The sequence below is a fragment of the Ursus maritimus genome, unplaced genomic scaffold (genome assembly GCF_017311325.1).
Source record: "Ursus maritimus isolate PB19 unplaced genomic scaffold, ASM1731132v1 scaffold_11, whole genome shotgun sequence".
In the NCBI taxonomy this organism is placed as follows: domain Eukaryota; kingdom Metazoa; phylum Chordata; class Mammalia; order Carnivora; family Ursidae; genus Ursus; species Ursus maritimus.
Genome location: NW_024423453.1, coordinates 36496497 through 36568585, shown reverse-complemented (window position 1 = coordinate 36568585; position 72089 = coordinate 36496497). Strand labels below are relative to the sequence as shown.

General features: G+C 39.3%; 1 protein-coding gene and 2 long non-coding RNA genes across 3 annotated transcripts; 2 read left to right on the top strand and 1 right to left on the bottom strand.

The window, feature by feature from the left end:
* Positions 1-16626: 16626 nt before the first annotated feature.
* On the bottom strand, positions 16627-68784 carry EDNRA (endothelin receptor type A). Its single transcript, XM_008685459.2, has 7 exons — positions 68298-68784; positions 41785-41912; positions 27774-27972; positions 23804-23956; positions 19905-20038; positions 19371-19479; positions 16627-17662 (listed from the first exon to the last, which is right to left on the bottom strand). The coding sequence occupies exons 1-7, from the start codon at positions 68715-68717 to the stop codon at positions 17522-17524; spliced, it is 1284 nt and encodes a 427-aa protein (XP_008683681.1). The 5' UTR covers positions 68718-68784; the 3' UTR covers positions 16627-17521.
* LOC103658002 lies at positions 41808-49767 on the top strand. Its single transcript, XR_567007.2, has 3 exons — positions 41808-41933; positions 42521-42633; positions 49000-49767. It is a non-coding gene; the product is annotated as an uncharacterized LOC103658002 (long non-coding RNA).
* Positions 49884-62691, top strand: LOC103658003. Its single transcript, XR_567010.2, has 3 exons — positions 49884-50233; positions 58448-58588; positions 62308-62691. It is a non-coding gene; the product is annotated as an uncharacterized LOC103658003 (long non-coding RNA).
* Positions 68785-72089: the final 3305 nt, after the last annotated feature.

Genomic DNA, 72089 nt, shown 5'->3' with positions numbered 1-72089 from the left:
AATTTGGTTTGCTAATATTTTGTTGAGAATTTTTGCACCTATATTCATCAGGGATATTGGCCTGCAGTTTTCTTTTCTTGTACGATCCTTATCTGGCTTTGGTATCAGGGTATTCCTGGTCTCATAAATGAGTTTGGGAATGTTTCCTGCTCTTCAATTTTTGGGGAAGAGTTTGAGAAGGACTGGTGTAAAATCTTTAAATGTTTGGTAGAATTACACCGGTGAAACCATCTGGTCTTGAGTTTTTCTTTGTTGGGAGGTTTTTGATTATTGGTACAACTTCCTTACTTGGTATTGGTCTGTTCAGATTTTCCATCTCTTCATGATTCAGTCTTGGTAGGTTGTATGTTTCTAGGAAGTTATCCATTTTTTTGGTAGATTATCCAATATGTTGGTATATAATTGTTTATAATAGTCTGTGATGATCCCCCATATTTCTGTGGTATCAGTTGTAATGTTTCCTCTTTCATTTCTAATTTAACTGAGTTTGCCAAAGCTTGCTGTCATTACTGTTGTGAGCATACAGAGGGAGCTGACCACAGGTGTGTGTGTGTGTGTGTGTGTGTGTGCGTGTATGTGCGCACGCACACGTGTGTGTGAGATACATGGGGGTGCTGGTTGGGAAGATCTGAAGGCAAGGGGTTCCCAGGGGCTTGTGGGTGGGCTTCTTGATAGAGTCCGTGACATGGTTATTAGGATCTGCTTCTCTTTAATGCCCTCAAGAGTCCCATCTACTTCTTTGCCTGTCACTCTTTGCCCCCCAGTCATGCAGTTCATAACTCAACTTGGTTGGTGTGGGAAAGGGGGGCCTCATTGGCAGCATCCTGCATATCTGGGGAAGCCAGGTGCTTACTTACACATGCTCACCTCACTACCCCACCCCTTGCAGAAAAATCACTCTCTTGGCTCTAAGCTGTCTTGCCTTGGGCTGGGGAAGGAGAGTGCTGACAAAGTCAAACTATTCCTCTTAAGCTCTCCAATGTATCCAAACTTGGATTTTTTTTTTTTTTCTCCAGTGCCCCAACCTGTAACATGTCTGCTAGAAAATTGGACTTCCACAAAGATCTCTCATTTGTGAGTGATTGTTTAAGAGTGTGTTTTCCAGCCGCTCCCAGACCACAGCCAAGAGAGACAGAGCCTAGAGCAGGTTCATGGTCCACTTCAGGGTCCACTGCTGGAACCAAGTATGCCCGTTACTCATAGCATAGAGGTGGATGCGGGATGTGGCAAGACTCTCTCTGGATCCCTTGGCATATGGTACTGAGTCCCACAGCTCCAACAAAGGCAATTTTGGGAGCCAAAGACACTGTGTATGGATGCCAAATTGTTGAGGTGGGGAGGTGCTAGTGGAGATGTCTTATTTGGTCATCTTGCTGGTCTTACTCCTAGTTTGAATAATTTGGGGGAGCTCTGGGGCATGGGAGCTGTGCCTAGTAGTTTGCCTGGGGTGATTAGGGCAGGGGGATAGTGGCTTTAAGTGTGATAGTTGGATAAAGGAGGTGGTTGGGGTATGTGCTGTGGATTGGTTGCTTTGCTTATGAAAGGTGTACTTGCAGACTAGTTGTTGGCTATTTTAGAAATTACCTAACCCTGAGAGGGGCAGTTCAAACATGTTTGAAGGCAACAGAAGAATTAAAAAAAAACATTCTCTTATTTTGCCCAATTAGATTTATCCTATTTAGTAAACTGAATTCATATGGTGTCATTTGGGTAGTGGGCCTGGGTTGGGGAGGGAAGATAGACCTTAATTTTTCCTTTTACACTTTTTTTTACACTTTTATCATATTATCATGTTCATGTATTCCTTTTATAATTGACAAGTATCATATCCAGAGGAAAGAAAATACTAAAAATGAAGTATAAGAAAGAAAAATAAAGGTTGTAGAGTGCATATTTTGGGGTTTTGCAATGCAAAAGACTACAAAAATTGCTGCTGCATGTATCTGGTGAAAATTTTGCATTTGCTCTTTCACTACTGTTTAATTTACCATTGATCAGAGTCTCTGCAGGGTGGGAAATAGATTGTTTTCTTCCTCCTTCCTTTCATTGTCAGTTATTTTTCATATAAGCAGCTTTTCAATGATCTGAGTACCATTGGAAATAGATCTATCATAACTGCAGTGATAGTTAAGGTTATCTTCTTAACCAGGACACATTTGAATGTGAAAGTGAGTGCTACTAATAATTACACTGGGACCACAAGCATAAACTGAAACTGGAACATAAACTTGGTCAAACTGGGAAATATGTTCACTCCCAGCAAAGCTCTTCTTCATTAGATCCCCCTTACGTGAGGGATACATGTCAAACTCTTCAGAAAGGAACCCAGCCCTATATGATCTGGACCCAGCTCCCTCTCACAGAACCCCATCTCCCTTGTATACTTGGGCAGCATGTAACTGTGTGTGGAGCCACCCCCTCCTGCAAGCTCCACTCAACCCTATGCTCGCTTCTAGGACTTCGTCCATGCTGCCATCCAGCCAGAATAAACTCTCTCTCCCACAGATGATGCTTATCCCTACTTTAAGGTTTTAAAATTTTCCTTCACAAAGCCTTGCATGCCCTCCTGTGTAACCCTGGGCTAGCATGTGCTTATTTTTATTATCCTCTGCCACATTGTTTATATTTACCTTTTTAGTTGTCCGTCCCTCCACTCGAGTATGAGCTCTTCCAGGGAGCAAGAGCTGGCTTTGTCTGCTTCTGACACACTATCAGACACTTAGGTATTTGTGGAATGAATGAGCGAGTGAGAGAATAATACACTTCAGATCCACCTTCTTAAAAGCACTGAGAGTCTTTAGATGGTAGAATGACTTATTCTTGGCCAGAAACTCAGTGTATCTACCTAGACCATCCTTTTTACTTTTTGTTTTGATCTTAGTGATATCATTAATGTAAAACATGCTATTCAGATTAAATAATTAATTTGAGATGATGGGGTTTGGAAGCATTGTGGTTTGAGTCTCAGTTTTGAAGTTCAAGTTCAGTTCTTTCTCTTATATATCTGTGTTCTTTACTGGTTTCATTTTTTCTGAAACCCCTTCAGACAGGGTGACTCAGGGCTGCAGTTTTGAGTTATAGTTAGGTATTATTATTTTTTTTCCCTGACATCTGGCAGTTGGAGTTGCAATCTACTATCCAGAATTTGAGTTAGCTATGTATAGATATGTGGACACTTCCTGGATTTAGAAATAGGCTTACTGATTCTGGAATTGCTTATGGAAAATGTGAAGACAGGAAAGAAACTATCATAAGAATGATAGAAATATGTTCTATCAGTTTATAGTAGAGGAATATTGCCAGATTGCCCAGCTTTTAATTTTATTACTCAAAAGGAATTTAGAATTTTTCTGATTTGTTAGAGTACATAGCCTCTAGAAAGGGAAACAACCTAAATATCCATCAGTAAGGTGCTAGCTAATAAATTACAGCAAATCCATACAGAGGACTATAATGTAGCCGTTAAAATTAATAAGCCAGACCTGTAAGTGCTAACATGGAAATAGGTACAAAATATATTAAATGGAAAAATGTAGGATAATATGTAAGGTATGCCACTATTTTTTGTTAAAAATAAGTAAGTATGACAAGTTAGAAGCATTCAACTGTTTGAATTTTTTTTTAAAAAGAATTTTATTTATTTGAGAGAATGCAGAGAGAGAGAGAGAGCATGAGTGGGGGTGGTAGTGGTGGGGGTTGGGGAAGGGGTATGGGCAGAGGGAGAGGGAGAAGCAGGTTCTCCGTTGAGCAGGGACCCCTATGTGGGGCTCAATCTCAGGACCTCAGGATCATGACCTGAGCCAATGGCAGATGCTTAACCAACTGAGCCACCTAGGTACGCATGAATTATTTTTTTAACTTTAAATTTTTAAGTAACTGGAGTCTCATGCAGTTGTAAGAAATAAGAGAGAAACCCCTATATGCCCTTCACCCAGTTTTTCCCAAGGGTAACATTTTGTATGACTATAGTACAATATTGCAAACATGAAGTTGACCTCAATATAATTCATTGACCTTATTCAGATCAAACTATTTTGTTTTATTTTTTAAAAGATTTTATTTATTTATTTGACAGAGAGAGAGAACGATCACAAGCAGGGGAAGTGGCAGGTAGAAGGAAAGAGAGTTGCAGGTGGGGCTCAGTCCCAGGACCCTGGGATCCTGACCTGAGGCGAAGGCAGATGCTTAACTGACTGAGCCACCCAGTCACCCCAGATCAGACTATTTTAAATTAATTTTATTTTTATGAAAATTATGCATATACATGTTAAAAATTTAGTACTAAGGACTTATTACTTTTGAGGACTGAAAGACTTAGTCTCCAATTAGCTACTGCTGTATAACAAACTATTCCAATATGTATGTATTAGGTTAAACCAACAATAATTTTATTAAGTCTTGAGATTTTGTAGATCAGGAATTCAAGCAAGGCTTGGCTGGGTGATTTTTCTCTTCTATGTAGCATTACCTGGGTGTATTCACCTGGTGTCTGGTCTGGTCTGGTGATACAAAGACAGCTTCATTCACACGTCTGCTGTCCTGGGGAGGTGGCTAGAAGGTTGGGCTCAGCTAGTTATTTCTCTCTTAATGCAGTCTAAAGGCCTCTCCGTGTGGTCTTTCAAGGGAGGTGGTTGGTCTTTTTACATGTTGGTTCAGGGATTCATGAGACCACAGGGGAAGCTTCCAATCTCTAAAAAGCTAGTACTGGAAATGGCAGAGTGTCATGTCCACTGGGACGTTATTGGTAAGCAGTTATAGGTCAACCCAAATTCATTCTTTTGGGTTGAGGGGAAATAGACCCTACTGTGGGAAGAGTGTCAAACAATTTGTGGCCATCTTTAATCCACCATAGCTAATTATGAAAAGAAGAAGCCCCTTGCCTTTACCTCTCCTGATACCTGTTCCCCAGAGGCTACCACTTTCAACTTTTAGTTTGTTTTTACTGGTATTTAACTCCATCTCTTTGAACAATGTACTTACACTGTCATTTCCCTGGATTTAACAATCTTACACAGTATTTTTTGGTTTCTTTTCAGGGTAAATGAAGTCTTATCTCAATCTCTTTCTCCCCCCCTCCACACACACATTTTCCCTTTTCTGATTACCCCAGTGGAGCAATGTCACAATTAGGACAGTTTTAGATACTTCACTAATTCTATCTCATTATTCCCCTGCAGACAAGCTCTTCTTTCTAGAGCTTTCTGTCCTCCTGCTTCTATTTGCACTGGTTGCTCTAGGTCTGCTGCTATTCTTTATTATTCTGGGAAATTTCTTTGCCTCTCTCCTGTGTTAGAGCCTCTGTTTTACTGGAGCCTAAATTTTTTCTTTTTTGGTTAACCAACTTATTTTACTTGAGTCAATCTCTTTTGTCCCCAAAACTCATCTTGGGTTTGTGTTTTCTTTTTGGGATTTGTAGAAGTCATTTATCTTATTTGGGAATAGGAGGAAAGTTGTAGTGAATGTTTGCACAACCTTCTCCAGCATGGAAAACAAAGTTGTCTCTTCCCTTCCATGGGTTGGAAATCTGGAAATATATTTCTGGGGAAAAGTCTTCCTGCTTTTGAGGAAAAGGAACCAATGCTATGGGATCCTGGTTTAATGGATAATCTTGGCTCTACCTATTAGCTCTTAACAGCTTATTGTATTAGAAAAAGAGAAAAGATAACTTTTTTTTTTTTTTGGTAGTGGCAATGGAGAAGAGGGACACAGGTTTAATTGGGAGAGGTTGATGATAGGAGCAGTAGTGTGTATGGTAATGTAGAGATGAAGACAAGGGCTGAGAGAGAAGGGTCACTTCCAGAGAAGTTCAAAGTCACACCATTGATGGTTCAGGTACTTACTGGGAAATTTGTATTAGTCTTCAAGTATCCTGCCAATAAATCATACAGTCACTGTGGGTATGGAAGTAATACCCACCTAAGTTTCCTTTCCTTGGTTCTACACCAAATAGAGGAAGCTACTCTTTTACTTGTACCCCACCTTTGCCTCCAGGACAATTATAAGCCAAAGGAATCTTTGGATACCTAGTGTGGAGGTTTGTGAATTGAACTGAGCATACCTGAGGATCTCAAACTAGAACAATGAAAGTGGACACTTAGCTATACACAACAGAGTAGGGTCAAAATTGAAACAATCCAAATTGTGTATTTCTGTAACTGATCCCATGTTCCTTTGGAGCTACTTAAATTCCTGGTGATTGTAGAAAGTCATTATTTAAAGCTTACTATTAGAAGGTAATTTCATCTGTTTTATTTTATAGTTTCATTTTTATGGTTGTATATATTTAAGCAATTTAAAATTCATAAGATAAGCCCCACCAGAGTTGTTTCTCTTCTGAAGAGTCTTCCTTCCTTTTCCTTGTGTCCAAGATGGCATCTAGGTGCAAGGAGGAGTTTATTTATCCTCATAGTTTTGGAAAGTGTTCCTTGGCCAAGTGATATCATTCTCTGTTGAGGTACATACTCACCTCTGCAGTGAGTGACTTTTGTCCTCACTGCGTCCACTGCTGAAATGTCCAGTCTTGTCCTCAATTGGCTCTCTGCCCTACCCTGTCTAGCCTATGGCCTTTGTTGTCATCTCACCTTTCTCTATAGTAACTCAAAGGTAAGCTCTCTGGCTCTTGACTCTTGGCTGGCTTCCATGACCTTCTCCAGGAACAAATATAGGAACTCCTATATCTTTTCCAATTGCATGGGAAAGTATGGGGTGCTTGAGGCTATTCTCCCTAACAACTCATGATTATTTCTCAGTAGCTGCAGACACCCATGTTGGCTGAGGTCAGCAGACGCTTTATGAGATGGTCTGCTCATGTGTTCCAAATAGAAACTGTAGCATACAAACCTTTTTCTACACGGGGCACAATTTACCAGTCTGAGGCTTGTCTTTCTTCTCTACCTGATTTCAGTTTCCACAATCAGCCCTTTAACTGGCTAAATCTTAGGGGTATGGAGTGTGAGCACTGAAATCCAAGAGAACCTGGGTGGGATGTGCATATTGTTTCTTCTTAAGCTTTCCCACTGCTCAGTAAAGAGCATGTATTTTTCCTAATCTAGGGTGGAATCTTTTCTCATCATGTTTTCACTGAGGACTTTTGTTTTAGGTGGTATCTGCCATGTCCTTCTCTTGGGTGATTAAGCCTTAATGGTGGATAACTTCAAGGAAAAACAATTCTGGATTACTGAAAAGGAAAATGTTCTGGGAAGCAGTGATTTCTCTCATTACCTCTTTGAAAATGATTTTTCTCATTACATGTTTTAAACCCACACTATAGGTCCAGTCCTATACCTGTTCTGTTGAAATCTTGGGCCAGTCCCATACTATTTTGGGTCACTCTTCAATAGTTATAAAGCCCTATCTTCACAAGAACAGTCTCATATCAACAATAAAAATATGCAGGCTAGTGTAATCAAGGCCTCATACGCTTATCTAATTGTCATATAGGTTTCGGCTCAAAAATCATCTCCCAGAAAGACTTTCTTTGACCATCCTATTTATTAAAAGTAGCCTCAAGGTCCTCCTAGCCATTTTTTTCTATTGTATCACGTTAGTGTAATTGATTTTAACATATACATATTGAGGGCTAACTATGTGCCATCCAGAATTATCCCAGGCACTGGAGATATTACAAAAAACAAGATAGACCAGGTCCTTTATCTAGTGGGAGGGAACGGACAATAGACAAATACACTCAGGTGAGTAAAAAAAGTATCACTTAGTGATACGTGCTGTGCAGAATTAAAACAGAATGTTATGGTAGAGTGACTGGGTGACTAATTTGCATTGTGTGGTCAGGAAATGTCTCTCTGAGGAGGTGACATTTAAGCTGAAATCAGAATAACAACCTTTTATTTGTTGCATACTATGTAATCAACAGAGGCAAGAGCTTTTAGGATTGTACGTCATGCAGCATAACTCCTAGATGAGAGTACTCGAGCGTAACCACACAACGTTCCCTGGAGTGCTGGGGCAACCTGGTGGAATGCTGTGTGATCCCAAGCATGGTCAGAAATTATACCGTTATTTTTCCTGAACCAATTCACGGTTCAGTAGCATATTAAGTTCCCATGACCCTTCTACTTTTTGATTGAAGGAGATTCTGGGTGCTGGGCTGATGACAAAAGTGGATGACTGTACCGACTAACCAAGCCCAAGGAGTTGTGCAATTTGTAACGCAATTGCTGAGTATCTGCAGTTGACGTAGCATCTGAGAAACAGAGGGTCAACATGGAGGAAGTCATGAACTCAGGCTGCCTTCTGCCTGATGAATTTTAGGCCCAAGTATATTTGGAAATGGAGACTCAGTTGAAGGGGAAGAGTTGGAAAACAGTCTACCATTTTATAGATTCTCTATGGACACACAGAGGCAGGGAAGGGAAGAGAAGCATGTTGGACGGCTTTAGGGCTTACTCTCCACGAGCTGCTACACTGACAGATAGATTAGGAACAGGGAGAAAGACTCTTTAATGTGGAATAGCTCGAGATTGGGAGATGTTTATAAAATAAAGGCTTTAAGGCATAGTTATGTAGATAGTATGCATCTCCAGCTTATTGGGAATTTATGTACCCTTATAGGTTCTATAAGAAAACGTGAACAAGTAATGAAATGATTTTGGTTTTTCTTGTGTATTTATTGTATAACTGTGATGATCAATTTTATGTGTCAATTTTATTTTCACTTTTCTGGGCGAAGAGATGCTCAGCTGATAAAACATTATTTCTGGGTGTTGCTATGAGAATGTCTCTGGAGGAGATTAGCGTTTGAATGAACAAAGTCTTCTCTGAGTCCCTCTACTTAGAAGCTGACCAAAGTGAAGAGTTCATTCATACAGGTGCACTTGGTATCTTTCCAGGTTGTTCTTGTAAGGTATGACTTAAAAAACGACACTCTTCTACCTACGGTACAAACAGGCTCTGTTCTTGTCTGTAAGCCCAAAACATAGACAAAGGATATTCATAGGTTGGAAGATGTACAGTGTAGCCTTGTTTGTGGTAGCAAAGGACTGAATAAATTAGATGTAAGATGATAGGAAATCATATGCCTGAAGAAAGATGCTATTGATTAACCAGTAAGGAAGAATCTTCCTCCTTCCCTCCCTTCCTTCCATCCCTTCTTGCCTCCCTCCCTCCCTTCCTTTTTCTTTCATTTGCATATAGTTGACATACAAACCTTTTTAGTTTCAAATATTTCCTTCTATTAAAGGCTGCCATATCTGACTCTTATCTTCTCTGGGAGTTTGATCCATCAATTACCTTCTTTTTTTTTCAGCCATCCATGATCTCTTCCTTCCACTGGCCTCAATTCTTCCATCTTAAAAATGGTGAGGTGGTTTTTCTCTTAAAACAAAAGCCTTTTCTTTGACCCTGCTGTTTCTTCAAGCTGCCATCCTAGCTCTCTGGGACTCTCATTGTCCAACCCTTTGAAAGAGTAGTCTTTGCTTGCTACCTGCACTTCCCAACCTGGAGTTTACTAATCTCATTAACTCTCTCGTTGATTTCCAGCTTCATAAATGACTGACACTTTCATTTGGCAGACACTTGGGAGAGGCTGGTTCTTGTAAGGGTAAGTACACTTGCATTCCATTAGTAGTAATGTTAGATACACAAAAAACCTTTGAGCTTGCAGTGGAGCTCCTAGAGTGGTCTGTGTGAGCACCCAACAGAAAGCATGCCCTTTTACAGCAAATGGGACCGAAGTTGAGGGTGAGGAAGTTTGGATCACCACTTAGTGAAGAGATTGCATACACCCTAAGGTGCCCCAGATAGAGAAATTGAAAAAGTAGTTTCAAATATGAGCCCCAATTCAGTATGCTAAAGAATCTAATATGTTCATTGTTGGAATTTGCCAATCACATTTAGCAGTGAAATAAAAAGTGTGCTGTCTTTGGTCAGATTCCTCCAAAAGCAGTCCTTGAGCCAAGGATTTGGGTGTAAGTGGTTTGTTAATGCCCAGCCCCAGAAGAAGAACCAGTAAGGGAGTAGAAGTAGCAGACTGGGGAGAGGGAAGAACCCGAGGTGAGCTTTCAGGTAAAGTTGCAGACTCAGGCCCTCTCCTGGGGTGCTGGGTGTTAACCCCACCTGAGGCACGAGAGCTGGGCTTTTGTACTCTCACACCAGGAAGTCATTGTCCACAGGTCATGATGGGGGTGGTAGGCGGACATAAAATTCCCTGTCACTTCCTCTGCTCCTTTTAAGCTAGGGGGCTCCCGTGTCCAAGGGCAGGTGCAAATAGTAGCAAAAACCATGAAGCTAGGGGTGGGTGAACAGAGCCGGTACAACGGATCCAGAAGGATCTGGTCAGGTCTCCAACAGCATCTGTACGTATGCCTAAAGGTATATGCTCCCCCACACTGGTGTACAGTGGAGCAGCTGCAAGGCACCCGGAGCCCTGAAATAATAATGGCTCCACTCACAGCTGGGGGGGGACAGTCTGGCAGGATGTAAGGACAGTAACTGAGCAAAATCCCTATGACGAAGCAGCTATCCTACTCCTCTTTAATTGTCCCAGGGAAATCACACAATTCTCCACGAAGACTTGTATGAAGATGTGCAGTGGAGCCTTGTTTGTAGTAGCAAAGGACTAGATAAAATAAATGTAAATTATATGTAAATATAAGTATGTAAATATAAGGTAAATAATATATGCACATATATTTACATATACATCTTATGTTATATTTGAAGTCTCATGTATAAAGATCCCCCCCCCGAATACATGGATCATTCATTAATTATTGTTTTGTTCTGAAAGGGCTTTAAATATATTACAGATCTATTTTGTATATGATTTTTATAATTTGAAGAGCAAAACTTCTTTTGAAAGAAAGTATTAAAAATTGAAGAATTAATTAAGCTAAAAATGTGAAAAAGCAGCAGAAATCAGGAGGAGCAGGATATATGGACGATATCCTCAAAGATGAAGAAAGGAAGTGGTGCAGCTGTTCTCGTTTCCCCTTTCTAAGGCCGTGTGGGGTTTCCTTTGGGAAGTCACCCTTCCCCGCATCCCACCCCCAGTTGGCCCTGTTTGGCCTAAACTGATCAGCAGAAATCCATCCCTCCCAACAAGATCTTGATTGCGAGTGAAGAGCAGCGATCCAGGCCTAAACCCAGTAGGTTTCATAAAATAGAGAAAAGACTGGATCAAAGAGATCAGTTTTGCATTAGGCACAAATGTATGCCTGAAAAGCCTAAAAGGGCCCATATGTTCCCTTCACCTGATCACATTTAGTAGATTTTCTCATTTCAAGATACTTTAAAAAACCTAAGCATTGAACTGCAGTTACTCTCAATGGTCACACTTTGAGAGAAATAAAGAGCTAATGTTCATAGAGAAATGGCTTTTTCTGTGAAAACTTGAGTAAGTGGGGTGAGTCGGGGCTGTGTCTTGTAGGTGCCGGGGCCTGTGATTTGGCTGATTATATGATACTTCGCAGTCTGGGCAGCGTGCGTTACTGTCTCCCGTCTGGGACGAATCTGTCACACAACACCAGACAGTTGTACCTATCATCATAGAATCCAATTCAAATAAAAGATGGTCAGTTCCACGTAGATAAATTAGGAAAGAGGACTGTGGTTTAAGGCCAGAAAGGAAAAATTTGTGGAATACTCTATATTCCCTCAGGAGATTCCATGACTCTTCTTACTATATCTAGGTTTGGCAATGCTGTTCCTAATTTATTACCTCCTAGGAAGAAACAAGGAAATCTACTGACTAATACTGATGCTAAGAGCTTGGGAAACCGTGAGATATTAGGCCTCCTGGCTTCATCAAATCAAAACTGATCCATGCTAGTTTGCTTCAGGGGGAAAGCCTAGCTTTGCTGTTACAATGTTATTTTTGGTTCTTGATTATTTCCTGGTTCTAAGAACTGTGGCCTCTCCTTTCAGTTTTAGAAACAAAAAAGTCAGAGTATCAGTGCTGACCAAATATAGACACTGGTTTGTCTTTGTAAGTACTTAGAGGAAAATGTGACAGAAGCTTCTCCAAATGTAAGATTATTAAAAAAACAAAAAACAAAAAACATGGGGTGGTTTTCAATATGAAGACCCCACTGGAATTTCAGAGACAACTGCATACGGTGGGCTTGTGCCCTGATTTAACTTCGTTTGTTTGAGGTATGGAGAAAAATAAATCAGTAGACTGCTGTTCTAGATGATATTACAAATGAAGGAATCATAGTCTCAGAATTTTAGGCTTGAGAATACTGGTAGTGCATTTCCTTCACTCCACACCTATATTCTTTAAAACTATGTTATGGACTAGTAATACTATTAAAAATAATGATAGAGATAATAGACTAGCAAACGATTCATATTTGTCTTGGCTCTTTCCTGGACTTAATCTCCAATTTGTTTCATTACCTTAGTAATTTTAAATGCACTGATATTAGGTTTATTTTTGAATGGATAATAACATGTATTTACAGGCTTAAAAAAGCTCATAACGTACAGACAACAGTCTATTGCTTTTTATTATGCCATTTTCCTGGCAGTGACGTATTTTTGCATTAAAATAAGAATCATAGAAGCAAGAACTCTCACACTGTTGTTTGTTCACTAATGTCACCAGCTGAAGTTTAAAGAATGTTGACTACTTTGTCTTTGTGCCTTTACCGGACCCAATGCTGACATCTACTGAGTCATCACTAAGCACTTCAGTGTATTTATTTATTTATACATCTGGTTTTGCATTCCCAGTAACTCACACAGCGTAATAATGGAGGATGTTCACTATATTTGTATTGGGTGAAAACATAAATCAAGAGGGAAAAGGAAGGAGGGAAGAAAAGGTAGAGCATATTTTAGGGCAGTGAAACTATTCTGAATGATCCTATAATGGTGGCTAACTGTCACTATACATTTATCAAAATCCATACAATGTACAATATAGTGAACCCCAATGTAAACTATGCACTTTAGTTAATAATATTGTATCAATATTGGTTCATCAAGTATACCACACTAACACAAAAGGAAATAATAGGGAGAACTCTTTGTTTTTTAAGATTTTATTTATTTATTTGAGAGAAAGAGAGAGATCACACGTAAGAGAGCACAAGAAGAGGGAGCAGCAGACGGAGAGGGAGAAGAAGACTCCCTGCTGAGCAGGGAGCCCGACCTGGTGTAGAGCTCGATGCCAGGACCCTGGGATCATGCCCTGAGCTGAAGGCAGATGCTTAACCGACTGAGCCACCCAGATGACCCAGGAGAACTNTTTGTAGGGAAAGGGGAAAAGAGGGCATGTGGAAATTGTCTGTATTTTCCAATCAACTCTAAATCTCTAAAAAACATAAAGTCTCTGAATTTAAGCAATAAGAAAAAACAAATCAAGATAATTTAGATGAGATATTCTTAGAATGTTTGTGTTATAAGCAACAAAACCCCAAATTTAATTAGCATAGGCACAAAGGTAAGTATGTTGGTTTGCTTACTCAAGCCATGGGAATACATCAGGGAAAACTGGCACCAGGAACTTCTCTGCCCTCTTCCATCTTTGTAACACTCTAGGTTGACTTTCCTCATAATGCCCAAAGCATGGTGGCCAGCAGCTCTGAGGCTCATGACCTACTAGGTGTACCACAGTGGGAAAGGGCTCGTTCCTACTTTAGTTGTTATTGAGGATGCTGGTCAAGTTAGCTTGAAAATCCCTTTAGACCGTTTATGGGGGTTGAGAGACAGGCTCCAATTAGGGTATAATGTTTACAAGGCTGGAAACAAGTAGGCATGATAGGAGCCTATTGTAGTTACTCAAGCAAGAGGCGGTGGTGGCTCAGAAAAGGGATGTAGAGGCAGAGAGAGAGGTGGTCAAATTAGGAATGAATATATATATATATGTGTGTGTGTATATGTATATGTATTTAACAATTTTATTTATTTGAGAGAGGGGGGAGAGAGAGTGAGAGAGCACAAGCTGAGCGGGGGTGGTGGGGAGAGGGAGAGGGAGAAGCAGACTCCCCTCAGAGCAGGGAGCCTGATGTGGGGCTCAATCCCAGGCCCCAGAGATCATGACCTGAGCCGAAGGCAGACGCTTAACCAACTGAGCCACCTAGGTGCCCCAGGAATATATTTTGAAGATAGGGCTCTCAGGATGTATTTGAGGCATTGAGTATAAGATATAAGAGGAAGAATGGGCAATGACTTCAAGGTTTTTATCCTGACAGCTCAAAGGATGGCGCTGTCTTTAACTGAGCTGTGATGGTTAATGTTACCTGTCAACTTGACTGGGCCAAGAGACACCCAGAAATCTAGTAAGATATTGCTTCTGGGTATGCCTGTGAGGGTATTTCCAGAAGAGATTAACATTTGAATCGGGAGGCTGAGTAAAGCAAGTCTGCTCTCACCCGTGTGGGCAGGCATCATCCATCTGTAGAGGGCCTGAAAAGAACAAAACGGTGGAGGAAGGGTGAACTCTCTGTCTTTTCTTGAACTCTCTGTCTTTTCTTGACATGGGACATCCATCATCTCCTGGCTTGGACTTCAGTGCTCCTGGTTCCTCAGCCTTTGGACTCTGAGACTTCTACCAGCAGGCTTCCCCATGGTTCCCAAGCTTTTGGCCTCAGACTGGGAGTTATACCATCAGCTCCCATCTTTTTCAGGCCTTTGGACTTGGGACTGAATTACATCACTGGCTTCCCTGGTTCTCCAGCTTATAGATGGCAGGTAATGGCATATTTCAGCCTCCATAATCATGTAAGCCAATTCCCGTAATAAATTTCCTCTTCTATTTATCCACCTAGCTAGTTAGCTATCATCTATCCATCTATATGTGCTATTGCTTCTGTTTCTCTGGAGAACACTGAGTAATACATGAGCAGAGGAATATTAAGGCAGCACAGGTTGGAGACATAGGAGTAGTTTAGTTTTAGACATAGTATGTCTGTTAGCCATTCAATTGGAGATGTAAAATAAGCACTTGGATATATACGAGTCTCTTCCTCCAGGTATCCTCCTGATGCATTGTTTATTGTCCAACACCCTTTTCTAGAATGTGAGCTCCACGAGAGCAGGTACTCTGCCTGTTTTGTTCACTGCTATGTCCCCAATACCTAGAAGAATGACTGGGGCAAAGTAGATGCTTAGTAAAATATACTGGGAAGGCAAATGAAGGAATGGATGAAAGAGTTAAGTGTTCAGTATGACAAAGTAGGTTGCGAATAAGATACGGTTAGGAAGTATCTGTTTGAAAGTAAAATTGCTTGCTGGGCTATTACTAGGGAGAGGTTAGCAATAGGCATCATGTAATCAGCATTTTATACGTAGAACTATGTAAAAATGAAGAGACACTTGCAAGGCTTCTGTAAACTTTATTTTATACTTATGGGCCACTGCCAATGCAGGGGCCTTGGCTTCTGGCTCATTTCTAGAGTTTTTCTTGGAAAGGTGTGATAAAGGTAGAAATTGGAAATATTCCTTCTAGTAAACCATGGCTACTTACTGGTCCATAAACAAAATGCACATTGAAGCTGCTGTGTTATTCAGAAATCTATGACTTTCTGAACTTATGAAATGTATTTTTTCATACGCAAGAGAAAAAACATCTTAAAGACAATCATCTAAACAAAATGCCGTGAACTATGGCTTATATTATAGGTATATATCACTGCACCAGTGATGCACCAGTAAGTTATGGAATTTGATTGTTAACACATAAAGGAGCCCTGTGATTGGATCAACCGAAGCCTGATATCATTTTATACACGACTATGCTAAAATATAGCCCAACAAGTCAGCGTAGCTAATTTATCATCAGCAATCTGTCTGGTGAAGTCTGATAGGAAACATCAGACCTCTTGTCAGTCTCATTAGCATACTGAGTTGAGGAACCAGGACAATATAATACTTCAATATTTAATGACTTTTGCTCTAGCACAGGAAAAAGCACAATCCCAAGTGCTGTTTTATCAAACCAACCCACCAACCAGCTAAACAAACACTATTGCTAACCCATGGTTCGTCCCCACTCATGCTGCCTCCCATATTCCCTTTGTAATGGTGACACGTTCACAAGAATTATGGACACAGATAGATTAAAACTGACTAAGGCCAGTGGTCACAATGAGCAACCACTTAGATTCCACTCAGAGTGTGTGCTGTGTTACGACTACGGGGCAGTATTATTAGATTACATGAAATCCATACATACCGTCACACACATGCATATATCACACACACAAGTACATTCCATAAAGACAATCACAGAAAAATTGGCTAAAAGAAATGTACAGTTGTTTATATATATTTATATACACACAGTAAAAGATTTTCTGCTGTACTCACAGTCTGTAAACATCATGGAACATGCCCAGCAAAAGTCACTGTGGGCCCTTTGAAATGGTGACCATGTGAGGAGCGGGGGTGGGGGAGGTGTTTAGATTCATTTGGAAACCCAGAAGTTTCGATACTGGAAACTCTTAAGTTCATGGTGGCATTTGGGGGTAATTTTATTTCACTGACATGATAAACTCAGCTGGCCACTTTGAAATGGTTTCTTCTATGGAAAAAGGAATGACCAAAAAAGTCTTACTGACATTTACCATTTTAAGAGAAATCAAGAGACTATGAGGTGGTATGTATAACATATATGTGTGTGTGTGTGTATACACATGTATATACACATATATATGCATATACACACATACATGTTACTATTACCAAAAAAAAAACCTTAATGGAAATTTCCAAATCTTCTAAAAACATTCAGTCTTTTTCTACTAGTTGTGCTTTGGACGTCAATACATTCCACTGAAAGTCTTGGGTATGGTTGAATGATATGCACATTTAAATTTTGGTACATGATATTGATTTTACATAAAATATCTATATTAGAAATGACTGGACTTGTGAAAAATAGAACTATTTGATTCAAGCATTATTTTAAAATTTAACATAAAAATTTGCTCCAGATCTCCTGTAATGAAACACCATTACAAAAGAAAATATAGGTTCTTAAAAATTCTTTGAATAGCAGCTATTAAACTGCCACATGTGGATATCAGTCTGTGCTTTAAGTGCCTGTATTTGCTGCAGCTTGAGAATTGATGTTTTAAAAATAAAAAAGTGACATGAAAAACATTAACCTAATTTCTCACCTTACTGCGTCTGGCCAATTTAAAAAAATAGAAAATCCTGTCATAATCGCTAAATTTTCCTGGTGACCAGTTCTCACTGAACATTCCACAGAACTGCCATGGGAGCTGTTATGTACTTGAAGACTCTATTTTCATGCAAAAGTAGTAAATATCCCTCTGATTTAAACAGTCTCCTTTCCCCTTGCCAACTCCCACCATCTTTTAGTGCGGAATATAACATGCAGAATATGTAAATTAGATAAATTAAAGAAGTAAGATTCATTGAATTTGTGACCATAAACCACTCCACACTCCGATGTTTCAGAAAGCATTTTTCTGGGTTTGAGGCTGAGTCGTGGGAGAAGGATTGGAGAAAAGATTTCTGGAAACACAGTTGCTGTGTGATTTTTTTTCTCCAATAGAATTTGAGGATTATTGATTAGTATCTCTTAAGATGTTTAGTTAATACTGTCCTTATGGCTGCTCCTCTCTGTGTTGTGGTTGTTTTGTTCATGGTTCTTCCACTGTATGCTTGTTCCATTCATGGGGACCGAGGTCATCAGACTTTTGGACTGGTAACAGCAGCAGCAGAGGCAAGACTGCGAGAAAGAACAGATTCTAAATAAATGAGCCTACCAACCCATTCCTAGCAGAATACAGAAGCCTTGGGTTCCTACCAACAAAATGTGAGGACAGAATGTGAGCCTGAACAGTAATCTAGAGTATGGAGCCTGTAATCTCTAGGTAGAAGTTTGACTGTCTATTCTAGTGAAGAGAAATAGATCCCTTGTTTCTTGTAATTTATTCACCAAATTGAAGTGGAAGGGAAGGCAGTGTTGGCCGAGGGAGTGTGCCTTATGACTTGGGGTGGGCATGGGTGGAGAAGGGTCCGGAGGGGCCTGACATTTCTGCAGTGTGCATCACCTGCATGGCTCTCTCCTTTGGGCACCTCATCTGATGCTCTTCACAGCCTTAGGTGGTAGGTGCTATTTTCCCCATTTTATTAATGGGGACAAGGAGGCTTAGAGGGGAAATAGGCAGAACTGGAATTAGAACCCAGGACTCTCTAGTTTAAGCTCTTTCTCCTGCATATGCTGCCTTTGTATGAAGATCAGTCAAAAGATAAGTTTAATTTCTGAGAGTTTGTACCTTGATTTTCCCTTCCCCTCTAATTAATATGTAAATTAATTAAAATGATATTAACTCCAGATTATATATGGATTAATTATGACCAGCATTTTAGTCAATCCTTCCTTGGGTAGAATCTTTCTTAGAGCACTTCATGACTTGTAAACATTGTCAAGTAGACTTCAAAAAGGTAGCAGCTAGAACTTCCATACCAATATTCATCTGTTCGTAAGATTCTTTGGGAAATATATGTCTATCTCCTTCTAGATGGTCCATTCCATGAGGGCAGTCACTGTGTTTTTCCTCTCTTCTCTGTCCCTAATAATAAAAAACTCCTCCTGAGAGCTTATTATTGTCCCAAGTGCTTAACATATATTAACCCACTGAATCCTACCCCTGAGATAGATACAGTGATCATCTGATTTTACACATGATCAAACTGAGGAGGCAGGAGGGGTACCACCTGGACCCGGGTTAGACAGTTAGCAAGTACAGAGCTGTGATTGCTTGCTGCCAGATCCTGCACCCTTGACCTCTAGACTACTCTTCCTAATATGTGCCATAAACTGAAGGGAAACATCCTGGCCAAAGAGAATGTCAGATTGACGCCATGCTAATCGTCTCCGGAAGTGGAGATTGATACCCCAGGAGGAGGTACATGGAGCTTCTGGGAGACAAGGGTTGGCTTAGCTGCAAGGAAGTTTGAAGAACAGAAGGAAATTGATTTCAAATTAAATTACATTAGTTCAGATTGCCAGGGCAATAAGCATTTCCTTTCCTTGAAGAGGCTATTATTAAATATCCTATTATTTAGCAAGATCTTTTTAACAGCAGACTTCATGTTTTGTTGAGGCTGTGGTTAACATCTAAGATAACGTGAGGCATGTATTCTCGGGAGCCCGGAGCTCACAGGTGAGCATTTCTTTTTAAAGCAGCATACTAAACTAACATGTCACTAAGTTAGTTCTTTATATTCGAACACTTGAATACTTTGTTGTCTGAATTGGTATTGCTTTTCGGACAATTTTTCTGATAATATTGCTTTATGCTGACAATATGTCCCTCTTTCTGGGTAACAATATAGGATTTTCACTTCTCTACTGGAACTTAGCCATGCTTGCTGACTACTTCATGTGCTCACTTGGTTGTCCTTAAAAGATATGTGCAAAACAGTCTTACCTGGAAACAATTTTTAAATTTCTTGCTCACAAAGTATAGAGCTATGGGGTTTATACATGAATTCATGGTTGCCAAGTTAATGCCGATGTAATCCATGAGCAGCAAGAAACTAGAACAGAAGAAAATAGTAGAATAATTAGAAGATACTGTTTTTCAGTCTCCTAACTAGCATTTATCCCTAGAATAAGCATTTTTCTTGCCCAGGAGCCATTTCTTATAGGTGGCAGTCAGAACTTTTGTTAAGTCCTTGTTTAAGTGGCAGTTCAGTTTTGCAGAACCATTTACAGATATACCTGCCACTTGGTTAGCTCAAACCATGACGCACAGCCCTGGGAGGGGAGCCACAAAATTACAGAGATGGCCTGCCCAAACTCTGGGATCAGTCACGGGCTATGTCAGCGAAAGAAAAATAATCAGCTTTGCAGTTTTAATTTTCAGGGCTAACGAGACTGTAGACTAGATGGTTTTGTAAAGGTACTATAAGCGTGGCAATCGGAGAAACTCGCATTTCCTAATGAGTACACGGGACCGTACCTAAGTAATTCACATCGGTTCTTGTCCATCTCATCGTACACGGTTTTCTTCAAAATACGGCTCAAGTGAAGAGGGAACCAGCAAAGAGCAAAAATTACAACCAAGCAGAAAACTGTTTTTGCCACTTCTCGACGCTAAAGGAAAGCAAGGGGGAAAAATGAAATAAGTTAGTGTTTTTGTGCTAGAGGAAAGAGCGACACAAAGGAAGCAGTCGATAGCGGAGGAAGAATGACTTTACAAAGAGCCAGAACAGCAGGCCTCACGGTGCCTCCATCTTGTCGAGATTTGGACTCTAACTTTCTAATCAAGGAGTTGCTAAGGATTCTTTTGGGCAGCTGCCAGGAAGGATGGTGGCCTCAAGCTGGTTATTAGGGTCAGGACAGAAGTTCGATGTCAGGGAAATGGGAACTGGCTAGAGCTGAGCCAACGCTGGAGCTGAGTGTGTGTGTGTGTGTGTATGTGACTATATGGGGGAAAGGGTTAACTAAGAGCCTCAGTCATGGGTAACTAGCATTAATGACAGCATGGCAGTCAAGGTGACTTAACCTAGCATAATAAAGAATGAACAAATCTACGAAGATATTTGGAAAACAGAAGTAGGGAATAGAAGAGAAAAAGCTAATAGCAATGTGTTTTCTTCATTTCTTGATGTTGAAGAAAGCTAGCATTGGGAGTCTTTTGCTTTTAAAATTCTTTTATTAATGACATGTAGCTTCCAAAGACCTCTTGTTTGCAAAGAGAGGGATGAGGGTAAAGGATTATCAGCAATGATGATTAGAACAACTGGGACATGTTGACCCTGGACCGACTTCAGTTTGAAGGTTTACATACTTTAGAGTGTGTGTAGGACCAGAAAAATCAGAGGTTAGGAATTATCTGCAACCAGACATTTGTATGCATCATGCTTGAGTATTACAATGCATGCATTTGAAAGCCTAACTAGGAACATAAAATGCAACTTGTCTGTAACTGGGATCAGTTAATGTCAAAATAAAATTGATTGAAAACAGGATTTGGAAGGGCAATGCTGGTTCAACTCAAAACATATAGCATTAAGTATGGGAAGCCTACAATAAACCCACATGATTAATAGAGCCATTTAAAAAGATTTCAAGGCAGTTGTCACAAATTGCTGCTCTAGCCCAAAGGACTGGCGTTCTTTAATCTTTCAGAGTTATTGGGTGGGAGAGCTGGGCTATGGCTTCACAGAACACATAAGCTGAGCAATGATTGAGAAGATAAAGAGTTCCAATCTGTAGGGATAGGGGCTCATTTTAAAGGGTCCTTTTGTGTACACAGAAAGTCAGTGTGACCAGAAAAAGAGAAAAGGAGGGTACTGGGGGGAGAGGTTATCTCCCTTGAGTACATCCTCAAAGAGGATGATCCTTCAAACTGTCATAGTAATACGCTCCCATGGCAGTCTGGTATTTGCTTAACCAGTATCTACTCTCCTGTTTTCCTTACTATCAGTGAGATCCTTGATTTTCCTGCTGTGGCAGGAGAGCTTGGGCGAATCATCTGCAAAGCCACCTGACACAGTCTGACCACTGAGATCAAGTAGAAATCACTGTGTGAGGTTTCCGGAAAAACTACTAAAAAGTGTAGGCTCCTCCTCTGATGCATACACACTAATGTGATCTATATTCTTTCCCTTTTTGCTGCCTGGAAATCTTCTAAGGGCAGAGCTGGAGCTACTGTCTTCTACAGGAAAAGTCAGCAAAAGAGCAGCGCTCTGGCTTCTGAGACCCTCGAGCTTGGAACCAGTGACATCTAATTTTTTTGCTGTGGGAGAAAGAAGAAACCTTCCCTTTTTTTACTCCATGTTATTTTGGGTTTTCTGCTACCAGCATCCAAACATAATCCCTAACCGATAAAAGTTGTTGTCAGAATAATGAAGAGAAATTCGAGAAAACCATGTGGGAAACAAAACCGGGAGCCATATAGAATACTAGTCAAAGGGTGACAGGGTCTTTCACTGTGAGCTTAGCTCCCCAGAGCCCCAGTGGAAGGCCTTCCAGCCAGGCTTGCTTTCCTGCTGTTAGAACCTGCTACAGCTTTGGGTGTGATACTAGGCCATTCCTCGTAGGACTGAGACTTCAGTTTTAATCTCCATCTGGATGAGCCAGTCTCATAATCAACTGTATAAGGACGTCTCCGGCCTATATCATGGGGTGCTTGGAGGAATCAAATAAGCAAATAACATGCTCTTTGGAAATGTAAAGAATGCTATGGAAATGTGAAGCAGCATCCTATTATTCTCGTGACCAATCCCTATTCAATTATTTCCAGAGCAGGTACCATTCCTAACTTAAACAGGCTCAATCATGGTACTAATGAAAAATTAGACATTGAAAAACACCACGTTTTTGGTTTTTGTTTTATACAAATCTATTCTAATTAATTACCTCCATTGCAGGAGTGAGAGGCATGAATTGCTTGATATATTTCACATCTGGAGCCCTTGAAACATTCATGTCTGAACAAAGCCATATTCAATATACTTTTTCTGTTAAATTTTACTAAAAGATAATAGCTACCATTTGTATGCATGTTAGATTTTACAAAGTACATGTATGCACTTAATTCCTTTGATTTCTGTAGTGATATTAATTCAAATACGATTATGGCCAATTTACAGATAAGAAGCTGAAGCTCAGAAAAATCAGTACAGGAGTGGAAAGGAGTCGCTGATGAAGAATGGCGCTTGTGTAAGGCAGTTATATAGGGCCGATTTACAGGCTCCATCAACAACCCGTTACCTTTGGTGTGGTTGGGTGTTCTTATATACATCTCTGCTGAGACTGAGAACTTACCTGTAGCCCAAGTTTTACTCTTTGAATTAATATGTATCAAACATTTTCTGGGTATTTACTATGAGTTGAGCTCTATTAGACATTGTATATGCTTTAGGTAATCCCCTTGATGTAGTATTATATCCATTTTATTTAACTTTTTAAGACTTAAAATTGAATTAATATTTGTACAGAAAGATGCAGATTCTTGAGGTTCTTATATATATTTTGTGAAGAACTAGGGGTTCAAAGAGATGAAGCAATTTGCCCAACAGCACAGAGTCAGCAAGTATGAGTATAAAGGTTTGCTCTCTAACACTACAGTTGTATCTGTGCTATTTGCTGCCTAGGGGTGAGGGGTGGGGGGGCCAACAGCAGCTCCTGTTGATATGTACAATTTCGGGGCTCTCCAAAATTTGACCTCTCTTTCTGTACTCAACCCCATATCCTATCATGAGTCTTACATTAAATGTTTCTCTAATGAGGTTCATCTCTTTTTCCCACTCCCCAAATGCGTGGTGCCTGCACCATGTTCTCACTGGACTCCTGTCCTCACACCTGAAATGCCCTCTGTCGTTTCCTTCCCCATCAAACCCATTTATCCTTTATGAACAGTTCAATCTCCCTCATTCATGACAAGTGTCTCTGTGACTTTGTCTGACATCCTCCTTGGCTTCCCACAACACAGTCTACTTCTACCATACCTTGTGATTCTGTTTTCCAGTGGTTTTATGTTTGTATTTTATTTCTGCACCAAGACTGCGAAGACTGCTGGGGGGGAGAAAGTCATCTGTGTCTTTGTGTCCTGGCACAGTTCCAAGCCCAGTTCAATTCACAGACACACAAACACACGTGTTGAATATACTCTTGGCAAACTAAATAAGAGCTCCTTCCTATTTGGCCCTGCCCCCAGGGCCACCTGTTCTACAGGCGGACTCCACATTCACAAAACAAAGTCCCAATATTATAACTATAAAGAAAACAGTTATAAGACACTGTTTTTATTTTTAGGAAATCAGGCTAAATCTGCTAAATACAGTATATAGGCTTTCTGTTGTATGGGAGAAATCAGTCATGGCCAAGTTTTCACACGCTTATGAGGTTTACCTGTTTAAGGTGCTCACTGAGGGCAATTCTCAAGCTGCCGTTCCTTCTGTTTAACATCTCACAGGTCATAAGGGTGTAAAAGATTGCAGTGCACACCAAGGGCATGCAGAAATAGAACCCGAAGAGCCACCAGTCCTTTACATCTTGGTAAAACTGTAAGGTGAAGAAAAGGGAGAGAAGAGGAGGGACATTATAATCTAAATTTACTGGGCAGTGCCTCTGGTAGCTTCAAAATCTTCACGCCTGCAGGCATGTTTCTATGCGCACCCTCTCTGGTGGTGGCAAAGGGCTTGGGGGTGATGCTCAAAACTCAATTAAAGTGGAAACTCCAAAAATCATCCTGGATTTATAAAAGCACATGAAGGAATGGCCCTCAAAAATAAATTATCCTGACAAAGATACTTTTTATGAACTGAAGTTGGTTTTAATGACACAATGGGAGAGCCCTAATCAAGAGGAATTCCCTTCCAAAGCTCATAAAGCACGATTCTGAGATATACAGAATATGCATCTATCTTTACTTATTGATGAGCCTCAAAATTTTGCTAGTGCCTGGTTTCCTTTTGCCTCTTGTGGTTAATGTGTACTTAACGTGAATCTTGTTTGGTAACAGCAAAGGTTATGAATGGCTTATCTGTGTAGCTTTGGTTACTGGGAGTTAACCCTTTGCCTGGTATGCTTGCTATGTGACCTCGCAGCCAGCCAGTTGGAGCCATCAACAACCATGCCCTTTCTCACTCTTTTAATACTTATCACCTGGAAACTATTGAGGCCGAGTATCTTTCTGAAGGCATAGTTAGCGTTATCTCCTTGTGGGCAGGATTTGTAAATACGAGGATTATACAGTTTTATGTCTTTTTAAAGGAGAAAATTTAGTACTCTATAAAAATGGAAATTAGAAAATTATATCTATATTCTTCCTCCCACTAAATTAATCACCAACTTAGAAATGCTTTTCCCTCTGCTCTTTCTCCAGCTTGTTTATTTACGGAGGATAATGCGGCCTCCTGTATCATCTCAGTTCCCACAGTAAAAAATAATCATGCTGCTCTGTGAAAAACTGGACAGTTGCTGAATATAGAAAGAGGCCCAGTAGGCTACATTTGTAACATGTCTATTAAAATAATCTATAAATGGTTCCTGAGGAAAAAAAGTTCTCAGCAGAGGTTCTTAACTGTTCTTATGCCATGGACCCCCTCGGACATCTGGTAAAGATTGTAGTCCTTTCTGAGAATAACACTTCTACATGCATAAAATAAGATTACAGTGGTAACCTATTACATTGAAACACAGCTATTGAAATATTAAAAATTCTGAGATAGTAATATAGGTGTTTTTTAACAAATTAAGGGAAAAATCAAACAGTGATTCTAATAACTACCAGAAGTTGAAATGATGAACATAAGTGATATTTCAAGATTATCCAACTGTTATTGTGACATGAAAATATCTATTATTTCTATTAGTGGAAATATAATGGTTCTGTTAAATATGATTGTGGTTTGTTGCCCACATTCATAATAGAAGGAAATTTCAGTTAGAAGTTAGTGAAAATAAATATGTAATTTCTTTTCCATTTAAGTTCACACACCCCTGCATTCTATCCTAAGGTTAGTGTAAACTATCAAAGGAGTTGGTTTATTCAGATGTGTTCATACAAATATCTCCCTCTGCACATCATACTGTAGAAAGATTTCAGTACTGAAGTCAAAAAACCAAAAAAAAAAAAAAAAATCAGAACTCTTTAAGTGCACACAAACACTCCTTTGAGCACCCCCTTGACTTGTATCCCCGTCTTCCAGATGCATTGCTGACCGGCTGTAAATGCCCCAGGAACAGCTGCAGAGGGTCTGGAAGCTGACCCCTGAGGGGTCCGCACAGGGTCCCCTGCCCCCTCCAAGACCGATGCCTGTAGAGAAAGGGGTCACACATTTCTTTTGAACTAATGTCATCAGCCAGGGTATGGAGGGAGCTCCCTCCAGTCTAGGTTAGAGCCAAGTCACAAACTGGGGAATAAAATGAGAAAAAAAGAACAGGAGGAGAAAAAGAATCTGAAAACCTCGGACTTGGAATGGAATCTAAAAATTGATCAGTTTAAACTCCTACCTTTTACTGAAACCCCCTAAGGTAGCCAGCCATTGCTTGCTCACTCTGTAAGGGAGACTCGGTCTTGGCAAAATAGCCCATTCCATTTTGTCTAGTTCACATCATTAGTAAGTGCCTCCTTATACTGAGCCTCTCCTCGCTAACACTTCAGTCAGGAGTATCTCCATTGCTTCTTCCCACTGGCCAAACTCTGATAACCCCCTGCCGTCTACTTTGTTTTTTCACTATGGAGATCGACTTAATAAAAAGGTCAGTAGATAAACAGAATACCTTCATTTTAACATGGCCAGTTTGGCAGTTTTCATGAGCACTTTAAAATTGAAAATAAGAATTTCCAAAGAGGAAAACTGGTCAACTGTAAAACCACTAATTTTGTGAATTTTCCGAGTTAGGAAAACATACCTGGAGATGTCTGTAAATGATTAAATGTGGAATCTGAGCTGCATGAAACCTACATCAAAGCACTAAATTATGCCGATTGAAGGGAAGTGTAGTTATCCTGTTGGTTTTTCTCCTCAGACCACATTTGACTAGTTTGGCAAAGGAAATATGCATTTTAAACATGTTTTCCAATACACTCAGTTACATAATTAAACTTTTGAGAGAAACATTAATGTGGTTAGGTGTATTAAATGACAATGGAATTTGTTAAACTAAAACACTTTTTAAAAAGTTGTGCAAATTTTGGAGGTTCCTCAAGATGTTAAAAATAGAGCTACCCTATGACCCAAATACCCAGTATTTCCCCCAAAGATACAGAGGTAATGAAAAGAAGGGGCACCTGCACCCCAATGTTCATAGCAGCAATGTCCACAATAGCCAAACTGTGGAAGAAGTCGAGATGCCCTTCAACAGACGAATGGATAAAGAAGATGTGGTCCATATATACAATGGAATATTACTCAGCTATCAGAAAGTATGAATACCCACCATTTGCATCGACATGGATGGAACTGGAGGGGATTATGCTAAGTGAAATAAGTCAAGCTAAGAAAGACAATTATCATATGGTTTCACTTACGTGTGTAAAATAGGAATAGCATGGAGGACATTAGGAGAAGGAAGGGAAAAATGAAGGGGGGGAAATCAGATGGGGAGACGAACCATGAGAGATTATGGACTCCAGGAAACAATCTGAGGGTTTCAGAGGGGGGGTGTGTGGGGGGATGGGTTAGCCCGGTGATGGGTATTAAGGAGGGCACGTATTGCAATGAGCACTGGGTGTTATACGCAAACAATGAATCATGGAACACTGCATCAAAAACTAATGAAGTACTGTATGGTGACTAACATAACATAATAAAAAAATAAACATGCTACTAATTAAAAAAGATAAAAAACATTATGCAAATTTATATTAATGCAGAATTTGTATGAATATAAGTACATGTAAGTATGGCTTCCTACTTAAGTTAAAAAATCTATCTTTTAAAAAATATGAGCAATGTGCATTTGCCCAAGTAACATAAAATACCTACCAGCATGCCAGTCAGGTGGAAATTGTTGTGTTGTATTACTTATTATAAAAACAAATAGCACATCTATTTTTCTTTCTGAGTAAGTTTCTTTCAGTATATGTGCTACTGAAGTGAACCCTGAGTAAGTTTGTTTCCGATTCTAAGTTGTTTGGTGTAGAACAACAGTTGTGTCTACAATTGTGCTATAGAGTGAACACAAAACAGTTGTTCTGTTCAAGAAGCTAAACCCTCCCATAACGTGTACTTTTCATGCAGCTGAAGAGTATGTGACTGAAATAACAGAGTAAACTGCACTGGGCATTGTAGAAATATCAGTAAGTCTTGGTGATGGTAAAGTATAAATGAAGACCCCCCCCCCCAATTAATTCCCTTCATACTCTCCGTACCTCCATGAATTTTGACGTGGCATTGAGCATACAGGTTTTGTGCTGTTCACCCTTGTATTCAAAGGGCACCATGACGAAGCCAATAGCTTCAGGGATGGCCAGGATAAAAGAAAGGATCCAGATGGAGACTATCTCAATGGCAGTGATCAAGGGAATCCCAATTCCCTGGACGCGACTCCAGGAGGCAACTGCTCTGTACCTGAAAAAAAAAAAGGGGGTGGTGGTGGTGATGGAAAGCAGTCATGAGGAAATTTGAAATTTATTTCAATTAAAGAAATTAGAAATGCTGGAACGATCTTCCCCTTGGCCAGTGACCAATCATTGGCTTTTAGGAACTTTCTGTGAGTCCTGATATGAAAAATAAGTGGGATCATTAAGAGTGCCACCCCTTTGGGAATCAGTTGCTCAGCAGGCCTAAGTCTGAGATCTTCATTTGGGGTTCAGCAAAATCTTGTGAGTTTATAAATGTGGCAGCATCAGATAGATTCGCCTGTGTTTTTTTACATGGGGTGGGGGAGAATTGGATGATGGAAGGAGTAGTGAAAGCTGCCAGTACTCGTTAAGGTAGTATCTTATTCTTCTTTACACATTAAAAAAGAAACTTGAGGGAGGTGGGTGGGAGATGGGCTCAATGGGTGATGGGTATTAAGGAGGGCACTTGTGATGAGCACTGGGTGTTATATATAAGTGATGAGCCACCAAATTCTACTCCAGAAACCAACATTGCACTGTATGTTAACTAACTAGAATTTAAGTTAAAAAAAAAAACTTTAAACATTATTTACGAGGTAGATCTAGATATCCTTAAGTGAATAGTAGCCATGGATAGCCCATCATCTTTTCCTTTCCTCTACTCTCACTGCACACCTGGTACAGTGGCCTTGTACCACGTGACAGTTTTAGTAAGTATATATTTTTGGTAAATGTCAAAGAATGACTGTATCTTCCCCATTATGGTCCTATGCTAGAATAGATAAAATGGAGTTAAAGATACCTTGGTTCCTAATCTTTAGGGCTTACAATCTAATAGAAAAGAATGGTTCATACCAAAATATAGAACATAAATGTAACTGAACAATGATGTCAATCAAAAAACAAACTGGCATTAAGAAATTGTTTACCTTATTTTTTACTTCAATATTTTTGTGATAATAATCACATTTCGATGTTAAGTCTAGAGAAAGTTTGGTTTCAGAAATTGCTTTGACCTGATATGATGATCTGGTGTAAAGACTCTTAGACCTAGTATTAAGATGGGACCTGTGACGTGGTATGGTATTTTTGTGGCTTCATTCTTGAAATGTTTTTTGCCGCTGTAATGGAAAGGAAACATTCTCTTTTTATAGCTTTCATTAGATAATGCCAGAAGAAGACTGTAAAACAGACCAGGGCACTGGGGACAGGTGGGTTTGTAGGACACGCGACTTTACGTCAAAGATTTTTCAGTAAAGCCAAGGCAAGCTACCCCTATCACTTATATTTAGTGTTCCATCTCAGTACATCTATGAAAGCATAAGTCATAGGAATTATGCTACCTAGTTCTTCACTGCAGATTAGAACCTGTAGTTTTGGTATGCACGATAATGCCACATGGCATAGATGTAGCACGATTTACTGGAGAAATGTCTTTTGCAAAATATTTTTAGGGTAAATAAGATTGGCGTACAATATGAATCTTTAAAAAAGTCTGGATTAGTTCAGAAGAGAATGAAATACAGCTTTGCAAACAGACCCAGAAAATCCTTTCACGATATGAAGGTTGCGTTTTTAAATTTATGGTTATTTCCAGTGGGATAAAGACTGCTATTTATTTTGCTTTTCATTTCTGTTTACTTTTCTTTGTTGCCTTATTAGACTGGCAGCCTGGTGTCCAGTAAAAGCTAAAAGGAATGGAGACAGGATGTCTATATCCTGAGGCTGTCAGTGAGTTATATCTATTTCTTTTCCCCCTTCCCTTAGATCAGCTATCAGGAAAGGTGATTTAAATAAAATGCTTCATCTCCTAAGGGAGCAAGAAAGCCAGATTTCTTAGGCAGGAGTGGAGATAGAAGGTGGTTTGAGTAAGAAAATATGGTCAACATGTTACATTCATGTGTAATGTGATGAATACATTCACAGAGCAGCTTCATTTGGTAATGTGCCATGAGTTCCCAGAATATTACACATCTATAATCTAATGTAAATTCAACATTTTTAAATAAATAGAAGTCATGTTTAGTGTGCAGTGTAGCAAACCCACATAACTGAGAATTAGATTATTTTTCATTTGTAATCACATTGATTTTGGTAATATTTCCATGAGATAAGAAAACAACCATGAGAGCAATGAGAAACAATCATTTGTGATGATGGAGGTAGGGAAAGGTGTGGAAAATTAGAAATACTGGATGCTCCAAAAATAATGTCTATTTGGAATACAATGAGACAACACACATATACACAAATATGTTCTCCTTACTAGGTGCGATTATAAACATCCTTCAGTGGAGCTGATATAAATATATGACATCTTCACTTGCCATAGAAAATCTGCAAGTGTATATTCAACCACTAACAATTGATATTCAAGAAATGATGTCTCCTTTTTGAAATGCTTTCTTCACTTGGCTTCTACTACATTCTTCTGGTTTTTCGCCAGCTGATAAGACTGGCCACTCCATCTCATCTCCTTGGCTGCAACCTGCTCAATTCTCAAACTCTTAGTGTTGGATTCCTTCTTAGTCCTTGGGCCTCTTTTCTACTCTATTGACACACTTTCTTCTAGTGATCTATCCAGGCTCATGGCTTTAGTATCATTTAAATTTTCTATTTACTGATAAATAATTCCCAAATTCATAAGTCTAGTCTAGAACCTCACCTCTAGCTCCAGACTTGTCCATCCAACTGCTTAACTGAGATGGCCATTCGATGTCCAGTAGGCATTGGAACTAACCCAAGCCAGACTCCTCATCCTCTTCCATGACCCCCACCCTATCCCCTCTCCAATCTTTACCATCTCAGGCCCAGAATTTGAAGTTAGCTTTCACTCCTCTTTTTCTCTTTGTTACCACACATCTGATTCTTTAGCAAACCCTGCAACTTCTTCCTTCACAATACATCCAAATGCAACCTCTCACCATCTCTCCTGTTACCATCCCGCCTGGATTACTGTAGTAGCTTCTGAACTGGTCTCCCTCCCTCCGCTCTGCCGTACTGTACTCTACCCAGTGTGAGTCTGTTAGCTCGGAAGTCCATCATGTCATCCCTCTGTTCAAATCCCCCAGTGGTTTCCCACCCCAGTGGGAATGCCTCCTGGTGTCCTCAGAGCTGCTGCTTCATCTCCTCCTTTGCTCAGTTATGTCTTTTCACAGGGTCCTTCCCTGAACATGTTCTTTGAAATTGCCAGGATCCCCTCCAGACTTTCCCTGACCTGCTCACCCTGATTTGTTTCTCCATAGCATTTACCACCATGTGACCAATCAAACATTCTATTTATCTTGTTTATTGCTCATGCCCACCCTTTTCTTTAAAATATAAGCTCCACGAGGGCAGACATTTTATATGTTGGTCATAATACCTAGGACAATAGGTGCCAAAGCAATATCCATTGAATTAAGTGTCTTTGTCTCCTGGCCGTGCATTTCTCTCTCCTGACTGAAGCCAATACAGCGCGCTGCATTCTGAGCATTTTCTTAGTTTCCAAGCCGTCCCTGCCTAAGCAACAGATAAAAAGCTAATACTTTTAGAATCCTAGAATCAGATAATTAAAAACACCACGAGGGACCCTTGGGCTGCTCTTTCTTGCCTTCCTGTTCTACTAGTTGGGAACCTGAGGATTGGAGCGTTACTACATCTTCTGCCTGGTCTCCTGTGAATGTGGGGAGCCTGGACCAGGGCTCTGCTCTGCCAACTCCCAGGGGAGTCTTTTCCCATGACATCACCTTGTACCCCGTCATGTGATGTACCCAAATAAAAGTATAAATTACGTGTTTTATTTATGTAAAGATGTTTGTTACTGTATATGTCTATAAATAGATTTTTACATGTTTTCAAGGCCAAAGGCCTTAAATGCCTGTTTTTGAATTTTTGAGGTATGCTCTGGGATGGTCACTAAATTTTAAAATATTTATTATTGGATGTGCTTTAAAACAATATAAAACAAATTCAAAAGATACTACTTCAACAAAATCTATTTTTATTTCCTCTTATTCTTTGTCCATTTCTCTTTGCATAAGCATAATCTAAATATATATTACAATCATATCAATTACAATTTTATTTTTAGTTTTGTCCACTTTTCATTATAAAAAATGCCCCTGGGGTACTGGGGTGGCTCAGTCAGTTGAGCATCTGACTCTTGATTTCAGCTCAGGTCATGGTCTTGGGTTCCTGGGATCGAGCCTGGAGTCAGGCTCTGCACATAGCGGGGAATCTGCTTGGGATTCTCTCCCTGTTCCTCTGCCCCTCCCTACCCTCTCTACACCCTTGCTCATTCCCTCTCTCTCTCAAATAAATAAATAAATCTTAAAAAAAAATGCCCTTAGTCTTCTACAGAAGCATGACATTTATTAATTTGATAGCTCCACAGTATAACTGGATATTGATACAGTTTACTTAAATATTTCTCCTAAGTTCACATCAATTCTAGTGTTTCATGGTTGTGAATAACACATCTATAAATATGTTCGTACGTATAGTTCTTTCTCTTTTTGAACGATTTTCCTGGATTAATTATCTTAAGTAGGATTGTTGAATCAAGAGAAGGAAAAGGTATCCGAAATACTTTAAAAAAGTTTTTATCAGGTGCCCGCCAATAGCTACCTACATTAGAATTGATTATTTTTCCTTCAATTCTGCCACTTCCATTAAGTAAAGCATCACTTCTTTTTTTTTTTTTTTAAATGATTTTTTATTATATTATGTTAGTCACCATACAGTACATCCCCGGTTTCCGATGTAAGGCTCGATGATTCATTAGTTGTGTATAACACCCAGTGCACCATGCAATACGTGCCCTCCTTACTACCCATCACCGGTCTATCCCATTCCCCCACCCCCCTCCCCTCTGAAGTCCTCAGTTTGTTTCTCATAGTCCATAGTCTCTCATGTTTCATTCCCCCTTCTGATTATCCCCCCTTTCTTTATCCCTTTCTTCCCCTACCGATCATCCTAGTTCTTATGTTCCATAGATGAGAGAAATCATATGATAGTTGTCTTTCTCTGCTTGACTTATTTCACTTAGCATTATCTCCTCCAGTGCTGTCCATGTTGTAGCAAATGTTGAGAACTCGTTCTTTCTGATAGCTGAGTAATATTCCATTGTATATATGGACCACAACTTCTTAATCCAGTCATCTGTTGAAGGGCATCTCGGCTCCTTCCACAATTTAGCTATTGTGGACATTGCTGCTATGAACATTGGGGTGCATATGGCCCTTCTCTTCACTACGTCTGTATCTTTGGGGTAAACACCCAGTAGTGCAATGGCTGGATCATAGGGTAGCTCAATTTTTAACTTTTTAAGGGACCTCCACACTGTTTTCCAAAGTGGCTGTACCAACTTGCATTCCCACCAACAATGTAGGAGGGATCCCCTTTCTCCACATCCTCTCCAACAATTATTGTTTCTTGCCTTGTCTATTTTTGCCATTCTAACTGGTGTAAGGTGGTATCTCAGTGTGGTTTTGATTTGAATTTCCTTGATGGCTAATGATTTTGAACATTTTTTCATGTGTCTGTTAGCCATTTGTATGTCTTCATTGGAAAAGTGTCTGTTCATATCTTCTGCCCATTTTTTGATTTGTTTATTTGTTTCTCGTGTATTGAGTTTGAGAAGTTCTTTGTAGATCTTGGATACCAGTCCTTTATCTGTAGTGTCATTTGCAAATATCTTCTCCCATTCCGTGGGCTGCCTCTTAGTTTTTCTGACTGTTTCCTTGGCTGTGCAGAAACTTTTAATCTTGATGAAGTCCCATAAATTCATTTTATCTTTTGTTTCTCTTGCCTTTGGGGATGTGTCATGAAAAAGGTTGCTTTGGCCGATGTCGTAGAGGTTGTTGCCTATGTTCTCCTCTAGAATTTTGATGGATTCCTGTCTCACATCGAGGTTAAAGCATCACTTCTATCCTCACCTATGCACACTTTTAACTAGTAGCAAATGCAATCATTTGTAATATTTGTTTATGATTTATGACTCTTAGGCAATAGACAAACCAACTGCCACATAGAGGTTTGGAGGCAAAATACCAGCAGGAAGAATTTTAAAGAGAAACCAGACATGGTGGATTAAAAGATAGCGGTGAGTACTTTCACACCTCAGCTGAGTCTTTCAATTGGGCTGGCCTGTGACTGCTTGGACCGGCTGGGTAGAGCTGGAAGGATGCTTTGTGGGTTGCAGGCCTGGCCTCTGAGCAGAGCCGCAACTCCACCCTGGAGCCCTGGGCCTGTCTCAGAGAACGTGTTGAGAGGTGCTAGACTACAGGCGAGGCAGTGGGGCTCCGCCGAGCTCAGACTTCCAGCTGTTCTTGCCAGTCATGTGTCTTGGACCCAAGAGACAGGCTTAATCACCAGCTGAAATCCACCAAAAGACCAAGGCCAAGTGACAAGTTGTGGAAGAGTTGCCCAAATTCCTACCCCACCACTTGGTGAGATAATAATAAAATGGTGGTTGTTTAAAGCTGTTAAGTTTTGGGGGCAGATTGTTATCAAAGAAAAATAAGACAGCAGAATTAACCAGTCGCTTGGTCTTGTCAATAGAATTAAGATAAAAGGGCACATAACTATGTGCAACGGGCACAGACCTCAAAATGAGATCCCAAGTTGCCCTACAGTCAGCGTTTGGCTTTGTCTCTGTCCTGTCTCTGGGTTCTCTCTTCCGGCTCTGACTTTTCTTTCATGCCTTCCCTATTGTCATGCAGCGAAAGGAAATCATAACACCAGGAGAATAAGGAGAAATCAAGTCTGACTGTAAATAAAAATGCATTTTTCCAGAAAACCACTTTCATGTTTCTTGACTTAGGATAAACCTTCGAGAACATCAGCGAGACCACAGAGCAATGATTTGAAATGCTGGGATGGAGAACTGACATGGGTTTTTGAGTTTGAGGGTTATCAAACAAAACTGCCTTATTAATAGGTCTCTGCAACTTTACCAGGTATCTAATTATACACCATTCCTGGAGCAGTTGTTAAAAGAGTTTTATCTTTTTACAGGCTCCTTCCCCAGGCAATTTTTAACTACAAGTTAGATCTGTACCCAGACCTTTTTACTGGTCTGACCCTGTCATTTTCCACTTTAAACACGACCGTTAATTTTACAAAGAACAGCATTGAATTCCCCTTCCATTCTGCCCCATCTTTTTTAACCCCCAAACAAACTCAAAGTAACATCTGAAAGTTGTCACTTATGGCATGCAAATATACCTATTTTAATTGTTGGTAATGGCTGGTTATTCCTATGTTGGGAAAAATTCATTCATGTTAGAGGTATATTGCCTTAGTATTAAAAGAATTTTCACTGATAGAGCTGAGTAGAGGTCAAAATTGTTCCTAAATTTCTTCTTTCTTTTCTGAAATCCCTGTTTTATCTTTTTTCTCAAGTGACTGAGGATGCAAAGCAAAAGTCAATAAAAGTTAGATTTGAGGAGGAATTAGTGAAAAGGCAGAGCTGAGACAGGTCTATAGTTGATATTAACAATGAAAGCTCATCTTTTCTAGGGGAAGTCATGGGCTTCTCCTCTTACTTTTGTTTACCTTATTCAGATTAAAAGCTAATAGTGAGACAGCTAGATTTTTTTCTTTCATCTTTCTGTATTCCATATCTATTGAATAATCAATAAATAAAGAAATTGTAATAGTTTCTCTCATTATTTTCCTCTCAAAAATAACAACTCTGAAATGAGAGATAATTATATTTAAAATATATTTAAAAAAATCATGGGAACTCTTCCTGAACTATAATTTGATTCATTCAGCTCATAAGAGGAAGGCAGGGATTCCCAAACTGCAAATTGTTTTGTAATAGGTTCCAATTTCCCTCTTTTTATTTCTTGTTTTATTTTTTTAAATAGGGTTTTTTCTAAAAAAAAAAAAAAAAAGTAAACAGGGATTTTCTTACTTTTAGTAGAATATAATGCAACCAAATCAAGAAACTCAAAGCAAATGGTATCTTATCTTCTGGAATTAAGTGTGAATGATTCATTCTCTAGTGTGAAAGCTTTTGAAATAGAAATGCCAAAATAGATTCCCTACATTCAGGTCCCAAAGCTTAGAGTCAGTACCAAATGAAATGGGAAAATAATAAAGAAAGGACCCAGGGCACAAAGAATGTTGAGTTTATTACCGAGGAAAACCTCCTGGATTAAGGCAGATTTTTGTGGGAGTGGAATTTTAAAATGGTTTATCGTCTTGATCTAAAACTGAGCCCAAGTCTTAATGAAACAGACGCTTAATGCCATTTTTTTTCTTTCCTTTTTTTAACCAAGAACATGTCATTGGACATACAACTGATAATTTGTGATGGAGCATTTAGTTCATTTTTCTCCATGCATGAGATGGGAGCGAGGAGGATGTGGTAAGGTGAGGTGAGCCTACACCTGACATGGGACCTATGACTGAATCCCTGCATCCCTTCCACGCCCCACGCCACCCCACCTCACGACAGGTAGAGTTGCTACTGGGGAGAATGAAACTGTGCAAAATGGTTGCTTGAGATGCCCCCAAGGGAGAAAGAGAGGGCATAGCAATGCAGGGTTTTGATGATTCAGGTGATTTAGGCATCCCATAGCCTAAATACCATCATCATGTATTTCCTTCTCCCTTGTTCTCAGGACAGCAGTCCGGCCTTATTCTTCACGTCTGTCCATCATCCCCTTCCTGCCCGAGCCCCTGTGGAACTAAATTATGAATTATACTTCTCAACCTAGGGGTAATTTATTATACAGTATGTCACTAAAGGAATAAATGCCTTAAAATATTTTTTCAACAAAAAATGTTGTACCTAGACTTATATAAAGTATAAAAGGGACCACTATAACCATGCCACATAATACAATTCACAAAATATACTCTAAATTTTCTCACAAGAAAATATATCACAAGGATGACAATTTGCCTACAGTGCTTGCCAAACCAAGCAAATTTTCTCTTCTCTCTTTTTAAAATATTTATTTATTTATTTGTATTGAGGTATAATTGACATAAAACATGATATTAGTTTCAGGTGTACAACATAATCATTTAGTATTTGTATACATTGTGAAATGATCACCACAATAAGTCTAATTAGCATCCCTCACCACACATAGTTACAGAATTTTGTGTGTGTGTGATGAGGACTTTTAAGATTTACTCCCTTAACAATTTTGAAATATGCATTACAGTATTAACTATAATCATCATGTTGTACATTACATCCCATGATTTATTTATTTTATAACTGGAAGTTTGTACTTTTTGATACCCTACAGCCATTTCACCCCCAACGCCCTGCCCTTTGGCAACCACCGGTCTGTGCTCTGTATCTATGAGCTTGTTTTTTGCTTTGTTTTGCTTGTTTTGTTTTTTAGACTCTACATATAAATGGGATCATAAGTATTTGTCTTTTTCTGTCTCACTTATTTCACTTAACATAATGCCCTCAAAGACCACCCACGTTGTCACAAATGACAAGATCTATTCTTTTTTATGGCCGAATAATATTCCATTGTTTATGCATACCACATCTTCTTCATCCATTCATCCACAGATAGACACTTGAGTTGTTTCCACATCTTGGCTCTTATGAATAATGTGGCAATAAACATAGGGTTGCATGTATCTTTTCAAATTAATGTTTTCATTTTCTTTGGATAAATACCCAGAAGTGGAATTGCTAGATTATGTGGTAGTTCTATTCTTAATTTTTTGAGGAATTTCTGTACTGTTTTCCACAGTAGCCACACCAATTTGCCTTCCCACCCACGGTGCACAAGTTTCCTTTTTCTCTGCATCCTCGCCAATACCTGTTGTCTCCTGCCTTTTTGATACTAGCCATTCTTACAGGTGTGAGATGATATTTCATCATGGTTTCGATTTGCATTTTCCTGATGATGACTTCTTCCTCTCTTTTGGCTTCTCTTTTTATCTATGCCTCTCAGGAGATTATACTTACATGTCTTAAAAAAGATTTTATTCTTTACAGGGAACAAGAATTGTCCTTCATTCTGTTTCTCATTCTTTTTTGTCACATGGTAATCTTGTCTGGCTTTGGCTTTTGGTTGGATGTTTCCTCAGAGGTGTAGTTTTCCTTTAGGATGCTGGGTTCCTCTTTCCCAGCACTCATTATCATCCTGGTTTTTAAAGCCTTTAGGACAAAGTTTAATTTTTTAATAAAATGGTATTTTCCCAAATACGACGGTTTCTGTAAAGGCAACAATAGGGATTGGAGCAGCTCTGGGCTGGGCACGTACATGTATGTCTCCATGTACAGAAGCTTCCGTGTTCGTGTTTATGTACCTATATGTGCTTGTGCGTTAGAGCTGCCTGCCCACAGAAATTTAGCCTTGATACAGAACACAGGTCATAGGAATGAGCTGCATAAATGATGAGATAAATGAAATGTATAAAATGGCATAGAGCAAATAAGGAAAATGGGTAACAGGTAATAAAAGTAAATACACTTTCAGAATGTTTTTTCTACTTCTAGAAGAACATTACAAACACCTGTCACCCCATCCCTAGACATAACTACTACTAATATTTGTCATGTTTCCTTCAAGGAATTTTATATTCATATACCTACACATGTTAGTTATAGTTAATCTCCTTATCCATTGGCCTAACATGGGGCAATAAGATTGCTATATTTTCCTGTAAATAATTTTACAAAGAACATTTTGGTGCATGAATTCTCTGTTCAAATTTTTTGGACTGTTTTCTTAGGATCGATCCTAAAAATTGTAATTACTAGGTCAGAAAGTGAAAGCATTTGTAGGATCTTACCTTCCTGAAGGGCTGTTTCAATCTATACTCCCACCAGATATTGAGAAATATGTTTTCTTAATTGGAATTTCTTTGATTACATGAACATTATTCATATGTTAATTAGTCATTTAAATGTCCTCTTTGGTATTTCTATATTCATGCTCTTTTTGTATGAAAGTCTTATGATTTTAATTACTATTTGTATGGCCTCCTTAATTACCAAGAATATTAACATGTTATAGATTTTATAACAGGTATTTGCTGCAAATATTTCCCCCAGCTTCTTGCTTTGTTTTTTACATTTATGAATGTTTGATCTTTATGTTTTAAACTTTTATGTCCTGAAATCCTTTTATAACTATATTCAGAATTTCTACCATCCTTTTTAAGTTCAAAAAGTCCTCCTTTTCTAGTGATCACAAAGATAGTAGCCTGTTTTCTTCTATATGTCTTGAGTTTTTACATGCTGGAGCATAGTGGTTAACAAGGAGGACCACTTATAATTGATTACTGGCTCCGACACTTGGTCAACAAATGGCCTTGGTTAACCTCTTCCAACCTCGGCTCCCTCATCTGTAAAGCGAGGGTGATTAGAGGACCATCACAAGGTGATGTTGTAGGGAATAAGGACAAGACTTCTATAAAGTATTTTTAACAGGGCCCACAATACTAATAGTCAATAAGTGGTAATTATTATAAATTTTGCTATTGATATATAGGAAAACATAAGTCTTTAACATGCTTTTTTCCCCAGATGGCTAAATAGCACCATTTTTCCTTCCCCCATTATACTCAAAGTGATTTCAGTCTATATTGCATTCTCATACATTGTAACACCTGTTTCTGGCTCTCCCATTTATTTCTCAGTATATTTGTATGTGTGTGCCACACTGGTTTTTTTTTTTTGTTGTTGTTGTTGTTGTTTTTAGATTGGGGAGGAGGGAACAGAGGGTGGGCAGAGGGAAAGGGAGAGAGAGAATCCCAAGCAGGCTCAACGCCCACCGTGGAGCCCAACGCAAGGCTTGATCCCACAACCCTGAGACCATGACCTGAATCAAAATCAAGAGTCAGACGCTTAACCAACTGAGCCACCCAGGCACCCCTGTGCCATACTGTTTTAAATACTGTAGCTTTATAACATTTAACACTATTATATAGGAAGAATATGCCTGTAGGAAACATAATTCTTTCTTAAACTATTATGATTATTTTCTTATTTCTTTCCCCCACAGGGATTTTAGAGTTGTATTGTAATTAAAAATTTAATTGGATATTGTAATAAGAATACATAGCTACATCTCTACATATACAACCTGATAAATACAGGAAATGTTTTACACGTATTAGTAATGCCACCGATATAATTTAAATGCTTTAATTTGTAGATACTACAACACTTTGGATATAAGAGGAAATAGTGTTATTGCGATGCTAGGAGTAGGAACAGCAGAGTGAGAATTCATTAATGAATAAAATCCAGATTATAAGCGCTTAGTCAATTTCTTGGGCATGGCCACAAGTAACATAGTCTATTATTTCGTCAAGTGGAAGTGATGCAGTGCCACCTACACTCTGGACACGTGTTAGTACAGAAGCCCTTAATGTCGGCTATGGTGCAGAAGAAAAGCACACAGACCTCAGGTTTTCCTGGGAGCTATGGAAAATCCAACTAGTAAGGGAGCAATGCTCTCTGATCGTTGTGTTTACCACTGCATCGGCAACATTTTTGTCAGCAGCATCAGGACATTTTAAAGTACTTAAAGGAATTTTTTGTGTGTTGTAATTTCAGCAATACATTTTTTGCAATACATTTATTTTTAATAATACTGCTAAACATTTTGTTTTGTTTCACAGTTATTATAGGCATACATTTATAACAGGGATGCCATGATAATTTTCATCTACTGATGGAATGAGTATTTTTATGTTTTAACAATAACGATTTGGTCCCCCAAAGTAATTGCAGATGACAGATAAGAGAATGTCTGTAAAGGCGTGAATATTCTTTAAGAAAGGGAGTCTTTTATTTCTATGAAGATGGGACTCAGGTGCTCTCACAGAATGATTGCCAGAGTGTGAGAGAGAAAAAATGGAAACCTCTTCTAAATTGTGGTAAATCAATTAAATAGGACATTAAAGAGTATTTACATAGGATAATATTCAATACAAAGGAACACCATAGAGGGGCGCCTGGGTGGCACAGCGGTTAAGCGTCTGCCTTCGGCTCAGGGCGTGATCCCGGTGTTATGGGATCGAGCCCCACATCAGGCTCTTCTGCTATGAGCCTGCTTCTTCCTCTCCCACCCCCCCTGCTTGTGTTCCCTCTCTCGCTGGCTGTCTCTATCTCTGTCAAATCAATAAATAAAATCTTTAAAAAAAAAAAAAAAAGGAACACCATAGAATGTGTTACAAAGTTCCTAACTTCATTCTTCATAATTACTGCTATGAAAGTTAGGAGGTGCAGAAAATACCATCTAGAAGGACTCCTTTAGAGAACTCGACATCCCTATTTGAGGAGAATTCCAGAAAGACTTAGAGATACCCGATGGGTTTTTCAGAATCTGATCAAGGAGTGCTTCTGTTGTTGCCCTCTTTTTAAAAATTGTGAAACATTTCAGGCATTCCAAGACACATAGAGAAGACTAACAATATTATGTATTCATCACTCAGCTCGAGTAATCAAGTATTATACATATAATTGAATAGCATCTTCTTTTTTCTAATGAGAAAATCTACCATTGAAAATATAGCATTTGCATGTCCTAAAATCTCCTTTTCCAAGGTTCTTTCCATCTAATTTGTTCACTTTTTCCTTCGTTGCCATAGGGTGCCAAATGGCTATAGCTGGCAAAATGCTCTAGATATAAATTGCCTGAGCTAAAATGGCTAATGATCAGCAAATGTGTAAAGCAATTCTAAACAGTAGGGCTAGATTGTTGATATTTTAATTCATTTGAAACTAATTAACAACTGTCCAGGTCACCAACTCTCAAGTTTCCTTGACTTCTCTTTTTTTTGAGAAAAATGCCTTTTGAAACCTAACAAGAGTGGAGGGAGAGAACCATGTTACCTGTCAACACTGAGAGCGCAGAGATTGAGGACGGTGATCCCCACCGAGGACTTTTGCAAAAAGGGGAACAGCTTGCAAAGAAATACGCCAAAGTCATTGTGATCAAAAGGCCAGCGCCCCGCCAGAAGCTGAAAGAAGGAGACATCGTGGTAAGAAAAACAGAGCTGGTGTGAAACATGTGGACACTTACATTTCTAATTATCCTCTGAACTTCTAAGTTGTATTGTTCCTTATGCTTTCCACTTAGCAGGGCAGCAATACAGCATTCTTATCATTTAAAAAAATAGTTTAAAGCCTTAGCCATTTTTTTAGTCTGGAAAAACGGAGAGAATGATAAATATCATAACAGAAGATATGAACCTTTGATCTTACGTGAAGTAGTCATACTGCCTACTTTTCAAAGAGCAGCAAAAGGTTAGGGTTTGGGTGCCAGCTTGACTGAGAAGCAGGCAGTCATTTTTTTAATCTATTTTTACTAAATCATAAGTAAAGCTAATTTTCAAGTAGCAGCATTGGAAAATTATATTATCTCCTGACAACCAGCACAGGCTCTGATTGCAAGGTGATGGAGAATCCTGGAAAAAGGAAGTGGCTTAGGTTGTACTGACTCGTCAGCGGCTTAACACCCTGAAGCCATTTTGAATTTAGCTCTTCCTCTGTGCTAATGGGGCTGACTCTGCTTCACCAGGTGTGTCTTCAGTGGCCTTCCTTAATTAAACCTCCCTTTATCATACAGAGAAACGAGGTTACTGTGATCTGTTGGTAGAATTTGCCAAAAGTCTATTCTTCCATGTTGACAATTCAAAACCTTTGTTGGAAGGAAAGGATGGATACCCGCTAGTGGCTACGGTAAGTAGCAAGGAAAGGATGGATACCCGCTAGTGGCTACGGTAAGTAGCAAGAACATAGTCTCCTGTGAGTTGCTGATATTTATTCAATTAGGTGTTATGGCAGGAGCATGGGCTCAGCTACCTAAAAGGGTAGTTCCTGCTGAATACATGATGCCTTTTCAAGAGTAAAAATGGTATTGATTTCCTTTCTAATTTTTGCTTAGTAACTCAGAAGAAACTGACTCCACTCAGTTGGAAACACTGTCCTACTAACTTGACAGAACTGTCTTCTTTTTTGCAAAGTACCCATTGCCTTAGTAGCTCTGAGTTGAGCTTTGAATTTCTGATCTGACATATCTAAAAGATTATGTGAGGTTTAATTTCATGGTCAATGTGATCATTAACATAATCTTCATTTTGAGAATTTAGTAATGTAGGGCTCTCTAAAATTCTATTTTTATGGCCAAGACTTTGTATGATTTATTTCAGAAATCCTCTCTTTTTAGTCTTCAAACATATTTCCCTTTTATTTAAAACATTTTTATCAATTTAATTAATATATAGTGTATTATAAGTTTCAGGGGTAGAATTTAGTGATTCATCAGCTGCAGACAACACCCAGTGCTCATACCATCAAGTGCCATCTTTAATGACCAACAGGCAATTACCCCATTACTCCACCCACCTTCCTTTCAGCAACTTTCAGTTTGTTTCCTGTATATTTCCTGTTCTTTGGAATAGTTTTCTGAAAAGACCTCTGAATTGAGGAATCCAATTCTGCCTCTCATCTCTTTTTTTCCCCTTGCACTCTGATGAGTCTTGGTTAGTATCTTCTCAGAATTTCTGCATAAACTTTTGTCCAAGGACAATTGCTGGGCTCTTCACAGGAACAATCCCTAAACTCTTGACAGTCTAATGAAACTAACAAATAATTATATCATTGCTGAAGGCTGGTTGTTAATGCTTGATGCACGTAAAGATATAAAACACTATTTCTGAGATGAATCTCCCCCCATAAAGAGAAGAAAACCTGAAAACTACTTTTTATAGAATGAAAATTTAATATTTTGTCCCACCAATGTAATTCTCCACTAAAGACTACAGAGATGTAATTAATATGTGTAGGGATTGTTACAGGATATTCTCTGGAATGATTGAGTTGTTATGGCTGGTTCATTTCAGAAACAAAGTATCCTGAAATCCACATGGATGGATTTCCCAATTCACACATCCAATAATGAGACAAAAGGACGTTTCTTGCTTAACAAGGGAGACTCTGAAGTCCTATGAGGGTCTAAATGACAAGTGCTAAGAAAAATAACCCAGAAAAAACCACAACTGAGTATGTATTGTTTTAGGCCCTTCCAATCTCAATTGAATTTTTTCCTTTTCATGCTTGCCAAAGCTTCAATTAGGGTTAGATGTAGAGGAGGGACTGAAGGGAAAGATATCACAGAATATTTAGCACCAAAAAGTTCACAGAACTGTCTTTCTTTGACATAAGTAGAGTTTTGTTATTTTTCCTTTCCCCAGGAGTAAGCATTGATTCTTCTTGGGAATTAAAGACAGGGGAAATGAAAGAAATCATTGGAGAGGGGCGCCTGGGTTGCTCGGTCAGTTCAGTGTTCGACTTTTGATTTTGGCTCAGGTCATGATCTCGGGGTCATGAGATCGAGCCCCAAGTTGAGTCGGGCTCCACGCTCAGCAGGCAGTGTGCTTAAGATTCTCTCTCTCCCTCTCCCTCTGCCCCTCCCACCACTCACACATTCTCTCTCTCTCTCTCAATCTCTCAAATAAATAAATAAATCTGAAAGAAAGAAAGAAAGAAAGAAAGAAAGAAAGAAAGAAAGAAAGAAGAAATCATAAGAGAAATTTCCAGACAATCACAGTGCAGATTTCTCTGGCCTATATCCACTTCATTCTGAAAGGATGTATGGATGGTAACTGTCCTAATGCAGCTGGGGGAAATTAGGCCACTGCCTGGGGTAACGTCTTCGCTTGCTGGTTAAAGGTGACTTCCTCAAAGAGGCCCCCGTTAGCTACCCGATCTCAGTAGGTTCTGCTTATTAATCTCTTTCTTCATGGAACCAGTGTGGGAGTAGTTTTACATTCCAAGTCTCAGCTCTTCCTGTTTTAGCAATAAAGCATATACAAAAGAAAGAGGGAATCAAAGAGGCTCACCTAATTTTCTCTTACTTAAGGAGGTATTTTAGAACTTCTGAAAGACTACTTACTGGGAATGCATCCCTTTTGTTATTTACTAACATTTAAAATTGAAAACACAACATTTAAAATGGTAAAAATGAAGCTGTATAAAAATATATAATGAAAAGCAAATCTCCCTTCCAGTCAAGGCCCCTAAACTCTCTGCCCAAAGGCAACCATTGTTAATTGTTACATGTTTTCTCCCAGAAAACTTCCTTTGTACATAAAAGCATATGCCCTTAAAAAAAGCAGGAACATATGGAAATAATACCTTTTAACAGTCTTTTATGATCTTTTTTTTTTGCCTAGAGTACTTTTCTGGTAAGCGGTTCTATTGCCTAATTAAAAGGTTTTGATTTTTAAAAGCACATCAATGAAAGAATTCCGACTAGGAAGGGAAAAAAAAATAACTGTATAGGATAAATCTAGACCACAGCAAAGAAACTAGTTGATTTCATTCATGTTAACAGGCTACTATCAGTTCAGTGAAAGAAAAACCAAACTCCTCTGACAAACTGACAAGTTGGATTGGTTCAAAGGGTTAATCAGGAACAGGTAGTTGTAGCTTATTTTCGCCATACAAGGGCCTATGCTATTATGAACCATCATATTTATAACTTCCAAGGACATCACATAGTCCCTAGCACATAGTAGGTGCTGAATGAGTTAATAATCCCAACTCATTAATTCAGCAAAATATTTTCATATTTTAAAATTAGATAGTACCAATTTTGCCCTTAAAACATTCATCTTGTAATTTACTTTTTATTTAGATGTAGTTTATCAGTATCCCAGAGTCATATTTCCATTCCTTACATTGAAAGAAACCACGCACCTGCCAGCGAGTCGTTTGAGGAAGTGGGGGAATACTGTTCTATTTAAGACTTCAGGTTAAAGAGGAGCTGCCACCAACTCTTGGTCTGGAGACCTCGCAGTCTGGGCTGTGATGAGACTGTCCAGCCTGATAAGAACCACAGAGCAGGCATGTGGACATGAAGCACATCCTGTGGTCTAACTGCATTCTCAAGTGCCTACAGAGACCAATTGCTGAGACAGTAGAGGCCAATCTGCTGAGTACAGATTTTACGGAAGGATACTTTTCTTGGTTCTAGCCTAGGGGATTTGTCTATAGTTGAAATACAAAGTTCCCGATCATCACCTGAAAACTAAAGTACCTCTAAATGGCAGATATTAATGTAGAGATTATGGATGTGTGTGGCTGATTTGGATGATGTCCAAACCAATATAAAATTGACAGGCTGCATTTTTTAACCTGCCAAAACCAGATTTACCTAAAGGACTTATCCCACATGGTATACTCATAAGCAACCTGTTTTTAGAATGACGAGATCCAAAAGCAGGAGCTCTGTCCACCACTATGTTTAGTACAAAGCAATGTCTACTTAGTTGGAAGCTTTCAGCTATGTGCATTGTACCTGTTTATGTCAGTTTTCTGGAACATAATAACCAGAAAGGTAGCAAAAATGTAATGAGCCAATTGGTTGAGGTGAAATTTGTGCCCTAAAGCTCATGTGCTTTCCTTATGGGCAAACTGCCCGAATCTTCACCACAGGATGACTTACTCTTACTTTACACCCAATGCTATAAAGTTGAGCTTTTATTGTTCTTTAGTCCAGCGCACATCCAAAGCTGCTCATTACCAGGATCCCTCCCGAGTAATAGTTCTCAGTCTTGCCTGTACATTAGAATGATTTAGGGAGCTTTTAAGAATCCCAGTACCCAGGGGGCGCCTGGGTGGCATAGCGGTTAAGCATCTGCCTTCAGCTCAGGGCGTGATCCCGGCGTTATGGGATCGAGCCCCACATCAGGCTCCTCCGCTAGGAGCCTGCTTCTTCCTCTCCCACTCCCCCTGCTTGTGTTCCCTCTCTCGCTGGCTGTCTCTATCTCTGTCAAATAAATAAATAAATAAATCTTAAAAAAAAAAAAAAAAAAAGAATCCCAGTACCTGGACCATGGCCCTAGACAGTACTTCTCATCTTGGGGCAATTTGCCCCCCAGAGGACATCTGGCAATGTCTAGAGACATTTTTGGTTATCACAGCTGGGTTCGGGGACAGAAGCTACTAACGTCTAGGTGGTAGAGAATAGGCTTCCCCAGTGAATAATTATCCAGCCCAAAATGTCTATAGTGCCAAGGTTGGAAACCCTACCGTAGACCAATAAGCCAGAATCCTTGGGGTTGGATACAAGCCTCAGTAGCTTTGTAAGGCTCCCAGGTGATTCCAGTGTACAGCTGAGGTTGAGAATCATTGCTCCACTGGAGTGGGTCTCAAGCTTTCCGAGCATCAGAATCACCTGGAGGGCTCATTAAACCAGATTGCTGGGCTCCATTCCCAGAGTGTCTGATTTAGTAGATATGAGGTGGGGGCCTGAGAATTTGCATTTCTTTATTTTATTATTTTATTTTATTTATTTATTGTAGTATAGTTGACATGCAGCATTTGCATTTCTAACAAGTTCCCAGGTGATGCTGATAGTGCCGGGCCATCAACCACACACAACTAGAACCACTGCTCTAGAAGCACTATGATCAACAAAAATGATAGCTGACAGCCAGGTAGTGCAGGAGGAACAGAAGTGGTATAAAATACGAACATATGAAATCAAAACTCATAGTAGTTTAGGGCCTGCCTCCCACTACTCCCTCACCGCAGTAGTCCCTAAAGGCATCAGTCCATAAAGACACACTTCAGTACCAGGTGACTTCACTGTTCTGCAAGACCCGAATGTTGTGAACTCATAAGACTTAGGTTCGAGTCCAAGATCTACCTGTTACTGTGTGACCTTGGGTAAACCCCTCTAAGTCTCATTTCTGGATTTGTTAAATGGGGTGGTTCTCATGCCTCCAACAATGGTATGATGACCATCTGGGGGCTCAATCAGAACAATGCATATGAAAGAATTCTGCAAACTGAATCTGTACCACACAAACATTAGTTATTTGGAATTGCTATAATTTGTAATCATAAATGGAAATGTACCATTTATGCACAACTTAATGAAAACAAGGATAATAGAAACGCATTTACCCCTCTTTATCTATTCCAGATGTCATCTCCTGCCACTTAATGCTATTACTTGGGCACTACTTTTGTTATTGTCATGGCATCTTAATAATGGGATAAATAAAACCAGTGGCACATTTTTTTGTGTGCTAGTTTTCCTTCCGGCCCATCCGGTGCGGCTGAGGGATGCTCTTCCTCCCTTTGTGGCACTCCACCCATCTTAGACAGGAATGAGGGATTTATGAGCACAGTCGATAGTAGCTGAAAATCTCAAATTAAAGGTTCTCTTCTCCTCACCATGAATTCTGGTAGTGTCACTTGGAATTGAAGATGATGGACCCGGTACCAGGGTTCAAAAAGTGGGGTTCTAAGGTTTTCTTCCTTGCTGGGGGAGGGGCTGGGATGTAGAAGTTGAATAGTCAAATCAGTAGTAAACAAGAACATCTTCCAATAGCACAGACTGAGTTAATTATAATGCCTGTGATGCCCAGGACAGGCCTTTAATGGGAACATGCTCTCTGGCTGTTGCAAATCTCAAATCGGATACAATAAAATAAATCACTGTGCGTGACTGAAAATGGATTTTGCTTTTCCTTTATGTTTTAATTGCTTCAGGATTGAGGCAGAGATTTTTTTTTAAAGATTTTATTCATTTGAGAGACAGAGAGAGAAGAGCATGAGCAGGGGGAAGGGCAGAGTGAGAAGCAGGCTCCCTGCTAGCAGGGAGCCTGATGTGCGGCTTGATCCCAGGACCCTGGGATCATGCCCTGAGCTGAAGGCAGACACTGAACTGACTGAGCCATCCGGGCACCCTGAGGCAGAGTTTTCATAGAGATAAATGAAGTAAAAATCATAGCTTCGACTCTATCCACACACATTTTCCTTCGACAGGCCCCTTTTGCCTCCTGACCTGCCCCAAATTTGGAGTCTGTGACAAATGCAGAGCAGAGCAGCAACTCCATAAACCTTCTCAATTCTGGTGCTGGGTGCCCTCAGAGACCTAGGGGGTTGGAGAAGCACTTCTTTTTCATTAAAGCAAGTGGCTTGGCATAGCAGTTAAGAGCGTGGGCCCCAAAGCTCTCCTCGGACTGTAGGCTCTGCTTTGTTCCTGATTCCAACAACCTTGGCTTGTTGATTAACCTCATTGCTTTTCAGTTCCCTCCTCTAGAAAATGAAGACGGGGGTGGCAGCTACCGTGGAGGGTTACTGTAGGCAACAGGTGAGACAATCCAAACAGAGGGATTAGCAGAAGTAAGCATCTGGAAAAGTGAGCTATTTGTACAGCCGATTGTTATCAGTCTCTACTTTCTGTCCTGTTTTTCCAGGAGAATGTGAAGAAGGACCATCCAAGTCACCAGGTGCAGGGTGGTAGAAGAGACCTCATTCTCAAGGAGATTACTACCTGGAAGATGAACAGACGTAACCGTCCCTAAAGAAGCTGTAAGCAACATTCCATGGCCGCTCAACAGGAGGAGGAGGTGGCCTGGCACAATGGCAGAGAGAATAGGATCTGGAGTCTGCGATGTCCCCTGGCATCACTTAGACAAGTTAACTGTGCCTCAGAGAAAACTGGAGATAAGAAGAAGATCTATGCCCTCCGGTGGATGTGGGTATGAAATGAATTAATCCATGCAAAGCACTCAGAACACGGCCTGGCCCATCACATATCCTAAGTGTTAGTTCCCATGAGGCACTGCTCCTGATACTCTGCACTCCCTGGGAAACATGGAGTTGTTGCTACTCCTCGCCGTCCGTATCTTACACTATTGGATTGTCAGTGTTTCCATTTTTGCTGAGGTCTTAACTTTTTAGAATCTGAAATACATAGCTGTTAAGAACAACCAAGTGGGGATGCCTGGGTCGCTCAGTTGGTTAAGCATCTGCCTTGGGCTCAGGTCATGATCTCGGGGTCCTGGGATCAAGTCCTACATAGGGCTCCTTGCTCATCAAGGAGCCTGCTTCTCCCTCTGCCTGCCGCTCCCCCTGCTTGTGCTCTCTCTCTTTTTATCTCTCTCTGACAAATAAATAAAACCAAAAAAAAAAAAAAAAAAAAAAAGAACAACCAAGTGGAAGAGCGGAAAGAAAAAGAGGAAAAATACTATTTGAAACCAGAGTTCCAAAGCCATGAAGCTTTCTTCCTTAGAAGAATGATGGTTCACCCAATATATGGGCTTATTATTCTCAACAGTCTCAGTTACCTGAGGGCTGGGAATGAAAAGGAATATCTCTTTCGAATAACTCTGTTTGCTGTAAGGATGCCAACTAGAAGCAGGGGACCTGAGACTTCTGCTTATTTTGCATGCAGAAAACCAAAGGATCATTGGGTGGAAAAGAATTAAACTTCTTTAAAACAGAAACATTACAAGGACTCAATAACAAAATTACACAGGTCAGTGCCAAAGACATGTGTCAATACTCTAAGATTTCATTCATAACAGGGAGAAGATTTATGTTGGAAAAAATGAACCCTGGCTTTTCCTGAATGGAGAAAAGATTTTACATATGTGTCATGACTGGCGGCTTACATTTTCTTGTAACAAAGTGCAAGCATAGTTAATTATAGAAAATAAGTGCTCTGACCTGGACACACAATAAGGCCCAAAACCTAATGAAAACTTTACTTGTTTCTTTTAATCAGCAGTCTCTATGGTAGTACATGCTGGTACTTATTTAAAAGAAACCAACAGGCAAAACCAAAGCAGAACAAAGCAAAACAAAGGAAACTGGTAGAGATCCCTACACATAGATTTAGGGAATAGCTACAAAAGACTTACCAAGAATTGGTGATAAGTAGGAAAAGGGAAAACCAATGGCTTAGTTAAAGGCATGCAGCTTATTTAACGATTTAATGTACAAAATCTTAAGAACTTGAGTTAGTTCTTCATTGTGAAAGTATGTCATGTGGTCACAGGAAATTAATTATCCCACGTAGTTAGAAACAATGACCCAACCAAGAAATGGTATGAAGCATGAAGAAATGGTACCGTATTTATCCAGGGGAGGGGATGGCAGGGAGAATACAATTGATGCTGAAGCCGACATGTTATAGTACCTAAGGGTGAGGTGATTTTGAATACTTAATAACAGAAAGTCATTTGACAATAAAACTTCAAGATTTCCAATAGCCAAGACATAAAGTGAAACAGAAAAACATACCTAAGATGTCCGAATTACCAGTCATGTAATGAAACTTCACAGAAGAATGACATGCATTTTTACAATTCACCATTAAATTTTTGGAAGCCTGGCTATCTTCTGGGGAAGTGCTATGTGTGGTACAGACAGTATTAAAGCCGCGAGAGTTACATTTAATGGGAATGGAGAGGAGTGGAACATCCTGAGGGGGAAGTTGGAAATCCTGACTTCCAGCTCCAGTCCTGTCAGAAATCCTTGGGCCTTGCTTCCCTCCTCTGCCAAATAATCTAGTTCAGGCCCAACATTTCTTATCTCTAAATTCTTTACCAGCTCATAAATTGTGTGATTTCTTTTTCACATCAGAACTCCAGTTTGTAACTGGCTTCTCTGAAGCTATTCAACTCCATTTATCCCTAATCTTACCTCAATCCTTCCCTTCATTTTGTATGATTAATTTTTTTTCCAATTTCTCTTTTATTTTTCCCATCTGTGACTCTTTTAGTCCTCTTTGCCCTTTTTTCTATCCAAAAAGATTAAAGATGTCAAAACCTGTGGGAATCCCATAGATTGAAGTGTTGAGACTATTTATTTACCTTGACTGAATCAGCAGTATTTTATTACTCTCCAGGAAAAAGCTAAAATATACAGTAAATTTGTCCAGTGAGTTATAAGCATCATATTTTTTTTAAAGATTTTATTTATTTATCCGACAGAGACAGCGAGAGAGGGAACACAAGCAAGGGGAGTGTGATAGGAGAAGCAGGCTTCCTGCTGAGCAGGGAGCCTGATGCGGGGCTTGATCCCAGGACCCTGGGATCATGACCTGAGCTGAAGGTAGATGCTTAACGGCTGAGCCACCCAGGCGCCCCATAAGCATCATATTTTAAATATAATGCTGACAACATATAAAATGCAGGAAAAAATAGTAGATAAGTAGCTATTTGAATCTTCCAGTCAAGGGTCTATTAGTGTAATTATGTAAAATTAAGGTGTTTAAAAAAGTTTTGAAAATGAATTTGATATAACTGTCTTATTTATGGTTATTCAGAGATGACATAACATTAAATTGTACTACTCAAGACCAATAGGTTACTACTTAGTTTTGCTTCTAATCTTGCTATTTGATATGTACTGCATCTCTAGTGTAAGCACTTTGTTTATTTTTAGTGCTACCTAGAACAGAAAACATACAAATTTATTAGTCTACAGTAACACCAAGGTTCCTCTTCTAGATCCTCGATTATTTGGAGATACTTGTGCTTGTCTAAGGAATATTAACTGCCATGAAAATCAGCCATCAGCCATTTAATCAAATGTTATTAAGACAAGTTTGGTAAACAACATTTATCTTAGATTTTAAAAATAGTTTCAGACTTGGACAGGTGCTTAGAGATCATCTAGATCAGTGGTTCTTTTAAGTGTTGTCTGTGACTCCTGAGGATCCCTGAGAACCTTTCATGGAGTCTGCAAGATCAAGATAACACTAGCAGATTACTGTCTTTTGCCCTGTTGGTACAAAAGCAATGGTGGGTAAAACCACTGATGCCTTAGCATGAACCAAGACAGTGGCACCAAACTGTTTTAATAGTCATTCTATTCTTCACCATCACACACAAGCAGAAAAAAAAATTGTTGCTGCAAGAGTAATGGTGAGGGGTTCATCAGAGTCACAGAATACAAAAGCAAAAGACAAATACCAGTTGCATTTCAATATAGCAGTAATGGAAAATCCAAAAATCCAAAAATGAAATTAAGAGACAACTTCCCTCAAAATAGTGTCAAATACTTAGGAATACATTTGACAAAAGAAGTGTATGATATGTACTGAGAGCTACAAAATACTGGAGAAATCAAAGATTTAAATACATGTTTATAGATTAGAAGACTTGATATTGTTAAGATGGCAGTTTTCTTCAAACTCACCTAAAGGGTCAATACAATTCCTATCTAAATTCAAGGAAATGAATAAGTTTATCTTAAAATTTATATATAAATGTAAAGAACCTAGGATAAGCAAAACAATTTTGAAAAAAGAAAGAACAAATTAGGACTTAAAATATCTGTTTAAAAATTCACTATAAACTACAGTAATCAGGACAGAATGGTATTGGTGTAACAATAGACACAGAACAGAAAAGAAGGTCCAGAAATAAACTCTTACATTGATCATCAAATGAGTTTTGACAAAGGTGCCAAGGCAATACAATGATAAGAGGGCAGTCTTTTCAAAAATGGTGTTGGAACAACTGGATATGCCTATGCAAAAAAAAAAAAAAAAAGAACTTAGATGTTTACCCCATATTCTACACAAAAATTAATTGTGTTCATACATCTAAATGTAAGAGCTAAAACTATAAAACTGTTAGAGAAAACACTGGAGAATTTTTTGTGAAATTGGTTTAGGCAAAGATTTCATAGATATGACACAGAAACATGATCCATAAAAGAACAATTTGATAAACTGTATTTAGTCAATATTAAAAATTTGTGTTCCTCAAAAGACACCATTAAGAAGATGAAAAGAAAAACTACAGAGTGGAAAAAATACTTGCAAATCATATATCTGATGAAGGACTTCCATCTAGAGTACATAAAAAACTCCCACAATTAAAAAATATAAAGACAAATAACAATTAAAAAGTATAAGAAATTTAAATAGACATTTCACCAAAGTAGATATACAAATAGCTAAGAACATGAAAATGTAAAATACTCAAAATCATGAGTCTATTGGGAAATAGAAATTAAAACCACAATGAAATACCATTATACAACATTAGAATGGCTATAATGAAAAAGACTGATAATGGTAAGTGTTAGTGAGCTTGTGGAAGAATTGGAACTGGCATACAATGTTGGTAGCACTGTAAACTGGTACTATCATTCTTTATATTAATATGATCCAGCAATATTATTCATATTCCTCCAATGTTACTCATTGGTTTGTATTTAGTTCTATGTAGTTTTAGGACATGTCAATATATGGAACAGGTCCTTCACCACAAGGATCCCTTATGATGTTCTTTTTTTTTTTTTTTTTTAAGGTTTTATTTATTTATTCAACAGAGATAGAGACAGCCAGCGAGAGAGGGAACACAAGTAGGGGGAGTGGGAGAGGAAGAAGCAGGCTCATAGCAGAGGAGCCTGATGTGGGGCTCGATCCCACAACGCTGGGATCACGCCCTGAGCCGAAGGCAAACACCTAACCGCTGTGCCACCCAGGCGCCCCTATGATGTTCTTTTATAATCACACTCCCTTTGCCGCCCCTTCCCCATTCCTAACTCCTGGTAACCACTGATCTGTCCTCAGTCTCTACAATTCTGTCATTTCAAGAATGTCATATAAATGGAATCATATAATATATAATCGTTAGAGTTTAGCTTTTTTCACTCAGCATGGTTCCCTTGTAGTTCATCCAAATTGTTGTATATCTCAATAGCTTGTTCCTTTTTAATCTTGAGTAGTACTGCATGAAATGGATGTAAAGGTAAATGTAATGGTCTTCTGGACCATTTCCACAAACTATAAAATGTTTATCGTTTCATGAGAGTTAAGAGTTACCGTAAACAAGTAAAGAATTTCAAAACCACACTAGAGGTGGACCCTGGTCTATCAGCTGAGAGATTGCTTTTATTATATCAACCTGAAAGCAGGACCGATTTGAATTAGTACCTCTTTAAGATTATAAACAGCTCAGTGTTCTGGTTCACACAATTGGAACTAAAGATGTTGACTTCTCACATTCTGAGAGTCTGTGCTGCCTCTCTCCCTCCCTCCTTCCACCTCTTCTTTTCCTAAATATATATGAACTGTTTTCTGTGTACCTAATGAATTACATAGTGTCTAAGAGTTGATCCCCAAGGATGAATCCATCACCCAACTCTGTCTTCTTTCCTCCAACCCCTGTAGCACCTTCTTCTTTCCCCAACAACTGAGAAAGGACTGATACACACAGAGAATATCTGGTGCCACAAAATTACGTGTATGCGTGCGCGTGCACGCACACACACACACACACACACACACACACACAGTGTATAAAAAAGGAACACAGAGTATTTCTGATCCTTTCCCTACTTTCCCCTTTGTGACATGGCCCTTTGGTCCATTATCAAAGAAAAATTCCTTGGGGGCGCCTGGGTGGCACAGCGGTTAAGCGTCTGCCTTCGGCTCAGGGCGTGATCCCGGCGTTATGGGATCGAGCCCCACATCAGGCTCCTCCACTATGAGCCTGCTTCTTCCTCTCCCACTCCCCCTGCTTGTGTTCCCTCTCTCGCTGGCTGTCTCTATCTCTGTCAAATAAATAAAATAAAATCTTTAAAAAAAAAAGAAAAAAAAAGAAAAATTCCTTGAATTTTATAGCACAAAGATTAAAAAAAAGTCACTTATTTTAAATTGTGACCATGTAATTTAATTGGCTTATCAAAGAAATATAAAGTATAGTGATTTTCTGATAAAATAATTTCAAATATGTAAAGGTTTTGTCTTTAAGATCTTTAGTGAGTACCTTTTTTTGGTGTGAAATTTCTCTTTAGTAGATGGAAAAGTCTTCTTTACTTCTTTTTTTCTTAACTGAAACATGAATGGCTGCCCAAAGATCTGGTCACCTGGTTTAGTGCTGCTCTTAATTGTTTGAAAGACAATATAATAAACATCTCTAAGTTCATGACAAAGAATTTAGAACTTCTTCAGTTTTGACCACAGATGCATGATTTGCCCAACAGGCTTCATGGATATCTGGTCACTAAGACCCTCAATGAGGCCAAAGTTCTGATGTGTGATAACTAAATGGGGAAGACAAAGAGACAATAACAGCCCTTAGCTGTTCTTCTAATTGATGTTAGTAGTCACCTCAGGAACACGCCTACTATGTGTTATTATGCCTAATGGGACTCCATGAGACGGGGGGGGGGGGGGGCCTTCGTTATTTTTTTCATATAAAAATAATTTCTTGAAAGATCAAGGGATTTATTCAAGATCAGTCACAAACCATTTAAAAAAAACATATTTTGATTTCTTGGGATGCCCATTTACTTTTTTGCGGCACTGAAGGCCTAAGCCACTCAAAATATCAAAGGTTAGGAAAATGCAGTAATATTTTTGAAGATCAGGTCTTGAGTTTGACCTGCTAGGGAACAAAATGAAGGAGAATGAGAGGCAAGGATGAAAAGCAGGGAGCAGGGTAGTTGGTGAGATGCCACAGGGGTTGAATAGGTTTGGTTTTTTTTTTTTTTTTTAATGGCCAGATAGCAAGTATTTTAGCCTTTGCAGATCATATGGTATCTGTCAAAACTATTTATGTAAGTAATTGGGTATGGCTGCGTTCCAATAAAAATTCATTTACAAAAATAGGCATTGGGTGGGGTTTGGCCTGCTGGCTGTAGTTTGCCCACTTCTGGGTCAGAGACTCAGGAGAAAGCAGAAGTGGTGAGCACTCAGGGCTTGCAGATGACGTACTGGAATCTCCCTTTTAGTGTCTACTACCTTCCAGGTTCACTTCCCCTCCTTAATGGGAGCTGGAGGCAGCTTTAAGGTCACTCCATAAAACCAATGAAAATATTACTGTGAAGCTAACTATTTCCTTGGAACAAAAAGCAGGAAAAGGTTCAACACATCACCTGAGTTCAAATGCACTTTCACAAGATTACAAAACCCAGGGCTCTCACATTTCACTCACTTCTGAACACCTTTGGGGAGTATGTATTAACTGCATTGTAAGACCATTGTTAAGTTCCATTTGAAATCGAATTGGTGTTTTGGTGAATACAATTACTTTTTCGGGATGTCGCAATGCAAATTTTGTGGATGACGTTAAGAGGGATTTTATTCTGTCTTCGTAAATTACAATTTGCTAAATTTCTATAGCAACCCTCCCTTAACCAAAGAAGTAACCAGATTACAACTAAACCTCCAAGTTGTACCTAGCAACTGGCACACCCAAGATATGTCATGTAACAAAATTAACCTCAGAGAGATTGTGTGGAAAATTTCATCAACTCAACTTAAACTCTCGTAACATTTACTGTTTGCAATCATGGTTTTTAAATGTGTGTTTCATGGTATGTTTTCACGTTTTAAAATAAATAACCATTTATTATAGCCGTAATGGAAAATGCTGATGCCTAATTTTATTTCTGTTACTCTTGAAATTAATTTGACTAGTTTTGTTTTAGCTGCATATATTACTTTGGGAGAAGGAGAAATGACAGTGTTTCTGTTTTTTAAAGAAAATGTTAATAGGTGTTTCACATTCAAAATGTTTTTCATGTGTATGTGTTTGGTGGTCTCAAAAACTTCAACAAAACACCAAAGTATAAAATTACAGTGGCATTTGCACTAACTTGATTGTATGCATTTATATTCTCAAACAGAATGTGTGCCACTCAAAGTCATGGCTATCCTAGATTTGTGTTTTCTATAGACATTTAGCAAATGTGTGAGTTGATTTGGGGATTATCCATTATGGAGGCAGTTAACAGATTTGCTTGAAGGCAAAAAAGTATTACAATGAACAAAATTCACACATATACCACACAGGTCTTTAGAGCATCTAGAATTAGAAAAAAAAAATCTCCGTTTAGGAAATCCTGCCTAATTTCTAATACCATAACATGCCCTGGTAAGTTCTCAAAATTACTGATCAAAATTTATATTAAAGATTTATAATCAAGATATATATTTAATATATAGGTATATGTTGATATGTAAGTATTACCTATATATTTTGATATATACGTATGTAGGTCATGTGTGTGTGTGTATATTTCAGCATATGTATGCATACAAAGATGCATATGAGAACGTACATAGATGCACATTCTTATTAGCTCAAAATCAGAAACTATTTAAATGCCTACATATAATAGAGTGGATAAATGTGACATATTCAGACAAGGAAGTACTATGCAGTAATGAAAATGAATCAGCTACGACACAACAATGTGGGTTACTCTCACCAACATAATGTTGAGCAAAAGAAGCCATACAGAGAAGAATATATATCATATGGTTCCATTTATATAAAATACAAAAACAGGCAAATTCATGCCATTAGAAGTTGGGAAAGTGGTTGCCTTGGGAATTAGGGTGGTTAGTGACTGAGGGACTTCTGGGGGCAGGTAATGTTGTTTCTTGATCCTGGTTACACAGATATGTTCATTTTGTAAAAATTCATGGAGTGGACACATACATTTTTCTGGATGTATATTATATTTCAATAAAAATTTAAAAAAGTTTACACAGTATTATGGCTCTTAAATTATGTAACATTTCCCTAATTTTCCTAGGTTTTAGCTTCTATAAGAAAATCAGATTTGGGGAAACAGTGGAAATAGGCCAAGAAACAGTGTTTATGACATAAATGACATTATTTTAAAGGAGAAATTTTGGAGTGTCTTAGACATTTTTATTTTATGGAACTAAGTTAAAGGTTCACAGCAGAGATTTGTTTTTTCTTTCTTGGTACAGACATTCTGCAGAATTGCTTCACCAGACAGAAAACTCATGTGGGATGGGGCGTAGTATAGCGCTCAGGACTTGGCAGAGCTGTGAGCCCACTACCTTTCACGCTTTGACAGTCAACGACTGTGGACACGTTTAACATGTTCAGTAAGTATTTGCTTTACTTGTTGCTTTTATAATTAGGGCTATTAAAGTTCCTTACTTAGGTATTTATGTATGTATGTATTTTTGAGAGAGAGAGAGAGAAAGAGAGAGTGCAGCGGGGAGGGGCAGAGGCAGAGGGAGAGAGAATCTTAAGCAGGTTCCACGTCCAGTGTGGAGCCTAATGTAGGACTCTATCTAACGACCCCGAGATCATGACCTGAGCTAAAATGAAGAGTTGGACGCTTAACTGACTGAGCCACCCAGGCACCCCTAGTTTTAGAGTCCATGGAATCACTTCACAAAACACGTGGTTCTTATGTCAATTTTTTAAATTGAGGATTTCTGACTTCCTTTTAAACATCAGTTGAGACCTATTCCCAAACATCATCCATTGTGTTTCACATTCCCCTTTTAATTCTTGTGCATCTGCAAAACCTAGGAAGGAAAGTCTAGGAATGCAGCATTGAGTTTCATCAGTAAAATCTGATGTTTCCAGCCCAAATAAAACTATGGGCTAGCCACAGACACTCATTTTCTGTCTCACGTTCACAGAAAAATTGCCCAGCCTTCCCATCAAGAACTGGGTGAGACACCTATTTGGCAAAATGTGTCCCTCTGAGCAGATAAGCAGATGCATGTTTCTAGACCAGCAGCTCATCAATGACTCAAACTTTCTTTTCAGTTTATTATTTTGCTTGCTGCCTCCTTTCTGTCAGTTGACCTCCCCAACATGACAGTGAGTATGGAATACAAAAATCTGTTTAGCAGACGTGCCAGTGCAATCAGCAAGATTTACAACATAGCTGCTATTCTGGAAAGCCTCTCTGTATCACACACATTTTCCTTTATGATGTGTTACTTCTGTCTTAAATAAGCAACTAAAGAAGCTGTTGGGTTCAATGGAGGAGAGAAAAGGGTCTGACTTCATTTTTGAAGACAGTCTTTGAAATTATATTTCTGTACAAAGGATGGCATGTGGAGGACTATGAAGTTTGCCTTATGAGGTATGTGGGAGAGAAGCAGTGTGGCTGCTCAGAGACAGCATGGTCTCTGAGATGACACTGGATCCAAATCCAGCTCTGCCACTTGCTGGCTGTGTAACCCTGAGAAAATTCCTTAAGCGCCGCATCTCAGTTTCTACATTTTCGGGCCACAGTAGTGCATCGTAGCTTGTTGTGAGGATCAAATGAGTGAGCCTGGCACAAAGCAAACACAGGTTGAGCCACAGGTAACAGTATTCTCTTGTTGTACATTGGTATACGTAACGTATTTTAAGATTGTATATTTTACCTTCATTGATTCAGGAAGTGCTTCTCAACCCACTAGCGAGAATGTTCTTGTTAAGATATAAACCAAATCATGTCACTCATCTGCTCTTAGGCTTCTAAAAGCTTTCCATCTTGGGGTGCCTGGGTGGCTCAGTTGGTTAAGCGTCTGCCTTCAGCTCAGGTCATGATCCCAGGGTACTGGGATCGAGCCCCACATTGGGCTCTTGCTCGGTGGGGAGTCTGCTTCCCCCTGCCCTGCTGTCCCTCCCCCTGCTCATACTCTCTCTCTCTGTCTCTCTCAAATGAATAAATAAAATCTTTAAAAAAAAAAAATAAAAGCTTTCCGGGGCGCCTGGGTGGCACAGCGGTAAAGCGTCTGCCTTCGGCTCAGGGCGTGATCCCGGCGTTATGGGATCGAGCCCCACATCAGGCTCTTCTGCTATGAGCCTGCTTCTTCCTTTCCCACTCCCCCTGCTTATGTTCCCTCTGTTGCTGGCTGTCTCTATCTCTGTCGAATAAATAAATAAAATATTTTAAAAATAAATAAATAAATAAAAGCTTTCCATCTCACTCAGAGGAAAAGTCTAAGGGCTTTATAAAGATGTACAGGTGGGGTGACTATGTTTCCTGGTATTTTTAGGACAATCTGGGTTTATGCCTATTGTCCAGATGTAATTGTTATTTTTTTTTTTAAAGATTTTATTTATTTATTCAACAGAGATAGAGACAGCCAGCGAGAGAGGGAACACAAGCAGGGGGAGTGGGAGAGGAAGAAGCAGGCTCATAGCGGAGGAGCCTGATGTGGGGCTCGATCCCATAACGCTGGGATCACGCCCTGAGCCAAAGGCAGACGCTTAACCGCTGTGCCACCCAGGCGCCCCTCCAGATGTAATTATTGACGGTGTCTCCTTTCACTCTCAAACTATCCTGGTTTGGATGCTAAAATATATGGTTACCCTATTATTAGGCAGGCCCTATGTTATCTGCTTCCCCCCATCACATACTTTACCTGCCTATCCCTGTGACCTCATGTTACTACTCTCTCCCTTCCACTCACTACTATGGCCTCCTTGCTGGTCCTTTAACCCTCCAGGCACATTCCTGCCTCCAGGCCTTTGCACTCGCCCTTTCCTCTGGCGGGAATGCTCTTACCGTAGACAGTGGCATGGTTTGCTCCTTTTATGTTTTAAGTTTTTATTCAACTGTCACCTTGTATTGAGGCATTCTTTGGCCACCCACTCTAAAATTAATATCTTCTTCCCCTTCTTTCTATTCCTCTTTCCCATTTTACTTTTCTCCTTAGCAGTTATCTCATATGCTATATATTTACGTATTTCACTTGCTTGTTGGTCTTGTTCTTCGGCTAGGATGTAAGCTCCATGAGGGCAAGGATGAGTGTTTTTCTTCATTGCTATTTCCCCAATGACTGGTATATAGTAGGAGCTCAATAAATATCTATTGAATGAATAAAGGAAGAACATTTAGAGAAGAAAGATCTGATATCATTGAGTAACCAAAGGGTCAATCCATTGCCATCCCCATTATCTTCTAGTATAAAATTTGATCTAAAATGATAGGGATCCTATGTTTAGGATTAGCATTATGAGAAGCACGATTTGACTGGATTCCATTACTGATGCTCTTTTCTAAGTAAGTTGTTTTAAAAGTTGAGATGGCAAACTGTCTATGAAACTCATAGAGATGCTTATACTCTAAAAGTAACTTCTATGTGCCCATCTAAAAATAGTATTAAATCTTCCTGAGGGCACACTTAATCTTTGCGTCCTGAGTCCAGAAACACTGGACTTCAAATGTTCCAAAATTTAAGTAAACATTTCAGAGCACATGGTTTTGTAAAATTTTTGATGTTCAAGTTTAAAAATAAGGCTACCAAAAGTTAATACTGAATGATACTTACATTTAGTCCTCTTATTGAATTCAATTGCAACCATTAACTTTGTAATGTAGGAAAGTTATTCCAAGAAAAACTAGACCTAGTTAAAAATAAAATTGTAGCTATAGAAAGCAGTTATTCTAACTCCCAGGAGAGTATGGCAGCTCCAGAAAGCAGTTGTAGAATTTCTGGCAGTATATCAAATTTATTTTGACAGAATTTCTTAGAACAGTCCTTATTTAATCACTCTAGTCTTAGAATCAACTTCAGAGACAGTAAAGTTGATTCCCCATCCTCTTTCATTTTAGTGCGCATACTCTACCAACTGCATAAACTTGTGTGATAATAAAGAAATAACACTCATATCCTAGCAACTCATGAGATGAAGACACCATAGAAATATTTTGGGATGAAACAGCCTGAACATCTGCTTTTATTGATCCGAGTATTTGAAGGAGCGCAACATTTACATACACACTCTCACACACACTCACACACGCACAGCGTATCTTGTGAAAATTGTTTTCTCAAAAGTCAAGTTTTATGCATCTCTATTTTAGACCACAGCAGCCTCTTCTAGGAGCTGAAGTGTTTGGTGGAGGAATATCATCAGCCATGATGCCTTTTACATCTCAACACCTTCCTAATAAGAACAGGACTGAAACCATCTCTCCCTCCTCAGCCATGGGAACAATCTCGCGGTTATGGACGGGTTCCATCCCCCATCCCCCATCCCCCTGAAGTAGGAATAACTGTGCTGTGAGCCAAATGCTGAGGGTTAGCGGAGTAACCCCACATGAGAATAATTACTTAACATGACCATGAGAGAAAGCAATGAGGTTCCCAGACACAGGAAACGAAAAGTCAGAATGGGAGGTAGAGTTGGAGAGGGCTCTGAAGCCTTTCCAGACAGCAACTTCCTTGTAACAAACAGCAAATTGGGTAATAAATTTATCACTCTGTCATTTTAAGTGTACAGATATTCTGAAATCAGCTAGTTAGCATAATGAACTTTTGCAATGCGCATGTGTCTTAGCAATGCCAGAAACTCGACCTATTTCCTGTTCTCTGAAGAGCAAATACAATCTTGAATAACATGAATGTTCTTTTGATATTCCAAATCACTTGTAGGTTTAATATTTCAATCCCAATCCCAATACCAAGTGTGCTCAAAGAGTGCATATTGCACAGAAACCTTGAAAAAACTCTTCAATTGACTGTACATACCAGAGAGAGGAAGGTAAACGACACAATGCCCAGACAAAGGCAAAGGGGGAAAATGATCCTGTTATGTCCTGCTCTGCTTTGCATACATATCTCACGGACTTATGGACCCTGAGACATTCCTGGTTTGCAGGAAAAGAGGAGAAATTCAAAAAGTCAAAAGCACTTCAGCTCTTAGATCTGGAATTGTGTGGGAGGAAAAACATCCTTAGAGAAGCAAATACAGTACATTTTCTTATTTTACTCATCCATCAAATATTTTTTAAGTTGTGTACCATGCTGGATGCAGGAGATACACTGATAAATGAGCAGGATGGCAGCTTGCCTCAAGGAACCTGCAGTCTGGTGGGGCAGAGAGGCAGATGAACTGGCAAATACAATCATCGAGTATATGTTAAATGCTATTTTAGAGTTAATAGAGGGCATCACAGGAGCCCATGAGAAAGCAATAACCCAATTTGGGACATAAATACTTGCCAGACAAAGAGATAAATGTTTAAGCTGAGATCTGAAGAATCAGGTAGAATAAACTGGAGGAGGCATGAGGGAAAACTATGGCAGGTAGAAAGAGCATTGGGTATTCTCAGACAGGCCAGGTTAGCTGCAGTCAATGGAGGTAGAGGAAAGTAGCGTGCAGAGGAGTCACCAGGAGGGAAGGCAGGGTCAGAACTACCCCACAGGAAACATTTAGCTGGGACGCAATGCACCAACCTGGGGCAGAGATCTTGGTCAAGGGACGCACTTTTTTTTCGCGAAATTCGGGGAATACTAATTTTGTGATTATAGCACTATTACTGGAGTACATGAGAAAGATCTGTTTCTATTTGCTTGATGAAGAGTGAAAGGGAAACACCACCATTATCACATATGCAATAATGTGGTGGGTAATTTGATCAACTTGGGGAAATAGGATGTGCAGACACAGGTAATAACTTGTGTCTTGTACATAAATGGAGAGGCCCTCCGACAAGCTGGGTGATCATCACCACCATCACCACCAATATTTTACCTTGAAGATCTCCAAGAAAGTGGATGAGAAGTGAATTTTAACAGTAAAGACCCTCATCAACTCAAATCATACTGATAAGCACTTACTGAACAACTATTATGTTTGAGACCCACAATCTATAAGTTGTGGCAATTTAACTTTGAGGCAGAAGTTGCCCTGGTGATTTGATGTGTCAGGAAACAACTTGTGTATGGCTGTCCCAACAACGGGATGGATTCCAGTTGCACAAGATGTCAAAGGCTGTGTGAATACGGAGATAACTGGCTCCAAGCGAACGTCTTTGATTTCCACATTGCTCAGATCCTCTGCCAGAGCAACATATTGAGTCTCAGTTTTCCATTGCAAAATATTCTTGATAATTTCAAACAGAAATTGTATTTGTTTATTTTTCATTGTTGTCCTCAATTAGAGGTGGATGTTCAGAGTGGACCAAATTAGTAACCGACAATCGGTTATGGGATTCTGTCACTGGGTCGGTAGCCTGTTCTCACAAATCCGCTTTTACCCCCCATGCTGAATGGAGACATTATTCGCCTCCAGTATGATCCACGACAGCACTGGTTTCAACTCCCAGCGACGCATGTTAGCGAATTCTACGCTACGCCATTGGACTCAACTTCTTTCCTCTTCCCTTGGCCACCATTCTAATCCCCTCCAATCTACTTCTGTCATGCACTATTTCCCACATTCCTGTTTCTACCGAATAGGCTGAGGTACGGTGGTTTACGGGCATGTCTGTGGGCACGTATGGGTGAGCTGTTATCCTGCAGGAACGTGATGCCCAACTTTGGCTTATGCATGCACACATCATTTGTAGGGTTTCTCCTCTATTCAAAATTATAACCCACCCCCCTATAGACAATACTCCAGGGCATTAACATCATCTCATGGAATCATTAAGGAGTACAATTATTAGATTCTGTACTTCCAACCGATATTGGCATTTAGTAGTTGGGAGGTTATTTGTGACCCTAAACCTGGATAAAATGTTTCACTTGTTTTGCCATTGTAATGAATGTAAACAATTTATATAACAGATTAATTTACTGGCTAAATTTGTGCATTTCTTGAAAATTCACTTATCAGATAATGTAATTTCTTGACAATTCAAATCCATCATCAGTTTAGGTGACAAGTGTGGATATTTGAAAGGGTCTGTAACTCCTTTCCCTTCCTCTTTCCTGCTTTTGTCAGTCTTCTCTTGTGATTATTGATATTCTGCTTTTTGCATAATTAAAAATTAGAGTAATCCTTTGATAAACTTAGTAATAACTTTTCTTTGACATTGCCATTTGCAAGGCCCTTGTATGATCAAAAACCAAGAAGGAAACTGGCCTTTATATGCTTCCTTTGCGTCCTTCTGCTTTATATTTTATTGTCTCAGACTGTCTGATTTTATCGCCCCGTAGCATGTCTATGTGTGTGAGTACAAGCCAGGGCCGTTGGAGTCTCTCTCCACTTTTTGGCTTATTTCTTCTCCCTGCAACATATATAACTCCAGACTCATTTTTTCAATTTAGCATCTGTAAATGCTTCAACAGCAATCATACAGTGACTAGATCTAGCCTCTCTGAGAAAGTCATTTACTTAGGGGTGGTGATGGCATTTTGACCAGAGCTGTGTAAATGCATGCAGGGAGCTGGTAAGAAGCAGGTGAAATATGGTCAAAGGAGGGAGGATCTTGACTACTAAACATGGGAGCCCCTGGGTGTTTTTTTATTAAAGCAACGCTCAGTAGGTAGAAGTGAAGATCAGTAGAGACTGGAGGAAAGAACTTCTGAAGATAGAGATCACTAGGAAACTTCTGGAAATCAGGTGTAGAATGAACTGCTCCCTCTTCCGTGCTCACAGACCATCAAGAGCCACTCAGTACTAAACAAAATGGTAAAGTGAGATGGACAGCTGCTACTTGGCCCTGCAACTCAGGGCAGCTTGCCAAGGTCAGAGGAGTCCACAGGTCAGATATGTGAGACACCAAAGCATTGGACTCCTACAGCAGGAGGCAGCTGCAGACAAAAGGCAAGAGGGCCCAGAGCTCACATTGCTTGGAAGGATTTCTCTTGACTCTCCTGGGCAGAAATCGGGGAAACTGCACATCTTATGGTCTCCTAGCCTAGAGAAGAGGGCTGACAGAATAGAGCAGAAATAACCTCTAAATATTGTGAGGCTTCTTAGCTTACTCAAATGTTTTCTTCTTTTCCTCTGGAAGGAGATTAAAATAACTCAAGTGTATATATATTTTTTTAACCCAAAAGGTTTACTTTCTAAAATGAATGTTGGTTAAATGACTCATTACATGAGTTTTAGAAAAAACAGAAGTTACACAAATGTACTCCTGTGATATAAAAACATGTCAAACTGTCCACATTATTTAGAACTACAATAAGGTATATAAAGTCTTGGATTCCCAAGAGGGAAGAATCATATGGTAAATGAGGACATGTAAATTATTATCCATTGTTAAATGAATGTAAAACAAAGTTTTATTTGAATTTTCACCAACTGGAGATATCCCAGATGATCTGACTTCAAATGCTGCTATGGAATAGAAATGATGTTTAGTCTGGTGATTGGCAGGTAGCACCTCAAAGAGATAAGCAAGTCTCCTTCCCAGCAGTTGCAGATACGGATTTTCCAAAAAGCTTCTTTGCAAATGGTCAAATGGGAATAATTAACTCAGAAATAATTATTCTCCTGAGCCCTGATGGATTGGTTAACTAGAGTGTAAGTATGAATAATCAATGTTTAATACTCTATAATGTGACTACTGGAGTAAAATTTTGAATAAGAGTCATATAAACATTTTAAACCTATTATTAAAGAAAGATGTCATGGGAAAGTCAAGTGTTTACACATAATATTTCATAAAGAGAAAATTAATAACCTTTAAAAAAATTAAAGTTCCACAGCATGTGCTAAACATTTTAAGTTAACTGCACATTTTAAGTTTTGCATTGTAGTTCTAAAATCCCATTTTAAGTTCAAATAGAAAACATATGTTTTCATGCTATTCTGTGAAAAGAGATGGTGTATTTTTTAAAATCATTTGTTGTCTAATTTCCCCAATTTTGCGAACAGTATATTGGAGTAATTCTGAAATGGTTCTTATTTGTAACATTCAATATGGTAATCACTGTTTTCAGCTTTATTGTTAGCACTTCATTGTACCGCGGCTTTTCCTGGTAGGCGAGGATAATTTTGCCACCATTTAAGTGTATCTATTGGAAGCCGAGAGATTTACTTAAACTTTATCATGTCTACAAACAAAAACTTGTCATTTAAAGTCATATTGCAGAATATTACTGCTCAGAATAGCTTTGTTTTTATGGATAATTTCATAGGAGAAAAAAATAAAGGCTGAGGGAAGCACTTCTTCTGGGCTTAGAATAAAGACATTCCATAACATCCGGCACAGACCACGTGATTTCACTTGAATTTTAGGTCATTTGGATTCTTGCAGCAATTTCCCCTCACAACCACTAGACCAAGTATGAAATATCTAATTCTTTTTGGCTTTAGTTTGTTTCGATACTAACCCGTCCCTGAAGTGAGGTGATAGAGTGACAGTGGGTTAGTTAGTTATCTTCCTCTGGGTTGAGGCACCAATTTTGTCTTATTTGTCTTGGGATCCTTATTCCTCGCTCAGGGGTGGGCACACAGTGGGTCCTCCATAAATGAAACTCCATAGACCAAAGAAATGAAGGAGGCGACAGTAAACTGGTGCCTATTTTAACCAGCTTTAGTGACACTGTTTGACAAGTTTAGCATTGGCCCGGGATCCTGTGGACCCCACTGTCTCTACGTCACCCAGATCAGTGAGGGAAGCCATGTCCCTCCATCATCAATCCAGACAGTCAAAATAAAATAGGTACTTTTCATTTCAAGACGTACTGTGGGTACATGGCTGCTGAAAGGCAGCACCTTGAAAAGGCAACGGAAACCGAGGAGATACTAATTTTAAGTACTCTTTGGGGTCAACAGATCTCACCCTGCAAACTGAATCTCAGAAAAATCCAGTTGCTTCCCAACATGGCCCATCCACTCAGCAAGCTCAGGGCTGGCATGAGAATCTGCTTCGTTAAAGACCATGACTTTGAATAGTCATCCCAGAAATACAATTTTGTTAACAATGAAGTTAGCAAGTAAGTGTAACATTTAACAAATAATAAAATTTTTAAATGCCACCGAGTTTGAAGGCTGCAGAAATCACTTTTAGTAAAAACACGGACTAAAATTCCAAAGGTCGGCAGCAACTCTCTTACTCTGGAATCAGAGCACATGTTCAAACCTGCAAATACATTTGTGGTTACTTCCTACCTTAAACACATTGATGGGGAGATCAATGACCACATAGATAAGGTCTCCAAGGGCAAGGCTGGCTATCAGCGCGTTGGGGCCATTCCTCATACACTTGTTCTGGTAAATGATCCTGAGCAGAGTTGCATTCCCCACCATTCCCACGATGAAAATAGTACAAGATATCACAGTGTTAATGTATTTGAAAGCTGAAGTAATCTTAGTCTGCTGTGGGCAATAGTTGTGCATTGAGCCATTGCTAGGTAGGGCCAAATTAGTGGGCTGATGAGTGGTAACTGGGAAGTTGAGTTCTGTCCCATGAAAAATGGTGAAGTCATCCACCGGAGTGCTCAGGTTTGTGTTGTAGCTCTCAGGATGATCACTGATTACAAATCCCACCAGCGCTACCCAAAAGGCCACCTTGAGGCAAAAGGTTTCCATCGTGATGCAAATTTGAGGAAATGTCTCTTATCGCGTTGCCTTTAGACCCTTGCTTTTTTTTTTTTTTTTCCTCACCTGGAAAAGAAAGGAGGAAAAATAAATTTGGTTACAAAATTCAGCTGCCAATGAAATTGTAGTCAATGATTATTTACTACTTCAAGTAAAAAGTAGTATATATTTGGTAATTAGATAAGATAATCTGTGTCAGGTTATCCCATGGCAGGAAAAAAAAAGGAGACCAAAGCTCCATTATGGCAAATTCTCTATCTCTGTGTCTGTCTCTCTCTATGCCTCTCTGCCTCCTCTTTCCCTCTCTCATCTCCGTCCATAGCGATCCTTATATCTGAATTATAGTATGGATGAGGATATGCCGGTTTTTCCTTTAGTAGATAAAAAGTTACTTTTTTCTATTATACCTAGGCTGATAAGAACCTAAATTACAAAAATCTTCAAGAGTTGAGATACAAAATTTTATTTGTTAGTGGAAGAGAAAAGGCATTATTTGCCAAGTAGGAGTTACATGGTATTAATTCTAAAAATCACCCAATTCTGTAATTCAATATTCCAAAATGTGTTGTTTTGCACATGGTAAATAATGAATGCGGGAATAAAATGTAGCACAGGTAGCTATTTAAAGTGTTATAAAACGCTCTTTTAAAATCAGAACTCTGGTGAACACCATCGATACATTTAACAATCTTCTTTTCAATTAAAAATTATATAATGGATAAAGACAAAATATTTATTTTATTGAAAATCTTGATGATTAATGGGTACAATCCACCTCTCTGACAGGAACTCTGGTTCTTTTCCATTCCTCAGAAATTATTATCACAATATTGGCCAATGAGTGAAACTGGGAGTAATGGCTTTCTCAGGCCAGGCACAGTATTTGGCTTTTCAAGGGACATCTCTCCCAAACTCTTTAAACATCCTATACAGCTACATTTCTAACGCCCACGGCACTGAGCGCTTCACATGCATGGTACCATCTAATGCGGACCCTGCTCCTGCGAAGCCAATACATAGTTCCATCACAAACCCAGGGAACCAGGGGCTCGGTAAGGGCAAGTAGCCTGCCAAGTCCACAGGTGGTAGTGGAAGCGTTGATGGTAAGGCAGGTTAGTCTGACTCCGAGCCTGAGCTCTTAACCACTAGACCACACTATCTCTCATTCTTTTGCCTTCTTAGCGCTAAAATGTTTCAATGGAGTCTCCAGAGTTTTGATGAAGCAATAGACTCGGGAGGGGGATGACATGTTTTCAAAAGATCTTTTGTCGTTTCTGCTTAAGTGACTTGCAGGGAACAAGTGGTCCTTCTTGCTCAGAAAGTCTAGGTTTCTACTTTAATCCTTAAAGGAAGGATGTTGGGGAAAATGAGGGGGTTGGTGGTAACACAGTAATCAAAGGTAAATAAAAAAATGGCTCATCCCATTTAAATTTTTTGTAAATTTTCTTCTCTGTAAGTTTTTAATGATTCTTTAAATGAAGATCCATTAGCTCATTAATGCAGAGGCATGTGTCTATGATTTATATGCCCAGGTCATAATTTAATTTTTTAAAAATTGTGTCCTTCTGCTTGGTCTGTTTACAGTTGGTATTAACCACTTTTAGGAATTTTGATAGTTATCTTGGGAAATCAATAGAGCTTAGGTTTAGACAATATATAGATGAAATAAGATTTATTCAGGTTGTACAGAAGGTCTTAAGTAAGTACAAGGTGCAAATACCATATACTTTTGCCTTCCCCTTAGATTTTTTTCCTCCAGGAACCTGAAACACTAATGACCTCATATGTATATTAATAATTTATGCATCTGACTTGAGCTTCACAACTCTAGGTAGGCAGGGGCAATATTCCCATTTTAATTGCGGAAGTGAGTCTTGAAGAAGTTAAGGCTGCATGGCCAAGAAGAGGCAGGACAGGTATGATGCCTCACTTTGCTTTGCTTAATTATAAGTAGTTTGCCATTGTTTCCTGCTTTTTACGGTTTGGAGTGAATATTTGACCAAATGTTGACAGACCTACAAAATGCCACTACTTGCATTCCACAGTGGAGACCAGGCCTCTAAGAACAAAGCAGATTGTCATTCTCCTCTTTAGATCATAGATATGGAAGAAAGAAATCCTGCAATACCTTGTGCTATTTGATGGCTAAAGCCTCCCACTTTCCCAATTGGAATGGACCCTTCAGTAATGTTTCCTTAAAAATAAGAGAGAGAAGGCCTTTCCTGGAAATGGAGTGCCTCTTTGCCCAGTAGAGTCCAGTAGGAGGATATTTAGTAAACTGACCTGGCTATCAGGGGTGATTATGACACTCAGGAAAGGTACCACTACTGAGTCTGAACATTAGCATGCTGCTTTGCTTGGTCAGCTGATAATGCGGGAGGTAAGGAGGCTAAGGCTGTGGGTTCTTAACAAGGTGTGAGCTAGCTACCACCAAAACCACTTTCCTCCTCCAACAATGATACCACCACATCATTTCTGATGACGTCTCCATCAGCTCTCTGCATGTATTAAGCTGCAGAGCTAACGGATATTTGGCAAAGGTATGTGCGCATCATATCATCATTGGGTGAAAAATATAAAACCAAACAAAAAAAGCCTCTCAAATGCATGTTCCTCCAAGGATGAATCTGTAGCCCTTTTCCATGGATCTAAGTCATGCTGTGCTTGGAACTCTCAGTCATAATCAGACCTAGCTCTCTAGTGAAGCATCTCAGGTTCAGCCCAAAGTTTATAGATACGACATTCTTCATATTTGGGGGCTAAGAATTTGGTGGAGTTCAAAAGCTATTACTAAGGAAGAAGACTGAATCATTAGCCTTACACTATAAGCATTTAACATCTTGGATTCTCAGGATTAAAGTTCACCTATATAATTAGTAATTTGGAAATTCCAACCTTACTGAAATGGCATAAAGTTAAAGCAGGTAATTTACTGAAATGACTGCCAAGGTGTTTCTCACTTAGTTAACACTAAACACAGAAGTGAGTACGAGGTGCGTGTGTGTGGGGGGGGGGGGTGGAAGCCATGAACAGCTGCAGGAGGAGAGGGGAGAGAAACAAAAAAAAACCTAAACAAATAAACTAGAAACTTTTACTAGTTTTCCGTGGGTTTTGCTGTCTGGGTAATAAATTAGCAACTGCTCTTACTGACGACGCCTGATTTTAATATGCGTCCCACCCCACCCCCTCCGCCGCCAACTCTATCCGGGAACTCCATTAGGATGGTGTAAACAGAGGCTGATTATCTAGAAACAGCCCTTGTTTTCCGCACGTGAAACGCAACAAGTGTCCTTTAAAGGACAGCACAGAACAAAACGCCCAGACCTCTGCAGGCAGGTTTCCAAACTAGCTGCACTGGGGGTT

Coding starts and splice junctions, on each gene's coding strand:
- EDNRA (XM_008685459.2), bottom strand. CDS start 68,717: ATGGAAACCTTTTGCCTCAAGGTGGCCTTTTGGGTAGCGCTGGTGGGA. Junction 20,039..23,803: donor TCAGTGAGCACCTTAAACAG/GTAAACCTCATA, acceptor GCTTTCCTTTAG/CGTCGAGAAGTGGCAAAAAC. Junction 19,480..19,904: donor AACCGATGTGAATTACTTAG/GTACGGTCCCGT, acceptor CTTCTGTTCTAG/TTTCTTGCTGCTCATGGATT.